At 39.9% G+C, this 70,410-nt stretch overlaps 6 protein-coding genes across 8 annotated transcripts in view; 1 reads left to right on the forward strand and 5 right to left on the reverse strand.

The window, feature by feature from the left end:
- Positions 1-941: 941 nt before the first annotated feature.
- Positions 942-7,582, reverse strand: LOC146616914 (phospholipase B1, membrane-associated). The gene is made up of 16 exons (XM_085373360.1): positions 7,525-7,582; positions 7,182-7,246; positions 5,499-5,589; positions 5,312-5,370; positions 4,642-4,709; positions 4,423-4,466; positions 4,190-4,310; positions 4,023-4,074; positions 3,862-3,942; positions 3,696-3,761; positions 3,491-3,582; positions 3,322-3,403; positions 2,039-2,140; positions 1,734-1,829; positions 1,527-1,598; positions 942-1,067 (listed from the first exon to the last, which is right to left on the reverse strand). Exons 1-16 carry the CDS (start codon positions 7,580-7,582, stop codon positions 942-944), a joined length of 1,275 nt encoding a protein of 424 aa, XP_085229486.1.
- A 363-nt stretch (positions 7,583-7,945) lies between these two features.
- Positions 7,946-17,923, reverse strand: sel1l (SEL1L adaptor subunit of SYVN1 ubiquitin ligase). The gene is made up of 22 exons (XM_085371881.1): positions 17,378-17,923; positions 17,198-17,235; positions 16,745-16,934; positions 15,457-15,624; positions 14,631-14,736; positions 13,962-14,124; positions 13,788-13,841; positions 13,643-13,702; positions 13,469-13,550; positions 13,233-13,387; positions 12,647-12,703; positions 12,475-12,543; positions 12,052-12,129; positions 11,847-11,909; positions 11,528-11,615; positions 11,237-11,385; positions 10,914-11,079; positions 10,634-10,708; positions 10,095-10,267; positions 9,838-9,966; positions 9,297-9,688; positions 7,946-8,338 (listed from the first exon to the last, which is right to left on the reverse strand). Exons 1-21 carry the CDS (start codon positions 17,463-17,465, stop codon positions 9,422-9,424), a joined length of 2,418 nt encoding a protein of 805 aa, XP_085228007.1. The 5' UTR covers positions 17,466-17,923; the 3' UTR covers positions 7,946-8,338; positions 9,297-9,421.
- Positions 17,924-20,546: 2,623 nt separating this feature from the next.
- Positions 20,547-41,582, reverse strand: arhgap18 (Rho GTPase activating protein 18). The gene is made up of 18 exons (XM_085372624.1): positions 41,263-41,582; positions 31,336-31,600; positions 30,772-30,898; positions 30,069-30,151; positions 29,685-29,834; positions 27,164-27,227; positions 26,615-26,733; positions 25,943-26,014; positions 25,717-25,810; positions 25,369-25,460; positions 24,532-24,609; positions 23,821-23,980; positions 23,645-23,727; positions 23,340-23,546; positions 23,075-23,206; positions 22,182-22,303; positions 22,037-22,092; positions 20,547-21,859 (listed from the first exon to the last, which is right to left on the reverse strand). The coding sequence occupies exons 1-18, from the start codon at positions 41,394-41,396 to the stop codon at positions 21,768-21,770; spliced, it is 2,130 nt and encodes a 709-aa protein (XP_085228750.1). The 5' UTR covers positions 41,397-41,582; the 3' UTR covers positions 20,547-21,767.
- Positions 41,583-44,613: 3,031 nt separating this feature from the next.
- Positions 44,614-48,994, reverse strand: fkbp6 (FKBP prolyl isomerase 6). 3 transcript variants are annotated; one of them, XM_085373240.1, is made up of 8 exons: positions 48,920-48,994; positions 46,999-47,116; positions 46,650-46,739; positions 46,360-46,562; positions 46,098-46,217; positions 45,777-45,974; positions 45,453-45,562; positions 44,614-44,695 (listed from the first exon to the last, which is right to left on the reverse strand). In XM_085373240.1, the coding sequence occupies exons 1-8, from the start codon at positions 48,992-48,994 to the stop codon at positions 44,614-44,616; spliced, it is 996 nt and encodes a 331-aa protein (XP_085229366.1). The 3 variants fall into 3 exon arrangements, with proteins under 3 accessions (XP_085229366.1, XP_085229365.1, XP_085229367.1); XM_085373239.1 differs by having other exon boundaries at positions 46,345-46,562; XM_085373241.1 differs by having other exon boundaries at positions 44,634-44,723; positions 45,461-45,562.
- A 1,072-nt stretch (positions 48,995-50,066) lies between these two features.
- Positions 50,067-57,245, reverse strand: tmem244 (transmembrane protein 244). The gene is made up of 6 exons (XM_085373339.1): positions 57,153-57,245; positions 54,093-54,178; positions 53,895-53,971; positions 50,701-50,826; positions 50,374-50,418; positions 50,067-50,164 (listed from the first exon to the last, which is right to left on the reverse strand). The coding sequence occupies exons 1-6, from the start codon at positions 57,243-57,245 to the stop codon at positions 50,067-50,069; spliced, it is 525 nt and encodes a 174-aa protein (XP_085229465.1).
- Positions 57,246-67,783: 10,538 nt separating this feature from the next.
- The window catches only part of tmem200a (transmembrane protein 200A), a 13,898-nt gene continuing 11,271 nt past the window's right edge, over positions 67,784-70,410 (forward strand). Inside the window, exon 1 of the mRNA XM_085373579.1 lies at positions 67,784-67,863. The gene's annotated coding sequence lies outside the window, so the exon portion shown is untranslated. The remainder of the gene's footprint in view (positions 67,864-70,410) is intronic.

The following is a 70,410-nucleotide window of genomic DNA, read 5'->3' on the forward strand; positions in this document are numbered from 1 at the left end:
ACTGATGGTTTGCTTTCCCTCTTTTAGTGAAGAATAATAATAATATTTCAGGCACCGGAGGATGGAGCAGTGAAAGTGGGCCAGCAGCTGCCTGGAGATCTGAGGAGCAGACCTGTGACTAAATCTTCCCCTGTTTGAGAAGTCAGAGCTGTCTGGGGAAATCTACAGCAGATGATATGAATGACAAATTTTCATGTTTAAATCATTTTTTTTTTCACTGAGCTGATCGAGGCACATTGCCAAGGTCCCTCTGCGTGAGTAAGCGTGCAGAAACAAACAAGCATAAAAAAGTTTTGTTTTTTAAAAAGGTAAATCTGAGTAAATTAATGAGTCTGAAAACTTTTTTTAAAAAAAGGCCCAGAAGTTTTTAAAGAGGCAAAGTCGTTAATATTTTATGTATGAATGTATAAAAGTCACACGAACCAAAAGTAGGTCGTCATGCTTTGTTAATTACAACATTTGCAATTTGTACAAAGCAAACTTTTTATTAAAAATACATATATGCTCTAAGTCTGCTCCCCAAATGGGGGAGAAACAGAAACATCCCACTACCAGGCATGCGGTCTAACTGGTATATCGTCTTTAGCGCAGGAAAAGTTATTTAAATCTCAATTAAAAACTGTAAAAGGGTCTATTAGAAAGTCACATTTCTCAGTTCAGTTCACTTTGAAGAACAGTTCACAACACCAGTCATCTCCAGGCACTTTATTTAGTAAAAATCTGGCAATATTATAGAGACAACCCCCAACCATCTGAAGCTCCCCTATCCTCATCTCGTCCATCTCCAACATCCTCTGAGATTCAGATATTTCGGCTGCATGATTGCAATGATTGTTTGTTGTCAAATCTGTCAGTTTGCAGTCATTTCCTCCATGCTGGTGAATGGCTAAAAAACTCCTTTCGCCCTCTGTGTGTTTTGCGTCGGGAAAAGGAATTAAAAGCTACATAACTCCAAACTGTGCCAGGAGGAGCAGCAGGAAGATGACTGCTGGTGATGGAGCGTCAGTCTGGAGGGTAGGTTGGTCTGACTTGGCTGCGATCGGTCGAGTGAAGATATATGGGTGTTCCTACATATATGATATGTAATATAATAACTGTAAAAATCAGATATTGAATTAAGATTTATCACAACACAAATAATGCAGTACTGCAGAGCGTTTTGAGAAGCGTGACGCACCGTAGCCTCTTTCCCAGTCTTTCAAACAGCTCTGAGTTGCTGGTGAACTAAAATTAATTTTTATTTCACCAAGCACTCATTTATTTTAATGCAGTGTCATTTATATGCACAGCAGCATGACAAAGCAGTAACAGAGTGTTTTGAGAAGCATCTAAAGCACAGGAATCATAACAAATGGAGAAAAAAAAGGTTCCACAGCGCTAAACTTCCTTGAATCAACAGACTTTTAAACAAACATTTTAAAACACTTTCTGAAACCTAATTTCACTGGAGGAACGTTTAGTTAATATTCAATTCTTTAGACCAATCAGGCCAGACAAAGTTGTCAAATATGGAAAGCTAATCTTACCATAGGCGGACAGATGAGAGTGATGGGGTCAGAGAAGCTGCTCACAATCGTCTTTTCTCCCTCGGGCTGAAACTGTGAGAGAAGCAGACATGTGTATTTGAACAATTACACAGTTCACATTCATGTGAATCCTACACAATAAACCCTGAATGACTCATTGACCTTTAGCCTCTTGTGCCTTTAAATCAAATACAACTTATTGTTCACCATGTTGTTCCACAGTCCCTTGGCCAGCTCCTCATGTCCCTTTATGGTAAAGTGGAAGCAGTCGTGAGTGAAGAAAGTCATATCGATCTTCCCGTTCTGCTCAGAGAGACACAAAATACACTGCGGTATAGTTTTAGTGATGGACAGCATTGTTGGTGAAACATGACTCGTGAGTTTCTCAGCCAAAATGCTACAGCTGTCACACTGGGGATCACTGATGAGTCAGTCATCGCCGCGTGATGCTTCGCACCGATTGGTCTGAAAGCAGACACTTATGTCACACTGATAGGCGTGAGATGGATTACCGGGAGGCGGGGCGGGTCCGCGTTCTTCAAAAAGGGCTGGAGAACAACGGCGAAGTCGTCCCTGAAGAAGCGGTCGCTGTACAGCAGCTTCTCGAGTCTTTTCTGCAGATGAAAGCAGCGTGAGAATCAATTTGTCTCCCATTCTCCTCGCTTGTGCTGTTACAATAACAGCAAACACACAAATTACAGTGAGAGCTGCGAACATGAAATCAGCATATAATGTTTTGGGTGCAATGTACCCTGTTTGCACATTAAAGTGAGTTATCATTTGGGACAATGACAAGGCAAATTATTATGGAAGATACAGTCAAAATGCATTTTAATGGGCATTTCTTTAAGCTTTGTTTCCTTCCAAAATAGTTCTTCTTTCAGGCTGGTAGAAAACAAATGTTTAAAATACATTTCTCTGCACTCTGTAAATTAGATATTTATACAAATTAGTGCATGTTTAACAAGGCAGTTTTGGTATTCTATGGCAAATGGGCTCTATAGTGCCAGGCAGTGAGCACAGAGGACATCTGTTTGAAGATGAAGTCTGTTTATGATTGTTTGGTCACTGCCATCCACACCATCCTCTTCCTCTTTGCACAAAGGAGGAGATACCAGTCCTGTAACTGCCTGTCTCCTGGAATCTCCTCCGTGCTCTTGAGACTCTGCTGGGAGACACAGGAAACTGCCTGTGCAACCTCTGCAGGGTTCAGGTATCACCTTATGTACCAGTAGTTACACTGACCCTAGTCAAATGCTAAACTAGTGAAAACACAGGAAGAAAAGATGAGGAGTGACCTCCACTGTAAAACCATTGCTGTTTTGGGAGTTGTGTCTCTTTGTTGTCCCTCTAGAGCACCTTTCGTTAATTTCATTAACACTAAAGCAGCTGAAACTGTTTAACAACCCTCTCTGTTACTTTTAGCTGACTTGATGCTATACTCTGATTAAAACATTTTTAAGCAGTGCATGTATATTTATGGCGGTTTTTCCTCATATACTGACCTAGAAATCTCATCTCCGATAGCTCTTACATACAACAGAGTGTGCAGTTCAAGATTCTGCAGGTGTTTTACAGACGAGCTTGTTTGTGCAGCCTAACATTCAGAGTCTGCTGTACAGAATGAACACGTTGTTCCTAAAAAACATGGGATTTTTTTTATGATGCATAGAGGGATCAAAAAAGAGTCCATATTCCTTCTAATGTGGCAACCAAATGAAAGAAGAATTTATCTCCTGTACCATCTTTCCTTATATAATACATAATCTTATAACATGAAAGAAGTAAAGTGCACCTGGAATTCCAGATTGACCTCCACCAGCTCCCGGAGTTCAGGAGATCTGGCTACTGGCTCTATCAGGCACGAGCAGAAAGACCTAAAACAAAGTCAAAAAGTAAAAAGTTCAAGAAGTGTCAATCAAGCCAGAGTTTAACTTGTTCTGAGAGAGAAAGAGAGTGATCACCGCTGGAGCAAACACCCTGGGGTGGGCTTCTGCACCTCCCTCAAAGTCTGCATGGGGAGGATCTGAACCACGTTCACAATCATACGGGGAACCTGAAGCACAGCATGAAGACCTGCACTGTAGTGATTCAGCACAGCACTGACCCTCAGTCTCAGCAGACAGTAAATCCAGGGCTAAGCCTGATTTCGTTTATCTTCGACTTTACCTCATTCATAAGCATTTCCAACGAGACAGTCATATAGTGGATGAAGTTATCTACTGAAAAAAGAGCCTGGAAGTAGAGGAGATTCATCAGAGGTAATAGAAGAGGCAATATTCCATATATAGAGAGAGATTTTCTATTGAATTAAAGATAAGAGACCAAGACAGACTTTATCTTTGCAGTAATCACAGATGTCATTCATGCCCATGAGAATAGTCAAAAGCTTCCAGTCCTCTTCAAAGTTGAGACCCTAAAGGAAGAGACGACAGTCCCGTTACCTCTCCCATCCCTGTGCTGTATCATTACTGAGAAAACAAGGCCTCGCTTTACCTCGTAACCTCTCAGTGTGTCTATCAAATGTCTCGTCTGACCGGGGAGATTGCTACAAAATAAAGAATAACATGTTTCCTAAAGTGAATTAGGTCACAGCTCAGTTATTTTTGTAGAAGAATATAATTTGTTAGATTAGGCAACACAAAAGTAAGCGAAGGTCTTACAAGGTGTTGTGTCCAGTTACGGCCAAGTTGAAGCCCGTTTCACTGATATGAGCCTGCATCCCATGAACTGTCTTTCCAGGAGAAGCTCCAAGCAGACTGGGGTTAAACAGCTTGATGATATCTAAAAATGACAGCGTCAAACAGGTAAAGAAAATGAGCTGGACTTTTCTCGTTGTGAGTTTCATGGAACGATACAGTTAAGAAACAGCTCGGACACAGCAGTGACAGCTTACTTGCCAAAGTAATGACATCTTGATATGTCCCATAGCCTCCAATGCTGCAAGCAGAAAGGAAAGCAATACCAGCAGCAGAACTGTTAATGTCAGTTTAACCTTGTTTCTTACAGACTGACACTCTCATGGGGGAATACAGTTTCTAACATGTTCCTGATATGAGATCAGTCTGCTTCACATCATCCTGATTGTTATTTGTGCGAGATCTGTGACAGGCACCTCCATGACACGTGACGAAACTCAATGGGAATGCCGAGGACAGTAGTGGCGTTGGCGCCGATAGCCGTCTGGAAAAGAAGGGGCACAGCATAGAGAGATCAGGAGCCAAGGAACAGAAGAAAAGCAGTTTTATGAGTAAGTGTTTGTGTGGGTGGTTTGTCACTCTAATTTAAACGGATCCTATTATGCCTTTCCAAATTCTCTGCCGTATACGTGCAACGCTGCCGAATCAAGGCTCGGGATGAGAACTATTATAAACTGTGAGTCATGCAACGATACACAAAGAGTCTAAGCATAAAAATATAGAGGAGATGATAACAGGTCCCCATTAACCAGCTGCAATTTGGGCATCTTCTCTTAGATTATGAAGATGTGCCGTTCTCATAAAAGCACAAAAAGAGATAATAACTAAGCTGACTGCTCTTCCGTTGGTGCAACATTTGGTTAGTAATGCAGTTTAAAGTTTATTTCCATCTCATTTGCACTCAGTCTTTATCCATCACTGTAAGCGTTTTAGCTCTTCTCACGATTGCAGCTGCCTTCTGCTCAGCAGGACTAAGCGAGTATGCAAAATGAATGAATCAACGGTCAGAGCGAGTCTATTTTTGGTCGATGTTACACTGTATCATCGGCACAGCAGAGGAAGCAGCAAACAACATATAACACCTACTGTCAGAGAATCCCCCAAGGCGGCGATGACTTTGATATCTGCGGCCTTCACAAATTCAACTAGACAAAAGGGTGGAAGGAGGGGTGGATAGAGGGAAGGTAGAGAGGGAAAGAAAGAGAAAAAGAGCGTTAGTTCAAACTCTTGAACAACACAAGATTTGAGGTCAGCAGGTGACACCTGGACAGACCTGAGGAGGGGACAGAGGGAGAAGGACTCATGTCTGAGCACTGGAACACAGGATGCTTGAAGCTCACTGGCCGGGTTTTCTCTGGAAACTCCTAAATAAGTAAAAAGAGAGAAGCCTCGCTGTCACATCGAGACCAGTTATGTTTCCTTATGAGTCCTTATAATGACAAAAGTTTGTCTTCAGGGACTGACAATTGTTTTCTTCTTTTTTGAGCGTCTTCCTACATCGGAATAAACTGCTATAAATGTCTTAAACAGTTGCGTAAGTTTAATACTGTATATGTTGATGCATTTGTGGAGAAAAAAGGGAAGCTCATGTGCAAAAATCTTTAAAAAAAATCAACTTTAAAATCTTCAAAAAAATCTTATTGCATTAGAACGTTTTAGATACATTATATTGCCATAAGTATTTGCTCATCCACGTTCATGCGCATGTGAACTTGCATGACATCCCATTCCTAACCCATAGGGTTTAATATGACGTCAGCCCACACTTTGACGCTATAACAGCTTCAGCTCTCGTGGGAATGCTTTCCACAAGGTTTAGGAGTGTTTATGGTAAATTTTGAGCATTCTTTTAGAAGTGCATTTGTAAGGTCAGACAAGAAGACCCGACTCACAGTCTCCACTCCAATTCATCCCAAAGGTGTTCTATTAGGTTGAGGTCAGGACTCTGTGCAGGCCAGTCAAGTTCTTTCACACCAAACTCGCTCATCCATGTCTTTATGGACCTTGTTTTGTGCACTGATGAGCAGTTATGTTGGAATAGGAAGGGGTCAAACCCAAACTGTTCCCACAAAGTTGGGATGTGGAAGCATTAAGAGTTCCTTCCACTGGTGCTAAGGGGCCAAGTGCAACTCCTGAAAAACAACCCCACACCATAATCCCCCTCTACCAAACTTTACACTTGACACAATGCAGTCATACAAGGACTCCTGGCAACCGTCAAACCCAGATTGATTTTTTGGGAGCATTGGTATTGTGGTACTTTAATACATTTTACAGCATAGCAAGTCTGAAAAACAAACAAACAGGATAATAGCAACTAAATAACTGACAGTAAGATCAGGCAAAGCTTAAATTATATTATGATGTGATCACTGTTTTTGTCCTTGTCACATGATCTGTAAATAGTGTCTCTGTATGTTTTTACTAACTTGTGTGTAACACCAACCTGCCAGAGGGTCTGCAGATGGAAATTAGCCCAAGGCTATAATCTGGCATATTTACATTTGTTAAAATGTTCATTAATATGTATTGTCCCTCTTTCTAAATAAAATAAATATAAAAATATTTAATCCAGCAGAGCACAGTGTTTGTGCATTAAGATTCTGTTGTAGATTACAGTAGGCAAACCTGAACATAACTTTCACTGCTACCGTGGAAACCTCATCTTCAGTACCTTGTCGGACTGCGTTTTTATTGATCGATCATTGTTTCACTGTCTTTGATGCGTTAGCTGTGCACAAGTTCAGGATGCCTGCTGGGCCATGTGGTTAGTCTGGTGTGACACGATGATAACCTACTTTTAAGAGAACGGTTAACAATTGCTATATATTGTTTTTTTGTCTTTTTAATAAGCCTGTCAACGAAGGCTTTTTGCTGTTTAAATGACGACCAAAATTTAAACTTTGTGTCTAACAACAAAATAAACCCTCAGTGATAAACATAGGTGAAACAGTACCTTATTGAGGGCCTCCTTGCTGTAGTGCCGAATCCCCTCTTCATACTCCAACCACCAGTCATTTCCTTTAAAGGGATCATTAACTGAAACTTTTCAAACCACTTTATAAGCCACTGATAAAGCTCATCTTTAATCAACTAAATAAGCCCTAGTTCAAAGGTTTTTGGTCTTGACTTTGGCCTTGGTGTATATCTATAAAAACAGATGGTTGATATAAACCCAAACAATCCATTAAAAAAATAAATAATAAAAGGGAGGGCCCCGTTTCAGAGGCTGTTGTTACAATAAATATAGGCACACAGCCTCACGTGGGAGGTGCCTTCCTGCTTGTTCTAGCACTTACCTTTGACAGAGCAGGACGCGAGCACACACGTTGCCACAGCGATCCAAAGCCACCCCATAGTATCGCGTATGGACCAGTCAATGGGTCACCCCTACACACTGCACAATGCGACCCTCAGTTTTCACAGCATTGTCACTTTGTCTCAGCCTCAATGGCTGAGCGACAACCAACAGGTCCAATGAGAAGCGGCCGCTCTCGCTGCTGATCAATGTCAGCAACATTGCAGTGTTATGTCAGACATTTAAAGCCAAGCAGGGCACAAGCCACTTATCCGAAATGATCATCGATCCAAGCATTTCGGCAATCAAACATTCAGAACATCTTTGAAATATCCATATATCATTTATTAAATTTATAAACGCGTTTTAATGGTTAAAAAAAAAAAAAGAAGAAGAAAAAAAGAAAAGAAATTCTTCTCTGTAACTTTGCCCAGTGTTTTATTTCACACCAATTGTGAGTTATGTGGGTGCCGATGTGAAAGCAGGAAACAGTTTGGACTTATTTCTAATCATCCTGCAAACAACACTACGCTCTCCTTCTGGGGTTCAATCATGCATATCTATTGGCAGTTAAACACTAACTTTAGTACATTTTGTGGAAGTGAACAAATGAGAAAAAAAAACAAATGAAGTGAAAAAACAAAAATAAAAAACAAAATGAAATTTCAGATCTTGGTTCCAGAAATGCTGCATGGTCTAACCGTGGCTTCGTTTGCTTTTCAGCGCAGCCTCGGATTCATGTCCGTCTGATCTCAGAAGTGTAGGCAGATTTCCAACTTGGACGTTTGGTGAGGGGGTGGAAATTGTCACGACAGCTGAAGTTTTAGAACAAAACAAAAGGGAAAAAAAAAAAAAGAAATGTGATCCACTTCCTCTACTGTAGAAACAATGCAAGGTTTAAGTTGTTGCTATCTTTAAGGCTGCTCCAGATAACAGTTGGCATTTAAAAAAAAAAAAAAAATACTAAGCTGCCTTTCAAAACCAGCAACAATAATTAAATCAAAGAACAGTGTTGGAAAAAAAATGTACACATACTGTAGTGTACAACTTCCAAAAAAGTTTAAATTCCTCTCGCTTGCTTTTTAAATTAACTTTGATGTTTCTGTACACATTTTAATCCCCGTGTGCATCAGCAAACATCACCTACTTCACAGCCCAGCTTTTCTGTCAGTGAGAACTTCCCAAACTATTGTTCTTGTACTGATGACTCAGCATAGTTTTAGTATATTTAGCACTTATTGATCTGACAACATGTCACCCAAAATAACTAATGAATGCAAAACTGCAAAGCATAAAGGAATGCAAAATTTGTTCACTCATCAGTTAGCTCAAAAAAAAGGCTAAACTAAAAGTCTGCAAGGAGATCAGAGAAGACATGCAGAGAACCAGGACTTTCTTTTACCAAGTAGACCAGCGCTAGAAATGAAAATGATTTTACTTCACATTTTCCACCCAGACTTTTTTTAAATACTGAACAAAATTGGGAATGAAGCTGTCTAACGAGTGTAATTTTCTCAGTTGAGTTCGTAATGCTTTTGATCTGGCAACCACAAGACTAATTCCATGTTGAGGACACGGGGGGAACGTCTGGCAGTATCCTGAGTCAAAAAGTACCAAGTCCAAACACTCTCTACTGCAGTGTTGTCCATTAACACCCACAATGTGTCGGTTTCAGCAGAAGACCAGCATATTTTAAAGGAAGAAAGAGGTGAGACTGAACAGTTCAGCAGCCATCATCAAGCCTTTTAAAAAAAAACAAAAAAAAAAACCCACACACACATGGCGGGGAACAGGCAGAGTGGGCGAGGTGCTCAAAGTAGCAGGTATTCAGCTACTGGTGCTCCATGCAGTGAGCCTCTTGTCCATCTTTCACCACCCTCACTCCGTCTATCTCCCTCTCAGTGCTGCTCCTCCTCTTCCTGGGCCGGGCCCTGCTCTGGTGTTTCTTCCTGAGCCTGGGGCTCGGCCTGGGCCTGTGGCTGTTCCTGAGGCGGCCTGGGAGGAGGCGCTGGGGCAGGTGGGCGAGGTGGCACTATGATTTGGTGTTGGCGCTGTCGGTAGGCGATGACTGTGCCTAGCAGTAGGGCGATGACCGTCATGAGGTAGAGATCCCACTCTGGGCCCAGCAGCTGGTCCAGATCCACCTGAGAAATCAGCTCCTTCAACTGCGAGAAGTCGCAACCAACAAGGAGGAAAAAGAAACATCATTTTTCTTTCTAATGAAGAATCTCTGAAACTATCTGAAGTACAAGACGTGTTACTGAAAACCATACGGTTAGCATGACAGCTTGTGAATTCAGGAGGAAATACTCACATTAAGATCCTGCAGGTACTGGAGAGCATAAATCAGGCCCAGTTTGCACAGAGCTAGAAAAACTGGAACCTGGGCGTCAGGACTGGCCTCAGCAGCCATGTCATAAAACCGTTTGGCTAGGTGGATGTCCTGCAGCAAAAAAAACATGGAAAATTTCAGAATTAGAAATCAAATTAACAACCACACTGACTTTGCTAAATGACAAAGCGCAAATTTGTGACATGTTGAGAGCCAGGTGATGTTTAGTGAGTGCTCACCTGTTTGATACCCAGGCCTTTCTCATGCATGTAACCCAAGTTAAACATGGCCTGTGCGCTGTGCTGCTGCTCAGATGCCAACCTATAGTGAATGACAGCCGTCTCGTAGTCCACGTCCGTTCCGTAGCCATAGAAATGATAGTCTCCCAGTTTTATCCTTGCCACGGTGTAACCTTACAAGGACAATTACATGTGTAAGATTTGGTTTGGTAATGAGACTTTCTTTGGTAACAGAACTGTGCTCAGCTAGCAGGAGTTAGACATCCACAGCAGCACAAATTCAACCACAAAAGGAGCCAAAGTTTGACTAATAACTGTTTCACACAGCACAGCACAGCCAAGCAGAGCAGCTGCAGCTGTGCTCACAGCCAGTGTCTACACAGCATCACAGTTCAATCAAGTGAAATGTGCAATAAGCAATACGTTCCCAAGCTAAACATCATGACGCATTTCCCTAAACTTGCAGTGCACTTTGACTCTACTGCTCCGGCGCACACACTGTTCACACTGACGAGGAGACGGAGCTTGTTTAAACTCACCTTGCGCTGCAGCTCTTGTCCAGTGGAGCAATGCACGAGGGTAGGTCTCATTCTCACTGAAGATCCTTGCCCCTTCTGTGTGGCATAATTCACACAAACACATGAAAAATTAAAACATTTAAAATGAGACCTGAATCTCTCTCTAACAAAGGTAAAGAGCGTAGCAGGATCATGACACTAGCATTTAAACATGGCTATAATATTGCAAGTGGTGCACATAAATTAACTGCTAAAAGCCTGCACTACCATGGTTAAATACTAATGTCTTGGTTTTTCTTACTCTGATCCAGAATGAAGGCCACGTTGCTCTGAGCCACCTCGTAGCCCTGCTCAGCCAGCAGCAGATACTGAACCAGCGCAGCGTCCATGTCACCCTCCTTAAAGCTACCGTACGCTGTCATCAGGCGCTCTGACCAGCGACCACGCTCACACACATTTTTGAAAAGCTGCAAACAGGACACACAGTGTGATACACATCTCCAATTTGTATTGAAAGTGCAGATAAAAGCCACTGCTGTTAATCGATAAATGTTTGAGGAGACACCAAGTTGGAGAGACAATCTCTTAACAGTGAAAGAAGCAGCAGATTTAGGGTGGACTAACCTCTACAGCGGTGTGGCAGGAACGCATCACACCAGTACCAGTAGCATGCATCTGGGCCAAGTTGTAGAAGGCCAGGATGTGCCCAGCCTGTGAGGCCAGGTTGAAGAATTTAAGAGCCTGCTTGTAGTCACGCTTCACGCCAATGCCATCTGGGGAACAAGAATAGGAACAAAAATGTTATTATGTGAAGAAGAGCGAAGACTGAGGACTCCTAAACAGACAGCGGGCGAGAGGAAAACTATGAAAGAATGCAGTGAGACACTGAAGGACACACTGAGCTGTAAAACTCACTGTAATACATGGTGCCCAGCTGGAGTTGTCCATCCACCCAGCCCTGCTCTGCTGCCTTCTGGAAGTATTTGAGGGCCAGCTCGTAGTTCTGGAGACAAACACACAACTTTTCAATAGCTGCTTCAGCAGGAGAGACACTCTGACAGCTTGCCATCAAAATAAAAGCCTGTTATATAAAACTGTTTTTCTTTGTTGTTTATATAAAACTTTATTTCAACTCCAAGTGCCTAAAAGTGAAGGTGAGATCTTATCTATATGTACAGATCCCATCAAAAGATATGAGACACGCTTAAAAAAATATATAAATAAAATATCTTACCACTGGCACACCTCTACCATAAAGATAGGCCATCCCCAACCCACTCTGTCCCACCGGATTACCCTGGAAAAAAAAGTAAATTAATATGTAAAAACGATTACTGCATGTTAATATTTAAAGAAAGGGTAACAGAATTCAGCTGTGAGTGAGTGAGCAAGCTCAGAGTGAATAAATTACCCAGTTTAGTCTACAGCGTTATCCTTACCAGGTCAGAAGCCTTCTTGAAGTACTGCAAGGCAGTCTCATTATTCTGAGGGAGAAACTCACTGCCTTCTGAATACATCTGAGGAACAGACAGTCACAGACATAAAAGCTAAATTTTATACCTTAAACACAAATACACTGCCCTCTGTGAAAACATCAATGCCAAGCTGGTTTTATTCTAAAAAGTCTCTATAACCAAACTGTCTCTAAGGTCAACACAACACAGTGTTAAATAGATGGAAAATATGGCATTAAAAGCAAAAAAGAAAAAAGAAAAAAAACCCTGCTCTTATAAGAAATGAAATTAACAAGGTGATGAATGGAAAATTTTATAAAAAGAAAGAAAAGAAAGAAATATCTGTTTAAAAAAAGAAAAAAAAAAGGTGACATAACAGTGAAGTGAGTGAGCCTCCATCTCACCCACCTTTCCAAGAAAAGCCATAGCATGTGTGTTGCCTGCATTGGCTGCCTGGTTGAAGTAGTCATACGCCCTCTGTTGGACAGAAAGCAGCATAAATGCATTTGACAGAGAAAACTCACAAAATAAGCAAAACAAATAAATAAAATACAGTGAGCGAAATCTATGACAAAGATACCTGGTGATTCTGTTCTACTCCACGTCCTCCATGTAAGTGCAGCTGACCCAGGCCCACCTAAGTAAAACATTCAATTAGTAATCAAATAAAAACTACAACAAGGCTTCAGACTGATACTACCCAGCAATGACACATTATGTAGCCCTTTCACATTTAGACATTACATAACATGCATGCATAATCCAAGTCTGACCCAGATTTCAGTTCTTATACAATAAAGTAAATTAGTGCCATCCATTCAAGCTACTTCCCATTCCTGCCCACAAGAAAAAGCAAAAATGCCATATAAATAAAGAAATAATAATAATAAAAATGTGTGGACATGCAACTATATTGTGTAGTTTGTTAATTCCCCACAGTCAGGAGCTTTCACAAAAGGCAGAACAGTGAAGCTGATCACAAATTCAAATGTTTTCTTTGCCAAACACGTGTAACGAGAACGATTTCTAAACTGACACAAATAAACACATTACAAACATTTTGACTGTGTGTTCAATCAACCACTGGCTCAGGTATGTCAAAGGAAAGGTCACATTAGCTCCCAATACCAGCAATAAATTATTTTTTAAAAATTTGACCACTTTACCTGAGCTTGGACGTCCCCTTTCTCCGCTAGAAACTGGTAGTACTGGATGAGGTCTTCCTCCAACATCCCGCTGGTAGATCCCGGGTTCTCCACCTCATCGAGCAGTCTGATCCTCTGCACCGCTGAGCCTCCTGTCAGGGAAACATCGCTGGCCACTAAAGTTGGCAGAGGAAAGAGTGTTATTAGCCCAGCAAGAACTATTACTGCACTAGAATATAATAACGCAAAACACTTACCCTGATTTGCTACAAGCCTATAATGCGTTAGTGCTGACTCACAGCTTTGGGGAACACCCACCCCTCCCCAGTACCTGTAGCCCTAATAAAACAATATAAGGAAGTGTAATTTTTATTAAAGTATACAAATAGCATGACTGCAGCATTTCTTCACTGACAGAAAAATCTGCTTACCAGAATCATGTGAGCGAGCAGGTTTCCACCCAGTGCACCAAAGGTGTAGTAAACCAAGGCCTGAAAAACAGAGAACATGGCAGAACATAAGTAACTACTGACAAACCCATATACTGTAAGACAAATCTACAGAGCATAGACGTACCTTAGCTTGACTTGAGTTAACTCCGAGCCCTGCTGCATACAGAAATCCAAGAGCCTGAAGAAAAGTAAACAGAGCAGAGTGTCACAGAGTTGCTCCTCTCAGCACAAATAACCTGCAAACAGGCTTCCAACACTTTTCTCAAGAGACGTGTATAATTATGAGCGAGATCATTACCATCTGAGCTTTAGGTGAGCCCTCCATGGCAAGCTTCTCAAACATTTCTCTGGCCTTGGTAATATTTTGGTTCATGTAATCTCCAAACAGCATGGCATACGCCACCTTCTCCATGGCTTTCTGGTGGCCTTTTTCTGCCACTTTTAGCAGCTTTTCATATAATCTGAGAAAGATAAGCAGAGTAGGCACAAGCGAAATTGAATCCACGTTCACATAAAAATAATGTGTACATGACAAACAGTAGTGTGATAGCTAAAGCAAATAAGGATGTGCAAATGGAAGGCACGCAAGCGCTGGCTGGTAATAAAACACGCAAGAAATGGACATTGAACCCAATCGACATGTAAAATAACATCAAATTTTGTCTGTGAAATAAAAAGATGACCAGAAGGCAGTAGTGGGAATATGCATTTTAACTTAAACAAATAAAAAGAAAATTGGCAAAAAAATGTAACCTTGCCAAAATCTTCAATTTGAATAGAGCATCTTTACTTTTGTTCCTTTTCTGATTTTTATCTTAAAACAGAGTGTGGGCAAAAACTGGAAAGCTTCTGTTTCTGCTTCATCTAAAAAAAGATTTCAAATCCACATGCTTTCTATAACTCTTCTTCAAGAGTCAAAATTAGGCTGACAACTACCAGAGAAATAAACTAAAAGTAAGCCACTCACTCTTTTTTCTGAGTCTTCCTGGTGGTGGAGTTTAGCATGCGCAGGACAGTCTGATACTGCTTCTCTGCTTCCTCAGCCTGAAGCCTCTGCTGTGCCTGTTCCTCCGCTGAGGGAAAGAGAGGAGAAGCCAATCAGACTGTTTAGAGGAAATAAAAGGTTTTCAAAAGGTTGGTAGCAGTAGCAGTTATGCAAACAAAGTCATAATAATATCTTCAGGCTGGTTTCAGTAGTCGTTTAGTTCTACCAAGACTGTTACTGAGAAGAACAAAGAATGATCAGTGACAGTTTAACACAAGAATTCATGTGTTAGGGGAAAAACATTTAAGGTCACAGTGACCTTTGATGCTGCACATTGTGTACATATGCTAAGTTTTTGGCTAATAACAAATTATGCATTTTTGCAACAGACTACTAGTAAAAAAAACATGCTCTTTACTGAGTTGTGTCTTATGTGTAGACAAATCGGTTCATCTGGTGGCCTAAACAACCAAATAGGAAGAAAAACAAAAACAAAAAAATCCTCTGAAAATGGTCAGGTACAAGAGCTGGACTGAAAATGAGTGAAAAACCAGCCGAGTCCAAAGAAAACATTTGAAAGACCTTGAGAAAGCCTGAAAAACTATTGCTCAAGATCACTTTAAATATTAAAAGCAGGTCTGGCTCCTTGGAAGCAAAACATAATGAAATGAGGGCTGGCTCAGGACCTGTACTGTACAATGCAATATATTTAATACCAAAGTGCCGTAATGTGACTCCATTTTGGCTTTAAAATGAATCACAATATTTCATTTGTGAAGGTTTTAGAGTTTTTGAGTTTGAAACTCACTCTCACAGAAACCCCATTTCTTATCCTGGTCATAGTCGTACGTCGTGGCACACCATAGCCGTCCATCCCCCCGCCCGTCAGTGGTACACTCTATGTACTCTGTCTCCTGGAAGAGGAAGGGGAATATGCAGGGTTCTCCATGGGCTGTACCTCCATTCACCACAGGAACTGTATTTAAAAAAAAAAACAAAAAACACCCATATATAAAATTTACTTGATTGAAAACAAACAAACTCTGGCTGTTTTCCTTTAAAATACTGGTGGACCTGAGGTCTAAGTGAAAATATATTTTTTTCTTTATATTCTCAAATCTTTTGGTTTTTGCTGCACCATCAACTTTGGTGTGGAAAAATAACAAAGAGACAGAGGAGTTGAAACAATTACCATAGAGTTGCAACTTTACACACGCAATTACGTTAATCTGAATACATCTCCTTCACACAAGTTCAGTAATACAACTGTGCAATGAGCTAGCAGGGTAATTACAAACAATCCCCAAGTGAAATGATGTAACTGCACTGCAAGAGGAGCCACAGGTGCGAGAAGCTGTTTAGTGTCTCACGGGGGTTTAACCGTTTATCAAATGTGGCTCTACCCTGAAACCACACTCAGCTTAGCTCAGAGTCAGGCAAAGTGAAAACAGGTTAACATGTTAAACACTAAACAAAGCTTACAAAGGAAAAAAATCATAAGAAAGAGCTTGTTTGCAATGCTGAGATCATGAGACGTGTGATAACACCACTACGAGGCACTACTACAAAAAGAAAGATTTATAGGTTCAGACTAGACATCGTTAAAATATATCACTAAGCTTTTCCTTCCATGTAGCATGCTAACATCTTAGGCTCTTTATTTTAAGAACGCATAGGGAACTATCTTCTGACAAAACATTTAACACTTTAAAGCAATCAACGATAAAATTTGAAGCTCCAAGTCCCAAGCTGAAATCGCACTTCTTTACACTGTTATAATCAGATACCAAATAGCTCAACGGCCCATTAAAGTAGCTACATTCAGCAGTCATGACCATTTTTGGGCCATCCTGAGGGCTCTTAACATGCAAACACTTTTAAACACTGATAACATTTTCTAATGTAAAAAGTGGGGATTAGAATATCAAAGCCATCACTGGTATAGCAGGAGATGCTAAAAACTAAATTTCTAATAATTAAAACAGTAAAAACATCAGGAAGTATTTAACAACTTTGACATCTCAAACGTTAATCAACTTATTGTGATTGTTTTTCACGCCTTTGTTGTGTGGATGTTTTAAAATCTTACACCTTACCCTCTTTAGGTTTTTCCTCAACGGGAGGAGGTGGGTCAGGTAGGTCCTCCTTCTCCTCTCCTTCTAGACCCTCCGAAGGGGGCTGTGTTTCCTCTTCAGGATGGGAGTGATCAGTGGTCATAGAAGTACCTGCCACAATTTCTGGTGATAATCGAACATCTTCCTCTTCAGAGTCTGGGTCATGGTAGGACTGGAGAAATCAACAGGAGGTTATTACAAAGGATTACTTAAAGGAGGGAAATTACGCTGTATATAAAAACAATGCCTTTGCATGAGGCTCATTTGCAAAGTTAGCAGTGTGTTCAATTTCTTTTTAAGTTGAATGACTTCTTACTTTAACTTTTCTAGGCAACACGTATACAAAATCGTGTGTTACATATAACTCCCAAGAGACCAGCTTGCAAATGAGTCTATGATCAGCATTAACCATGCACCAAAGAGCCCATGACACACCTTTAACTCTGGTGCTTCGTCCTGGTGTTGCTCCTCATCTAAAAAGCATTAATGTTGCAGCAGTGAGAGATGTGTTGTTTTGATTCAGTCAAAGAAATGTAATAGACGAAAACAGGTGCTGTGACACTTTAAGACACGCGTATAGTGAGTGTTACAACACCACCGGCATTTCATACTCACCAGCTGTTACTCCTTTGCTGAACACTATGAAGAGAATACCCCAAAAATAAAGTCTCCTTGCTGTTTTCAAACACTTCTTATAGCCCATTGTTGTTATTTAACAAGCTAACAATCTGCTAGCTGTGACTACTGCTATTTCTATTACTAAACATCCAGTCGCAGTCTCGGGTCACACTACGAGAAGTAGCATAAGTAAACTCCCTGTCACACACTAGTCTGAGCCGTATTCCCTCTAGATGCCAGCTTGTTTAATTTTAGCTACTGTAGCTGTTTAACAAGCTAATAGATCCCAATGTGAAGCTAAGCTAGCAGAGTAGCACCTGCTGAAATGACGTAAACCTAACAAGCTAGTTTTACATAGCCGCAACAAAGGTTAGCAAGACAGCGTTAATAATATATGCCCGCTGTTCAACTGCTCGGCCCAAAAACTGGATGACGAGTACCTCTTGACACTTCAAAATATCCACGTTTAGGGACGAAAGCCAGTAGCTTTACCCTTTGATATACACCACCCAAATACTACTTAGCGTTGAGCCCACACTACTGATCGCCACTTCCTTTTCTTGTGATTCGACCAATCACATTGCGCCTAGATTGACAGTAGCCAATGAATAGGGGCCAAAGATATGTCAGCGAATCGGATGCGTACACAGTTATGTTTCCAGTTTAGGGGCTTGTCCACGACACCAAAACACTTTAAGGAGATAATAATAATCTGGGAGGTAGAGGGTGTTGTTTGGACATGCTATTAGTTAGGATAAAAATATGCATTTTGAAGTGCTGAAGGTGAATATGTGCAAACCTGAATGTAACTACAATAAAAAGGGAAAACCCGGACATTATGGCATTGAATGTTTTCAGCTCCCGGGTAATCCCATGTTTACTATTTAAACACATTATCCATCTTGAAGGGGAAAATAATAATAAAGAAACTGCTCTCGGGGAAAGAATAAGGGAGAAGAGGAAAATCAGGGACAGTTATCAATCAATCAATCAATCAATCAATCAATCAATCAATCTACCATAGGCCATGCTATGTCAATAAATCTCTTTTTAAATCTCTAACTATAGTTATTCCTTATACTTCAGGCTCTACCTTTCTCGAGTATCTTGTGCAGAGTGTCAGTACTGATTCCTGTTACTTTTGCTACTCTGGGCAACTTTAAAAATTGTGGTTAAAGCAGTAACCACTGGTTTTACTAATCCATTACAGTCCATTTGCTTGGTCTATGCCATTAGATACCTAAAGCCATTTTCTGGCTTTTGTTTGTATTCAATAAGAAGTGCTTTCTGTGATATGATAATATCAAGTCTTTTATTAATGTATTACTTGTTTCTTCTTAGTTATATCAATGTTTTTTAATCCGATCAGTCCTGTGTTTGTGCTGCTCGTTATTCCATTTTAATAATTGTGCAAAGTTTTTTTCAGTGTCTTAAATCCCTTGCAAATTTAGCTTTCTTTTAACCTGCTTTTACATTTGCCATTATCTTTGATTATTTTCTTTAAATCACTTTGCAACTGCTGTTTTTGGAGCTTGCGTCATAAATACTGGTTAGTTACTTTAGTGGGTTTCTTTCTGTAAAGCACTGGCATTTGTGCTTTAATATTTCGTTCATAGTGTAGTGGTTTAAAACTCTTATCACATATCAACTGCCATTATGCAAGTTTCAAAAGAACATCCTTCCTCAATGTGACGCTGAAAAACTTGTTTATGCGTTCATTACATCTAGGCTGGATTGTAATTCATTACAAGAGTACTGACAAGGATTAGAAAGAGACAACATATTTCTCCTACACGTCTCCTTAGAATATTTCTCCCACACTGACTTTTTTCTCTGGCTCCCCGGTAAAATCAAGAATTGAATTTAAAATTTGTCCCCTCACATACAAGGTCTTGAATAACCTGGCTCCATCTTATCTTAAAGACCTCATAGTTCCATATCACCCTCTGTGCTTTCAGACTGGTGGCTTACTTCTGGTTCTGTTTGAAAGTAGAATGGGAGGGAGAACCTTCAGCTTTCAGGCTCCTCTATTTTGGAACCAGCTCCCAGACAGACACTATCTCTACTTTTAAGATTAGGCTTAAAACTTTTCTTTTTGATTAAGCATATAGTTAGGGCCGGATCAGGTGACCTTCCCTTAGTTAGATAAGATAAACCTTTATTAGTCCCACATGTCCTGCAAAAGGTAGGCAGCTGGGAGCTTCCAATGATGCACTGTATTTCTTCTTCACTTACCTTTTTCACTCACGGTGTGTTTATACATCACTTTGCATTTGATAATTATTCTGTCTCTCTTCCACAGTGTCTTTTGTGCCGTCTCCCTCCCCTCACACCCAACTGGTCGCCGCAAATGAGCCTGGTTCTGCTGGAGGTCTCTTCCTGTAAAAGGAAGTTTTTCCTTCCCACAGTCAGCAAAGTGCTTGCTCACAGGAGAGTCTGATTGCTGAAAATTTCTCTCCATTATTTTACAATCTTTACAATATAAAGTGCCATGAGGTAACTGTTTTTGTGATTTGGCACTACATAAATAACACTGAACTAAATCGAGCACATTTACAAACAAAAGGTTTTTGGTTCAATTCCAGCTAGAGAAACAAATCCTCTTTGCAGGGCATCTGGGGTAAAAACTCTTCTAAATCAAACATGTGGAACTACCTGCTGTGGTGACCCCTTGTGACAAGGGAGACGTCAAAAGTAGCCTTTAACTTTCTGGTTGATCAATAAGTTTCATGAAGCTTACAGGCTCAGGTGAAGAATACAAGGCCTGGAATCTGTAGTACTGGTACATAATAAAGGTGTCAGCAGCTTTAGAATATTAGTTTAAAATTCAAAAGCACTGTGTAAATTCTTATGGATATTATATTCTGCTACAAAGTGTGGTCTGTTTGCATCTGGTGCCCTGAATCTGACTCACAGAAAACCTGTACACTAATTCAATCTTTCTGTAAAAACTGCCAAGAGCTCTGACTCAAGCCCTTTACATCCAAGCTGTTGGACCTCATTATTTCTAACCTCACTGTTACTCTAAGTAGGTCAGTACAACGTGGTGGGAAACTAACTTCTCATTTGAAAATTGGAGAGATACAGGACTGCGACAGTTTTTCCAGTGTACAAGAACTTTTAAGTCATTCGGATACATGAGCACTCATACCAACAGATGTGGTAATTAATAACTGCATGTTTATTTACAGGCAGTTTTAGTGGTCATTTCAGAGGCAGTTACACAAAAACAGTTATCTGAAAAAAATCACAGTAAACAACAATACAAGGCAGAAAAAAAAACAAGATATTCAAAAAAATAAATAAATCAAAATCATTCAAAATAAACCCAAAATCATTTTTTTTTTTAATACTCCCTAGCTATACATAAAAGAAGTGGCTCTATAGTGCAGACACAATCCTCCACAGGCTGCTGAAACTGTGAGAAACTGCACTAAATCTGATAAGACCTTTGTTGAAAACTGAGAGAAACACAAATAGATGCCAAAAAAACCCAACATAAAATGGGGATTTTTTTCTATTCCTGTCTAAATGCATGTTTTGCCAAAGTAGAATATATCAACTCATGTCCACACTGTGGATGGTACTGAGCCAAAAATGAATAAAACAACAAATGAACAGATATGTTTGGAGCCCAGCACGTGCAAATGTATCATCCAGTCAGCAGTCTATCCCTTTAAAGCAATACTTAAAGTGAACTTGACACACACAGTACTGCATGTGTATGACGTACACATGTGCTTGTTCACATTGTAGAGTAGGGTAAAACACTCACACATCCACTGTTTTTGATCAGTTTTCTTCTACGCTAAAAAATAAACCACTGCTTTACAGCACCTACCTTTCAGCTTCAGAGACCCAAACCTCCAAAGCATCCTTCCTGGTGAAATGCTCAGATTTAATGCTATTTAATAATGTGGCTGTACACATCATTTTTAGGACTTTTAATAGACATATAAACAGATTAAAAAAAAAAAAATCATAATTAGCCCACAAAAATGGACCAGTATTTATTCATGACTGATTTATGATTTAATCAATATTATTTTTCTGCACCAAACTATTAATCTCTATAATCTCCTGTTAATAATAATAATAATTTTCCTTTTTTCCCCCATTGAGAAAAAAGTATGGGAATTTAAGTTGTGCAATAAACTAAAAAGGACACGTATTTCCACATAACATAAAATCTGCTTTGATGAGTTCTTCCATTAGAAAATGTGCATTTTGTGGCAAATTTGAGGATCAGTTAAAAGTATCTATATCTATGCTACATATGAAAACTCCAAGTGCATCCAGAACCACAGACAACAAGGCAGCGGATATTCTTTCAGGACACAGTGGTGGCAATTTAGAGAGGTCCAGCATGAAGCAGGACCTGATGAACTCATCGCTGCATAGCTCTGATGACCCACTCTGCTGTAGGATTCACCTGGTAGAGGTCTTTCATATACGTTTCCCCATCTAGGCATCTTTCCTCTTTGAAGACGACAAGAAGAAGAGCAGACAGAGAGAAACATTAAACACATTGACAGCATGTACTGTCACGACTTAAAATGCATATTTGTGCCATAGAAGTTTTTTATGAGCAAGGAAATTAATATTGTAGTGTATGTTTTTAGTTTACACATGTAGTTTTATGGGAGCAGAACTCACTGATGTTTCCGCCGATCTCATAGAGACACAAATCATCTGTTTTTACTGCCAACGAGCTGGAAGGATGAGAGAGATGAGAGACGTAGTCAGAGGACATGCGGGCATGTGAGAGCTTCTCTGTTTGTGTTTTTAATATTCATGTTACCTGTCCTGGCTCAGGAAGCGTGTTAACACATCACAAGCCTGCAAGTCTTCGGTAAGTTGAAGTGCCATAGAAATTTTACTGAACTGTGGTGCGTGGACTCGGATAATCCCCTGTGAGGTCTCCTGCTTGTACACAGAGTCAGAGAAGAGAAACAGACTGTCAATTGCATTAGATGTAAACAGTTGAATAAAATAAGGTAATCTAAATCACTCTTCTAAATAACCCAGGTACTTACTTAAAACCTGGACTAATGACAGCTCAAGAATGTGGACTTAAAAAAAAATTGTGGCTCCTCTGTTTAATAAACTACAGTCAAGGTTTAGGTTCACATCACTAAAGTTATTCATCCACTAAGAATCTGTCAAGAGGAACAGATTCGTTTTAACACAAGACTGCACAAAAGAAAGAACTGCCTAGAATCCCTTCAATTGCTGATTAACCAATCGCTCTTGTCAGACACCCGTGAGGAAAAGAGGCCGACATCTAATCAGGAGGATTGTGTGAGCTGCACAACGGCTCCTGTATAAATGATTTAAAAATTCAGTTATCATGATCTTCATTGTACTTTTATACAATAACACTAGATGTCACCATTTCTCAGACTGAAAATACAGTAAAATCTGTAGCCATCATAGACAGACTGACTTGTGTGCTTTTTTCCTAAATCTGTCATACATCGTCCTTATGCAAAGAAACCCTTTGTCTGCTTTGACACCTTTACCAGTAGTTTACAGGTGGTCTTCTGATAAACAAGATGTACACGGCCACCGGGTTAATGACTCTAGTCCTCTGATTTCATTGTATTACATAATACAGTGTGTTTATAATTTATAGATTTCTAATAGGATATTAAAAAACGTATCTCAGTGAAGCCAGGAAATTCAAACTCTTACCTCAGGGATAGTTTTCTCAGACGGTCTTTCAATGGCTATCTTCTTCAGCAGCTTCCGTACGGCTCTCTCTTTTTGCTTCCTCTGACTTTCCATATTTTGGTGCCTGACCTGATTCATAATGAACTTGGGGATCTGGATAAGACAGGCACATCACAGAGATATACTCCATTAAAACCAAAAAATAATGGTGGTTAGTGAGTAACTAGTTTAACCACACAAAAATGCCACACATGCACAGCTTTAATGCTAAGATTTTTTTTCTTACAGTCCACAGGAGATTTTGATATCTGATCAGCAGACGGACAATGTTGGCCGTGCTGGTTGCCATGGAGAACTCCTGTTGTTCTGTAACCTTGGACCGAAAGCCTTTAAACATGAAGATGTTGGGCGCCATGACGACAGAGACATTGTTCAGGGTCATTTTATTCTTGGCCTGATTTTTAATGACACGCTGGAAAAACTCCACCAGTGCCTGCAAACACAATTTTTTATTTCACTACAAAAATAATCACGCGCCATAAAGGAATAATATAGGGAACAGAAATGTGATGACCATAAAGCCAAATTTACCTTCAAAGTGTCTCGATTGGCTTCAGGTAGCAAAAGGACGAGCAGGTTTAAAGCCTGTAGCTGCTGCTTCTTTGTGGGGAGATCTGTGAACGCACACAAATATACACAGCATGAGTGTGACACTTTGTTGCCTCACTATGTGTGTATGAAGCACTTGTCGTAAACAGGAAACATACTGTTAACAGCAATAAATGCATTGAGGTACTCCACGGTCAGTAGTGGATGGGGTAGCTCCCTGATAAACAGCTTCAAAAGGCTAGCAGCATCGTGCTGTTTCATCTGTTGCCACGAAAATGTCCCATCATAGAAGGAGGACTCAAGATCCTGGCACAGGAACTGGAGTTGGGACAGACAGAGAGCCTTTATCAACTTCAAGTACAATCAACAACACTATTACTTTCACATTTCAAATAGAGAAAGAGGTGATGTCACGGGAAGGAAAAGCTCAGTTTTAAGCTGCGTTCCCACTGGAAGTGACAGTGAAGAACATTTGGTCAATTCAAGTGACCATGGGCGAAATAACCGATGGTGGCCCAAGGTAAACTTCTCAACTTCCAGGTGAGCGACTGAAGCGCCTACCAGGAAACCAATAACTGACATATGACCTAATAGTAAATATATTACAGGGTTTCTTAGGCAACCAGAACCTGGACTGTCTGCAGGTTCTGAGCTGTCAGCTTCAAAGTGATGAATGATGGGTGAAGTGTTTTTTTTTTCCCCCAGTGTGGACACTGCTTAAGATGAATGACAGTGTGGTTGGAGACGGAGTAGGGAATATATATGCTCTGGAAGTTGATGCTTGATTTTATTATGCTTGGCGTTATTATGAACCTGAGATTTTACATTGTCTCTGTGGGAGGGGTGGTCAGCTAAATACTTGAACTAACCTTGACTCTAGTAGCTACTCCAGGGATCCGAAGAAGGCCCTCTGTGTGTAATCCTTCCTCCTCGATATGACTGATGATCTTATGATGAGAGAAAGAAAATGTCATTTAAAAACACCATTAAAACAAACATAAAGCCAATGAGTTGAGTGTAAATTTTGAGGTTTGGAAATATGCTTAAATACACACACATGCAAAAGAACAAACTACGATTACAACAGAGGTTCCCAAAGTGTGGGACCTGCCCCCTAGGTGGGGCGCAGAGTCATTGCGGGGGGGGGGGGGGGGGGGAACAAAACGTTTGGACACTGCTAGCGTAATGGACAGGTTTTTGACGGGGCTTCCACACAAACGCAAAGCAGGAGATGAAGCATCGCCAAATATGTTTCCAAACCAACTTCCTTCCAAGCCAAAGACTAGAAAATATGGTGAAGCATATCTTCCCTTTGGCTTCACCTGCACAAGTGCCAAGGAGGTCTCCCCTGCAGAACTGGTTTTCACTGCGTCTGGAGCATGCACTGGGCTCTCCAAATCACAGAAAAAAAGAATCCCACATTCTTGATTTTTAGTTCACAAACACTTCTTATAATGACTAACTACTCCTGAAATTTTGCTCTTTATACAGTAAGGTTACAGTGGGATACAAATAATATCAGGCTGATCCTGCCACGATTTATTCCCCCTGTCCAAATCATGAACAAACAGCATCCCACAGTTGTTTATGTTTTTGAACCCATTTTGCACTTTGGGGCGAACATTGTTCTTGTAAAACAAAGGGGGGCCTAGCAAAAAAAGTTTGGGAACCACTGGATTACAATATGTGAATGTCAGTGCACTCACCTTCTGCAGTATCAATGGCACTTTGGTTCCAGGAACCCGTCTCTGGTCCTGATCCAATAAAGTGGTAAGAGGAACCCCAAACAATCCACTTTCTGCAAACACAAACAAATAGTGAGTAAAACAAAAGCACTGCACCGCACACAAGCACAGATACCATACAGGCACACATACCTTAGCTTTCTGTTTGTATGTGTGTAAATGTATTTATCTGTTGTATCTGACTGTGTGATTTGTGTAATGAGACATTTCTATTTAGGCTGTGGGGGCCATCGTGTGTGTGTGTGTGTGTGTGTGTGTGTGTGTGTGTGTGTGTGTGTGTGTGTGTGTGTGTGTGTGTGTGTGTTTAACCTTTAGTCTTCACTTTCAGGGCCTTGGCTGGCTTGAGGTCTATCCCAGAAGTGTCAAACAGAGCAGTCATCTCCACAAGCACCAGTCTATGCACCTGACAGAACATTACACACAGACACAGATAAACACAATGATGATACTAAACAGTAAGTGAATGTGGAGACAGCTCATCAAACACTTGTCTTGTAGGCATAGATACACAGATCACTGTGTTACATCATTTTACCTTTTTCATATCCAGAGGAGACAGGTCTCCTATTCGCGTCTGACCCGTTTTATCTGGGAGAAGCTTAAAGTTCTAGGGAGGAAAAATAAAGCTAAATTGACTTCTTATTGTATTTACATTCAGTTAGTGTAAAAGTCAAATAACTGCATGATGATAGATACAGAAAAACCCTTTTCTGACATTGTATGATCAGTGGAATTGTTCTGTTATACCAGCTCCAGCCACCAGATGTCACTAAGATTTAGCTCCAACACCATATCTGCTAATTGACAACACCATATATAGGACAGAAATGCTTATCAACTTCCAACACTGTATATAGATCAAACAAACAAATTCCAACATAACTGTAACTCTAAAAAAAATCTGATTATAAGGGTCTGCAATCCAACACAACAACAACTGTGTGCAAATAGTTTTTTCTGTGCTGCCATATCCATCTTCTGCTCTTCCTGGTAATTACTGACCTGCAACAACTTTCAAATAGCTTTGCCATGCTTGCCTGACAAAGTAAATGATCAATGCATCCTCTTTTGACTCTAAAGCGCCAACGCTGTCTATTGCACAAGCACAGACATGTTCAGACAATAAGAAAATTAAAAAAACACCATTAAGGAAGTGAATATGCGCATGACCTTTGTGTCCGTGTAAATTCTCAGGAATGCAGCTCACCGGTAGTTTGTCATCAGGAGAGTTAAGGCTCCGGGTGACCTTAAAACTTTGGTGGTTGTCCCTGTAACTGAGCGCCTGCTCTGAAAACGCCACGTCAACATTCAGCTCTGTCTCCGTTTCTGTTTAGAGACACACACAATGAAGAAATAAAACTTATGACCACACATGTAGGGTAGTACAGATATGTTTATGATAGCTAAGTGCAAGTGTATACAAAGAGACAACTGGATGTGTTTTATTGGAGTTTAAGAGCGCAGCGTATTCGTCACTGCAGCACTCATAAAAAACCTATTCTCTGCAGCTTTATCTTCTCTGTTGTGGAGAACTTATGCTTATTATACAGTCACACGACTATACTCTGTTACTTCCTCTTGAATGTTCTCATATCACACAGGGACTTGTGTTAGTTCCCAAAAATGTGTGTGTGTGTTGTTAGGCAGATTTTTTTTTCTTTTTGGTGGTGGTGGTGGTGGTGGGGGGTCTCAGTTAGTGATTTATGACACTGACTCATATTGTAAGCACTTATCTGCATGAGTATGCTGCACATACCGGTTGAAGGGGCACCTTTCTGTCCATTCTCACTTCCTTCTTCGGATTTTTGAGGCTCCCCATCCTGCAACACACAGCACAACACACACACACAGACGTGAACAACACAGCAGTCAACAAGTTTAACAAGTCACAAATTTATAGAAAGCCCTGTTACACATTATCTTTTCTGTTAATTAGTGGACAAAGTCTGTGTGTGAGTGTGCATGAAATAAATATGAGAGGCTCAAACTGTTCAAACAGTTTGGACTAAAGACAGATTTAAATTTAAAACGTATTATTTGTTAAATTTATTTCTGATTATAAATCTTGATCCCTGTATTTCATTTTATTTTTGTAATTTATCAACGATAACTCCAGTCAACTCTTTAACCCATACTGAATTTGCAGTGATGTCATAAAATTTTGGATTTTTTTAGGGAACTAGCAAGTAAATACTGCGAGACCTGTACTGAAGTGAAACACAAATTTGTGACCACTTCCTTTGTGGTACGTGAAACAACAGAACACTGAAAATGCTTATTTTCATGAACATCGAGTTAATTTTAACTAAAAAGGCAAAACCTCATAAATGTCATTGTCAGTTCCCTTATGATTTTTCCAAAGGGCACTGACAATGCTTTGAGGATCTACATAGTCATGCATAGCAGCGTGACTGAGGCATAGGTCTATGCAAGTCAGTCAAAAGTCTGCGACCCTTGTATGTGTCGCTTTGCAACCAAAAATGGTAATCAACAACTCTAAAGTATGACGTCACTTGAAACTTCATAACAAATTCGCTATGAGTGTACTTTGTGTTATGCATGTTGAGTTCTGATCAGTTGTTTATAATTTAATTTGTTGTTTAGGTTGTAAAGTTGGCAGCATTAATCTCTTTTTGTCTTTTGTTGTTGCTGTGTTTTAAAGAACAGTAAAAAGAGTTGGCTTCCACCCTGTCAAAATTGGTTGTTCATCCAGTTTATCTACTTTGGCGCCGACCCCGGTGTATGGTACAACAATCCAAATGTTGAATGTTGCATCGAACATTTAATATCCTCAATAGTTGTCATTTGGGCTGTGTAGCAGAAAGATTAGGAACACTAAACGATTTTCCACCAGCAGGACTGAAGATAAGTTACCAGCAATGATTTAAGCTTGATTTAAGACTGCGCTACCCTGTTAAACTCACAAATCACACTAGTAAGAATTCAGTGTGCTTAGTGTACCACATGGAGAGTGTACTAGCTGAAGTATCTAAATTAAGATACAGTCGTAGCCTAGAAAGTACCCCACTGTAAAACCACATCTTGTTATCCAAACTATATTTATTATGCATATGTAAAAAAGTGTACAGCCAAAAGGTGGATCATCACTGTCCAGATGGCAGCAAGGTGTGGTTGGGAGTTGTGTTTTGTTTTGGGCCTCTAAGCAGACTCCTCATCTCATCCATATGCTCAGGTGCCAGTGATGATCTGAGGAGTTTCAATTACTCACTTCAGAGCTTCCTGGTCTTGGGCTGTGCACATGCCACACCAGCTTGTGATGTTTCCTCTTAAGATGCTCTTTATATTACCACTACAGCTCACTGGGTTGAGTAAGGCTCCAGGAGCTGGGCTTGTTTCTGGCCTGGACCCTCCCCCTGCTTTCCTCTCTATTCTCTACTGTCTTTGACCAATAAATAATATAAATGCAAACAAAATTATTTAATAAGGAAGAATCATATATATTATACTTACTGCTCTTCTGTACAAGCTAGCAAGAACTTTGCTGTCTTTTGCCAGGCTAAGCTAAATCAACCATTGCTCTAACTTTGTGATCAGGCATTAGAATGGCTACTCACAGCAAGAAAGCACTAGAGTCTCAATGGGGTTTGACCGACTGCAAAATACTGGGTCAATTATATTTACCAGCCAAGTATGACCCCCCCCCCCCCCCCCTTTTTTTTTTTGCCTTCAAAAATGCTTTAAGTATTTTGTGGCACAGATGCAACAAGGTGTTGGAAATATTCCTCAGAGATTTTGTCCACACTGAAATGATAGCGTCACACGGTTGGTGCAGATTTGTTGATCTATAATGAATCTAGAATCTCCAGTTCAATCACATCCCCCAAAGGTGCTCTGTTGCATTGAGATCTGTTGACTGTGGAGGCAATTTAGGTATAATGAACTCATTCTGTTTAATGAATCAGTTAGAGATGATTTGAGCTTTGTGACATGGCGTGCTACCATGCAATAAGCAGTCATCATGTTTTCCAGGAAAATCCCAGGAGATCAGCAGTTTCTTAAATACTCAGACCAGCACGCCAGGCTCCAACAATCGTGCAGCATTCACAGTCACTGAAATCACCTTTCTTCCCCATTCTGATGCTCAGTTTGAACTTCAGCAGGTTGTCTTGAGCATGTTTACATATCTAAATGCATTGAGTCCCTGACACGTGATTGGCTGATTAGATATCTGTGTTAATGAGCAGTTAAAAAGGTGTACCTTACAATGTGGCTGGTGAGCTGGCAGTTTGTGTCAAGCACAGTGTTGATCTGCTAACCTTATCAGGGTGTCGGAATATATCTCGAACATCAGGAAGTTGTTGCCGGTTACGTCGCCTTAAGGTCTGCTGCACTGATGCCACGCGACGTTCTACGGCTGCCGCCTGAGTCCTGGTGAGCGTGGAAAGGAAAACTGCACTGTCTTCTTCCTGTCAATACATAGATTAAGATCAAACACAAACTTAAATCTATTTGTTGTTTTCACACAATGTTTTACATTAGTCCATCTTTTTTTCTCTCATGTACATGCTTATTTGTATAAGAAGGCTTCAAATGTGACAAAGAATAAATGCTTATTTAAGATCTGACCTGAAAATATGGAACTGATTAACTGTACCTGGACTAACTTCTTATTAATTCAATAAAAGATATATGATTGTTACCTGATCATGATCCACTGTGATTGAATGATCAACAAGCCGCGCTAGACCTGCTTCTGCAAGCCACGCCTCCTCCTGCTCACCCTCTGAAAGAGACAAACAGAATGAGCAATACTGAGAAGGGAAGATGATGGGCAATTCCCTACTTGGTTGCTGAGATGATGCGGCGTTACTTAAACAAATCTACAGGTGCAGGAAAGGGAAAGGAGCGACCACATACACAAATGGCTTACATATTCTAACAGGAAGAGCGCATTTACGCTAGAAAACAATAGTCTTCACACACTAAAGGCTAAATTTGACTGAAGAAATGCACAGGAAGTGCATTCCTACTGTGCAAGCCAACACAGAGCCAGTATCCACAAGTCTGAGCTGGCCCAGCAGCGGTGTGTGATAAACAGCTGGTACTTAAGTCCCACATGAAACTACTTCAAAACGAGACACTTAATGTGTTTCCAAACTGTTTAAACAGAGATGCGAATGACGGCAAACAAGCAGAAAATGAGTATAAACATCGGGGTCTGAGGGAGACATACAAAGTGTTACATAAAGAGATGAATGAAAAGGCTGAGCTTTCAGTGAGGAATTCCTCTTCCAGTATAGAAACAGACTTTTAGATTAGAATTTGTTTGCGTCTGGACCAACACATATGTCCAAATAAGTCTACGATCCAAATTTTGCCTTCATCCTTTAATGTGTATCTCACCTTCAGGAATTTTCTGCAATTCCTCCTCTTGAACTTCTCCCTCTCCCCTCTCTCCTCCGCCGCCCGAGAATGAAATATTCTCCACCTCCTTCCAATAGTCGTCCATCTGCAGCTCGTCCAAAGAGTCCTTCAAAATGAGCAGACGTGCAGAAAAATGAGGTTTTAAGCTCACAGTTTCAGCTTCTCTGCCCCGTTTCAGCGATTAATAATTCATTTCAACGATCTTCCAGATATGATCCACAGAGATAATGAAGTAGACAGGTCTCTCAACTGGTCTCAACAAGTCTAGATGGTGGCAGCAACTGGCTGCGCCAACTGTCTGCTCTCACATAACACACATACCACACACACACACTTTTCATAAAGTGTATAAGAATTAAAGCAAACCCAAGAGCTTGCGTACTGTGTCACTCCCAGTGCAACTAAGAGAGGCTCAAAATACTGTACATCTTACCAGAGAGCTGTAAAATACAAAAAAAAAAAATCCTATACAGCAGAATTTTGTAGGAATGAAATGAAGTATTTGCCCCAACAGACTGAAAGTGAACAAAATCTGCTGGCTACCTGAGAGTTGTAGCGCTGACATGCAGGCGATGGTCTCGACCTGGAATTGTGGCTGTGCCTGGGGCTGTGGCTGGAGCCAGTCTTGGGGCTGGATCCAAGCTTGGGGCTGGAGGAATGCTGGATTGCAGAATTTTGACTGGGCAGTGACATTGGCTCCGTGCTGCTGGTTTCTGTGCTGCCAGTGGTAGAAGAAGCAGAAGTGCCATATCTGTCTCCTTGTTGTCCATTCTGGCTGTGTTGCAGGGTGTACTGGCCTGTTTTGCGGCTGGAGACACATACAGACAAGAGCAGGGAGAGGTTCGTGAAATAGGTACATAATGGACAAAAGTTAAAATTGAGTCATTGGAGTTCATACACTTAGCTGGATATAGCTGCGTAAGGCATTGCTTTGCTTATTTTGAAATGCTGATTTATTAAGATTTTTATTTTTTGTGTACCATTGAAATATCAGTGTCTGTGATGCAGAGTAGCAAAAGAGGATCCCAATAAACTAAAGAAATAATATGGCAAGCCAGCAAAACGTATCATCTTGCTATCATAGTGGTCATGATGTAAGAAGGGGCAACTAGGTTTCTCTTGTAGCTGTGTACTTTGGACTTAGTAGTGACAGATGCCTTCCTCCAGCACTTGTTGGAAACATGCTCTGTAAGTACACAGGTGTGTATGCACTGATATTTCCTGTACCTTTAATGACATGAAAACAGGGCGATACAGTAACTCTGGACACGCTGGTCAAAGGCTCCAACTTAAGTTAAGCTATTAGCAAGGTCGTTTCCTAATCAGTCAGCTAATGATGCCAGCATTTTCTTGGAATAAAAATAGCACATCTCGCAGACCTTGGACTTTCCTTTGCTATACAAACACTGCAAACAAAGTTTATCACAAGGCATATTAGTGTGGCTTAGCCTAGGTTAGTTGATGGTGTAAATAGATAATACCTGCTAGAAATATCCTACTGACATATTAAGTACATTACTTTAGGTATACAATTTATCTGAACATATCTTTTCACCTTCCACATACAGAATTTCAATATCAATACTGTGTGTCATTAAATCTTCCTGCTCCAATAATATATGTTTAGTCCTCTGTTTCTCCTAAAAGCCTCTCTCTTATCCTGGTTCTGCTTGAGGTCTCTTCCTCTTAACAAAGGAGTTTTTCCTTCCCATTGTCACCAAGTGCTCGGTCTTAAAAGGGTTGTCTGATTGTGACAGTTTTCCCTCTAATTTTGTGGGGTCTTTACCTTATGATATAAAACACCTTGAGGAGGACTGGTGCTTTATAAATGTTGCAAATAATCTGATGACATCACAATAGATCACTGCAGACAGATCAGAGGTAGACTGACATCAAAATGGGGAAAAATAATATAAATGTGATACTGGCTAGCTGGCCAGTTAACAATTTTGTAATTCACTACAGTAAATGCAACCGATTTAAGATGTTCCAGGACTGCTTACTATGAACTTCTTTAAATTTGACCACAACATTAGCAACTAAAATGGACTTGCAACCAATAAATGTCATGAAAAATATGAGTTTATATTGACGATAACAAAGGTCTAGTTCAGGTCAGTGTACTAAGTTAATACAATTAGTTAATCGGAACAAGAAAGATGAGTTATAAAGATGAGTTACTGTTTATTCTTTTTTTTCCCCCTGGTACACACAGATATCACAGGCACAGGTGTTCCTCCAGTAAAAGACGTAAAAAAGTAAAACCCAGCGAGTGCCACTCACTTTTTCCCCCCTTGGAATTTCAGCTCCCATCACACTGACAAGGTCTCTTGTAACATGTGCATTTTTCTGCTGGATTTGAAAGCACACACTAAAACTGAACATTAACAATATAGAAACTATTCATTTTTATGTTTTTTCTTGCTGATTTTAAATGTTGAATGCAACATTTCTTATGTATTTATTCTGCTTGTGCCCACTAATAAAGACACAAAGTTTTCACACCTGCTGTACTATAATTAGTAGCACCTCTGTCACTATATATTGTGTAATTACAACATCCGGGAGAAGAATAAGGGCAAAAAGGGTTAAAACGCTATTACATCAGCTTATTGAAATGTCCCAGAGCATCAGCATGGGTTCTAAACTGTGCCAACAACAGCAGCAAAGCTTTCTTCAATTATAAGATTGATTAAGCATGACAACATTTGTCTCTCTTTCCTTTAAGCAACAAGAGTTATATTGAGCAAGCCACTACACTTGTAGTGCAAGTGAAGCTCCTTAAGGGTCTGTGGTTTCAGTGTCACACATCAATCAAGCTGAAAGGCTGCTTTCAACAATCTTGTCATTCATCCATCTTTTTGCAAATTATCAGTGTCATCTCATTTACCCAAAAATATAGAGCTGCACACCCGTTAGCAGGGCTGTTTAAAACATCGGACACCACGACAATAAAACTGATTGGAACAGGCCCCTCAATTAAAAAACTACAAGTATGGCTCCTGAGTCCGAACACAGTTATTCCCGTTTCTATTAAAGGGTGCTGTCATGCACCAATATAGACCTAATATTTCAAATGTATGCTTGAGAATCATTATAAAGCTCTCAAATAACAAAACAATGACTTATTAGGTGTTTGTAAGAGATGACATGTTTAGTCGGTATATACAATATGTTTATAAAGCATTAAGTCACTAATAAATGGGACATTAGGTCAATTTCAATACAGTATAACACAGCAAAAATACCAAAACAAAAAATTCCTATATAACTAATATTTAAGTTTATTTTATGTTAGAATGATATAAAATCACAACAACTTCACTTTGACATATGCTAAAGCCAACAAAGAAAAGGAGGGAGAAGAAAATCGTGTAAAGTAAAGTTGCCCTTTGTGCAAATATATGATTTACTTTCAGGTAATGAAGATAAGCAGAACGTCCAAAAAAAATGCAAACACGTGCAAATGTACCAACACACGTACATGAACTCTGCACATATTCACACACTCATATACACAGGTGTTCAAAAGCAAAAGATAAGCACTGATAACTTTTAACTAAAAAACTGCCATTTTCTACAAATCTCCAAGGAAATGGAGGAAGTGAAAATCAGTTAGTCCCAAGGACTAAATGGGATTTCAGACAGAGCGGCACTAAGCTGATGCTCTTTATTAATTAATTTGGAATTATCACCCCAGTATTACCCTGAGGGTTCGTGCTGAGCTATGGCCACATACCACAGCAGACTTCCTGCAACACCGAGTACAACAAAGCCATAAAAACACAAGGATTTAGCTGGAAGTTCTGTGCGATACCACCGACTTCTCTTTATACTTCATCTGTGGTTTTAATTTAAAAAATAAATAAATAATAATAATCATCTCCCAGTTCATGTCCATGTTGCCTTTAAAAGTTCAGGAAGTTTGATGCTTTCATTTGTGAGGAAAGACATCAGCGTTTTCTGATGTACCTCAGAAGATGCGTTTACCCTGAAAGCAGGCAGAGCTATGAGCTCACCACATGAGTTAATCGTTTACATGTGTTGATTCAGAGCTTCAGGATGAACAGTTTGACTAACTCATAAATCAGAGATGACCAAACAAACACACACACCAAAACGTGCACATTACTTTATCGGTGTTCAAATTCATAAAAGGCGTAAAGCAGCATTTGTTTTTTCTTTACAGTACATTAGATTTACAATGGAAAACATGTATGATTATGCATCAAAGTGTCTAGCAATTAGCTAATTTTAGTATTGAAAATAATATCGACTAGTTGGATTGCTGACTGTTTTTGTAAAGACTAAAAAGTAGAAACAAGTACTGAATGAGTTATATGCAGTAAGATTTAAAATTCTGGAGACCTGTGGGAAACTGACTTCCAGTGTAGTCAGTGGATATCCAGGCCAACATTTTCATTTCTGTCCAGGGGTCAGTGTCTGAAACGTGATTGTTCGATAGCATTGTGACTAAAAGTGGATGACAAACAGAAACCAGAGAGTTATCTGTACCAAAGGTCTTATTACCTACAGACTCTCCTAACCTGTTTATAGGGATTTTATGATCCCCGGTCAATTTTCCATCAAACCCAGCTGAACTTTGCATTTATTAAACTCTGTGACTTCCCAGTTTCATAGGGTTTCAGAATAAACTGGTTCCTCTGGAGCTGGCAGTTTTGTTTTAAGCGCTTTTGTGTTTGTTCGAAACACTTTTGATAATTGAGAAGTTAGCGTTGCTGTGGTAGATTTCTCAGTTCCTGTGGAAATGTGGCAAACGTCATGTTTGCTGAACATTGGCAAGGTTAAAGTGACACTGTGAGTATCATGCCAAGCTGGTTATCATTTAGGCATTTTCCTGCATTTTAATAATTGTATCTGACACTCAAACTCAGAATCTGACAAAAATGAACTTCAGATCGTCAGCGATCTAACTGGGTAAGACACTCCTGCCACATTTTTCATTACAATACAATCATGTCATTCATGGAAATGTATTTACGACCTTGTTAAAAATTAACCTAAGGTTGTTGATCACTATGTAACAATCAGGTTAAACCCAAAGTTCAGGTCTGCCTCCTGTTTGTGTCTTCCTACAGTGTTAAAGTCAAGGTCGCAAAGCACACACCAAATTAATGCAAAGAAATTTGTTTAAGGCTTTGCATACAACATCACTTTGCTTGCTTATGCACACACACACACAGTCCGAGAGACTCAGCAGCGTGCCCTCAGCTGCCCTTGCTAGCAAAACAAACACATTCTCATTTTGGCACACGTACAGTACATATACATATTATCTTTGAAGTATATAGAGTGCTGCAATGGTGTGTATAATTGTTCTCTGTACCTTTTTCCACACCTTTTATCAGCTGCTTAGAGCTGCCGACAAAGATAGATTGCGCAAGGCCGTGTGTGCGCGCGTGGACTGAAAACAGCCTATAAAAATCAATCCCATGCTGTGAGCTGCAAACAGGAAAGAAAGAAAACAGTGGCACACACAAAGAGCCAGTTCAGCACACATGAGGTGAACATGAGTCAAGATCTGAGGAAGCCAATTTCACACATGACCAGCGTGACTTTATGAATCACTCCAGTGGCACAAAACATGATTTGGTGGAGTAAATGTAGCTTTAAATGAATCAAAGCAGATGTTATATTCGCAATTTCTAACAATTTATTAAAATTCTATCTGATCTATTCAAGAAGTAACAGCTATTATTATGTTAAAGACACACGATCATATTAAATATGGAGTAAGTTACAGCCTCGGCCTGCAGCATTAAGATGAAGCAAATATTTTAAAGCATTTGTAAAACAATCTTCTACTCTTACTATAAAACACCAAATCTCTACATGTTTGCCCACCAACTCCTTCCTATACGATCTCGAGTTCAGTGACCAAACTTGGCACACAGGTACAATCTTAGGTCCTTGAAGGTTCTTATCTATCGCATATATTATGACATCACCACATTGCATAGCAACAACATACCAATAGGCTAAAATGACCCTTTTATTTTTACTATGCAAGTGCCTCTAACACCTTAAAAAGCATTGTATTATATTAATTTGATGATAAAATCTAACATATCTACAAAACTTTAATATTATGATATATGTGCAATCATGTTGCCAGGCAACCACTTAAAAGTGGACAAAAATCACTGACTGAACAATACTGTAGCATGTACTTGTACTTTGACTTGAGCAGCCATTTTTCTTTTGCACTTTATTTTTACCCATGTTTGGTGTCAGATACAAGGCTTGTTTTCACACAGCTGCATTCCTGCATCTATTGGGATTGACTTTTGACATATTGGGAAATGTTTATTCACTTTCTTGCTGATAGTGAGATCAAAAAGACAACACGCTCGTGTCTGTACATGCTGTAAAGAGAAGCTTCAGGCAGATTTATCCCAAATTAAAACGTCTGGCTTGCTTGTAAAATAATTAATCATATTTCAATTTTATTTGTTTAATAGGATAAAAAACACCTATATGTGGCTTTTGCTTTGAATGTGAAGATATCCCTTTATAAACAACCTAAAAAAAAATATTGTCCATAATGTACGACATAAGATTTTAAAGGAGTGCTTGTTTCAAAACTGGACTTTGGAAGGGGAAGACAATCAAACTTATTTTTAAGGCTTCAAAACACAAAGTGAACAATGGGCAGCTGAGGAAAAGGGAAGAGGATGACAAGTGTTTGTGTGTCTGTCCGTGTGTGCACGTGGGTGTGGTATTTCCATTTAGACCAACAGATGCCAGCTGCTCTTTCTGAAGACAGAGCCTAGCTCTGTTTCCCCGTCTTACACAGTTGCTGGTGTCAGCAATGACCCACTGGTTGAACAAATCATCTTCTTGTAGTTCTAATGAATCGACAATATATGACCTATCCATGTCTGTTATAGTATTCCTGATTACTAACTCCTTTGCCATGTGTTTTTCTGTAGTATTCAGTTTTAGCTGCATCTCCTTAATCCTCAGCTCTTCTGTTTGTAATTTGTTTATCCTTACAGGCGCCAGATTTGATCTGACCGATATGTGTTATACAGAACACAGCTGTGTGTTTGCACCCTCTGCGTTGTTGTAATTCATTTTGGCCCGATGCCTTGTAACTAGGGCTGCCACAAACGATTATTTTGATAGTCGACTAGTCACCGATTATTTATGCGATTAGTCGACTAATCAGATCATCATCCACTGGACGTAAAACTACAGCTTATTGCACCAGCAGCATATGCTCTTATATAACTATCATTAGCTTACAGCTTTAAGCTTTTAAGGTGCTAACTAAAAATAAAGACAAGATGATAGTTTATTCAATTTTAATGAAATTTGCAGATTGTTTCGGTGAAGTTTAATAAACTCCTTGCTATCTAAAATATAACAGGACAACGGAGTATATTCTCCAGCATCTCACACTTCTGATAATCAGCTGTCTGCTTGACGTTTATTCAGCTGTGTAAAAACTATAACTTTAATCTCAGACAAACCGATTTACTCAGGAACAAATAAAATACTAAAAAAAAAAAAAAAGCCAAACAACAACATTTTTAATTTATCTAAGTGACTCATATATATTTAACCTGAGTAGCGAAAGACAGCGGTGGGTTTGAAAACAATTTGCCGGGAGTCCGGTGTTCTCACCGCGCTAGTGACCTAGCCCCCGGCTAGCTATCGAGCTAGTGGGTAACAGACGTCTCCGAAAACGTCGGAGCGCTTTTGAAAATATGTGGTGTCCTGATAAACTGAGCCGATATTTGAGGTTTACACAGCTACATTCTCGGCTGAAAATATGTTAAACGTTTATTTTGTGACCCAGAAAGAATAATAAGAGTAATATTAAAACTAACTAGCTGCCGCCATTGTTGGAAACTGAGCTGGGCCGCGCTATGAATTCTGGGACACAGCTGCTTCTTCTTCTTCTTCTTCGGGGTTTAACGGCAGCTGGCATCCTTGTACATGCAGTGCTGCCATCTTCTGTTTCAGTCCGTTATTACACTCTTAAATCCTGCTACTTATTCCTGCGTCTTTTGGGATCTTACAAAGCTTCAAACGACGCGTCGACTATTAAATCAGTCGTCGACGATTTTGATAGTCGACGTAATCGTGACTAGTCGACAAATCGTGGCAGCCCTACTTGTAACCTTTCATTTATTTCACTTCCTGTTGTAGTGCTCTGTTGTAGAGCTAAACTGTCTGTTTTGTCACGCTAAACTTTGGGAAGTAGTGTTTTATGCCAAGTCAAACGAAGCCAAAAGGTGAAGTGCCAAAAATTCCAGTTTCTCAAAATGCTGCCAGGCTCCAAGAGCGAGTCAGTCCCCACAGACCCCCATATTTCCTGAGATTCTGAGAACTGTACAAGGGATTGAAGCTTTTTAAGTCACTGAATCTGGAACTGGTGCTGTTGATCGAAGGGTCTGTCCTGTCCAAAAAGACTGCTCATTGTCTGGGCACTAATAGCTAGGTACATCTATAGATGTACCTAGCTAATGCTAGCTAGCATTAGCTGCTAAATTAACATCCAGACTCTCATTCATGTATGGTTTATAAAAAGAAAAACAAAGAAAAGAAAAAAAGAATGATGCATTAGCCCCTATGCTAAGGCCACTGCTTCAAGAGTAGTCCAAAAAGAATAATGACATCACTTTGGTTACAACCCTCTTTTATATACAGTCCATAGTTTATATATGGCAATGGAAAATGTGATATAATAGTGTAAAGTTTCCTTGCTTAGAGGGCCTGAATGTAACAAATAAAGACATCAAATGCGAGACTTGACACATTATGTCTCTCTGGCATTTCCTGATGAGGGGAAACAATGACTACAAAACTAAGCCTCCGCACGTCAACCTAGACAGGATACACATACTCTGCTTGGGAGGTGAGACAAAGGCAGCCTGTAATGTGATGCTGCTTTTCTTTTTTCTTCTAGCTACCTGGACAAGCCATCTGGAACACGCACAGAGATACACACCTACGCACAGGTGTGTGTGTTTGAATCCCAGCTGGGGCTGTTTACTTTTACCAGCCCACAGTTGGTGACGGCAGGTGTTTGCTGATGTAAATGAGCAGACTTCATATCCAGCTCAGCCTGTATGAATCAGCAAGATCCGTTATAAATAAAAGAGTAGCTATACAGTTGTTTCCGTAACACCTTAGTTCTCATTCATCGCTGCCCCAGCGACAGCACCTCTTGAATTACTGAGTCTCTTCCTCATTGTACAAGCGGACATGAAGGTCGTCAAACCATTAAATAAAACAATAAGCCAGAAAGTTAAGCTATGAAATCCAGACAAGGCATGACTACATTCTGCTACATGAAGAGAACATCAAAACACCCAATCAGATGTTGTTTTTCAGGTGGAGACTGATCACATCGAGTACTAGATTTGAAAAATCTGTGTAGGAAACATTGACTACTGCCCTGGAGGTTTGTGGCAGCCCAACATGTAATTTATCAATCATACATTTTACTAACCACATGACATCACAGACAATTATCATTCTGGCCTTATATTTCCACTGTTGCATGGCTCCATAGTGTTTTTTTGCCTAACAAGAGAGAGGTTACTTTTGGGGTTGCCTCAGGAAGGGCATCCGGCATATATAAAAAAAGAAAAATCTGCCAAGTCAAACATGTATGGTTGCTCCCATGTGAATAAGAAAGCAGTTAAAAGTAGTTTCTGTATACTTTGTTACAGTTAAATTATGTCTTCAGACACTTCCGAATTATCCTGGTTTTAAACTAAAAACCAAAAGCTTTAAAGTGCAGCAACACAGGCCAAGTATAGAATAACTCTACACCCAGCTCTATATTTTAAGTGTCAGGGATTTTCTGTTTTGAATCACAGAAAACTGACTATCCCATATAGATTATTTGTTTTAAGACATCCTTACAGCTGTTATTTTCATAATAGAACAATCTGTGTAATATAACATGATTTTTTTCTGTTTAAGCTGATGGAAACTAGTGAACAGGATTTACCACAGCCCAAAAGTGTGTCACCAACCACACTGACCAGGGGAATGGGATATATGAACTACGAGCTAATTTAATACTTCTGCATTTGAGTCTGTTCACTGCTTATAAAACTAGCACTTCGTAGGGGAAGACTTTTCGTAAAGCTACAGTGCTAAGGAAGAACTGTGGATTAGGTGTGAAATCTTGGCCAGCGGAACAAAACCAAGGTGAAACTTGTTATCTGCTGATTAGGAAAAAGCATAACCAAAGGCCAAGGGCGGAGTTAGGCCAGAGGGAACAATAAGAAATGTGGACTGCCTGCAAGCGCAGTACACCGGGCCACTGCTGAGTTCAAGTTAACGCAGTTAACACTCCTTCCACAGCTGAAGTTCAAAAAAGAAAATGAGGAAAAAATAGCATTATCAACGTGACCTTTGCCCTCTTTCACACACACTTCTTTTAATGGTCTGTAAGGACGGCATTACAGCTGCACACACTCCCACCTGTGTACGGTGTGCTCGGCGTCCGGTACTGGCGGACAGCTGGACTCACACGGTCCAGTTTGCGGCAACAGTTCCGCGTTGCTGTGGTAACCCGTTAAAACCACTCCCTGTGACTCCATCTGCTGCCGGCTCATGTTTCTCCCGCTTTTCGTCTTTCTTCTATTTTACACACGGCTATGACATCCGATCGCTAATCGATAGATAATCACTTTATCCGTGTATTCCTTCCATCTGTGTGCGGATTTGTTGCCGACTCATTCTCACATTTTACTCTCCCCCTCCTCGTCCTCTCGGCTCCGTGTTATCGTCTTTCTCTACAACTTGTCGGTGTGTTTTCTGAGAGGCAGCGCAGGACAGGGGCTGGATTACACTCACAGACCAGCTCCGGGATTGGTCCAAACCCCGCAGGGCAAAGTTTCCGATGTGACAGCGCACCCAGCTGCTCTAACAGGGTACTGAAAGCTTCCTGTACAAATAAGCTCAAGGGGGTTTTCGAGACTCCTCCATATATCTTCCCAGTAAACACACTTTTCTCCTTAGATTTGAATTATCATTTATATATAGACACACACACACACACACACGTATGTGTATTAACAGCTTGTGGCACCATTTTTAAAAAGTTGTAAAGCAGGACAATTAAAACCATGTTTCCTACATTTTATAAAGATGGTAACTTTACATGCATTTCATGTAATGTCAACATGGCTCAGTCTAATCTGGCTCCACATTGTGTCTTTTGTCCCGACTTCCTTTCCTCACCCTCAACCCCTGGCGCCAGATAGCTGACCCTATCTGAGCATGGTTCTGCTGAAGGTTTCTTCCTGTTAAAAGGGAGTTTTTCCTTCCCACTGTTTCCAAGCACTTACACATAGGGGGTCATCTGATTGCTGGTGTTTTTTTGTTTAGATTATTGTAGCTGTATTACTTCACCTTACAATATAAAGCCCCTTGAGGCGACTGCTGTTGTGGTTTGGCTGTATATGAATAAAACTGAATTGAACTGAATGATCTGCAACCCGTACAGCTAGTGGGACTTAAATGTATGTTATTTGCTCTACTATTTACAACTTACGGTAGATTAGGTGGAAGTCAATGCTCAGTGTTTTTCCACTCTGGATTGATAATGAGCAAAATAAAACTTCCTGCTAGTTTCAGCCATACAGCTTAAGGGTTCTTTATTGTCATCTTACAGTTTTGCAGCTGTTGTTTTAAAATACAGCCTAGGGTTCATGTTCGTGGGCAGCTGCTTTGGCTTTGAAATGAAGTAGTGTTTCTAATATGCAGCTTTGCAAATACTTGAGGGTGTTCACACACTGACCTGAGCCTGCATTATATTAATATCCTGCAAGTTTATACTGGCACCCCCAGGAAAATTGCTTGGATCATTTTTGGATAACATAACATTTCTAGTAACCACAAATTCTAAACGATAGCTTTTAATATGTGAATAACTAAAAAAGCTACTTGTCACATTACTGTTCAATATGCACAACTACAATATAAAAGGTAAACTGACTACTTTTTTTCTGTGTATGCTGTTATATATGCAGTGTATACTATATGCTTATAACTGTATCATATTTCAAAGGCCCAGAGTCAGTCAGAGCTGATCACAGCACATGCACAGCAGGTAAACTACACATTTGATCCTAAATTTTGAGCACTTACAGGTAACACACATCACATAGCATGTGACCTATGTTTAAAAATAAAAAGGGTTACATACCCATATGCACACACCGGTGTACAAACACAAAAACCTTACTAATTCCTTACCTGAGCTGGAGGTAGTATGTGAATCTGGAGGCCATTGTTTTGTTGCCTGATTGAATTCAGTAAAGCTTTGTTTCACAAAGCACAACCTACTGTACTCACCATGTGGTGGGAGTTGATAGTAAAACTGACCCACCCACACAGTGAAAATTGGATTAGCCAGAGAAGTAAATTAGATTTTTGTGCACCTCCCCACCTCTGAGGTCATGCCACCACTCAACTCAGTCTCTCCATGACTTCAGTTTTATTCATCATTCACTTACTTCCTGCTTTGTTTCTTCCCAGTATCCCTCACGCTACCTCCACTTTGAGATCACTTTCATTTGGGCCTAGAGTACTGGCGGCCAAAGGCGGTACAAAGGGCATCTATAACAGTAAATCTTTCAAATACGTTTTGAAAAATGAGCTAAAATTGGTAATTTTGTAATTTTTTACACTCCTAATAGCTCAAATAGTCCAATATCATCACATCTTAAGTTTGCACAAGTTTGGCTGCTTGTGGCAGTTTGGTTTGTTACAAACATTGCTCAGTTATGACCCTGGTACCTGCTACACTCCAGCAGTAGTATCAGAAAGGGCACCCCCTGCTGTCAATGGAGATCCTTTCTCAGGTAATTAGGTCAAGTGAAGCTCACAATTAAGCGCAAACTCTTAATGTAGCTCATCTCCCCACTCCTGTAAGCCCCCTACCCCATCTGCTTCAGTAAGAGGAAATGAATCCTGTCTGGACTGCCAGGATGGAAAAAAAAACCAAACAAGCCAAACAGCCGTTTTAATATTAGAATTACATCCATAATATCTGCCTACAACAGATTAGGTTGTGAGCTAATAAACTGAAGATGAAATTCAAGATGAGAAAACCTTAGTTTCCAGTTAGTCAACAAAGACAAACTCTTCTAGAAGTGAACATTGTATTTTTTATTATCATCATCATCTCAAGATCCCAAGCAAATGCTTAATACTCCAGCAAACATGCAAGGAATATGTACAGCAGGAGTCCAAAGGAGAGAAAGGGTACTAATGAGAAACATTATTTAACAAAATATCAAAACAACACTTAATTTGAGATAATTTTGAAAGAATTGAAACAATGATTACAACCCAACTCCCTTCATAAGTAGAAAACAAATTATAAAAGGAAAACATGGTGAATCTTGAAACCTGCAACAACAAACCAATACCTGAGTCAAAGACGAAGTCAAAGACGATTTGTCCGTGCAAATGGCAAAAACTCATGAGAGCTGTAGTTTGTATCAGATCATACAGTTAATGTTTGGTTAAATGATGAGATCCAGATCAGTAGAAGGAAACTAACCAACAAGATTTTACTTTGAAACACAGTCTAGTATTTTTTTTTTTTTTCATGGCTTCATTAAAAGTTATTATACAGAGTGTATTTATTATAATTTATTTGTGACGACGGGTGTAGCAGGTTTAAGGGAAAAGGACAGTTACTGGCACATCACACGGAAGTCATTTTAAAATGTTAACCCTCCCATGGAGATGAGATTAAAATATATGAAAACCAGACAGAATGAATGAACAGGATTTCTCACCTCCTCCTCCTGCTGGTCCTCACATTTTCACTGAGCCCTTCAGCTCTCTAAACATCTTTGAGTACAAGTCTTTCTCTTTGTCCAGGCTGTCTTTATAGCACCTGGGACAAGAAAATGACACGTGAATATCTTCCGAGTGGTTTCACAAATGTTACAAAAGACAGTTATGATCCACTATGAGGAACACCTTGCTTGTACTGGGCTGTACCTCTTTTTGCCTTGTGTGTGCTTTGTGACATGGTATGATATCCTGCGGGAAGTTGTGGATTCAGATATGCTCTTCTGCACACATTGGCTGAGTAACAACTGGTTATTCGAGTTACTGTCGTCTTTTTAGCAGCTTGTAGCAGTCTGGCCAATGAGGCAGAAAACCACTGCTTACTGTTCATTTTCCCTTTTTTGGATCATTTCCTTTTAAACCCCAGAGATGGCCGTGTGGGAAAATTCCAGTAACTCAGCAGTTCCCAAAATACTCAGATCAGCCTGTCTGGCACCAACAATCATGGCACGTTCACAGTCACCTAAATCACCTTTCTTCCCCATTCTGATGCACAGTTTAAAGTTTAGCAGGTAGTCTTGACTATGTATAATCCAGTTTCTGCCATGTGATTGACTGATTAGACGTTTGATAGACCTTAACGAGCTGTTGAAGCAGTTACACAGTGCACCTAAAAAGTGGTGGGTGAGTGGAGGCATTAATATAAAATTAATGTAATAGTCACGGTTGTGTGGACAGACAGAGGGCTCTAGGTCAGGTAGCTGTTACAGTTTCAGCGAACTGCTGTGCATACTGCTGCACACAGGCCAGGAGAAACAGCTGAAGCAGCATTTATTCTAAAGTCATTAAAATCATCTTACATTGTCACTTTCCTCAGAAGGTTGTTGATGTCACTGTCAAAGGGCTTCTGTGCTTGAGCAGATGTGAGGCAACAATGAGCACTCGCATACTCATGCAGCTCCAGGTAAGCCTAAAAGAAATGCGATTAGTGTATCAAACTGCATCTTTAACTAAGTTAATATGTTTTGGGAGACTTGAAACACGAAAGCGTGAATAAAAATGATTTTGTTTCCTGTTTTTCCTGTGTCATCAACCCCCTTTTTTGTTTGTTTTTTTAAACCCCCCAGAGATAGTGAGGATTATTTATCTGACAGTCTGGAAGACAAACAAAAGCCCCGTCCTACCTGTCCGCAGCGGAAGAGAGCCTTTGTGTTGGCAGAGTCTATCTCCAAGGCTTTGTTTCCATATTTCAGGGCTTTGTGCGGTCTTTCCAGGCGGAGCTCAGCGAGAGAAATATTCAGGTAGAGAGGAAGCAGAGCCGTCTTGATCCTCTCCTTCTCTAAATCACTCTGTGTTTCCCTGTTTCCCAGCAGCGTCATAGCCTGCAGGCAAAGCAGAGAAATATAATAAAAAAACACTTTCACCAAGAACAACTTGGCATGATATTAGCCATCGCAGTAAAACGTAATTAAAAATAAAAACAATTAACATACTTCAAAATGTACCTGTTTATAGCGATCTTTGGCATTGTAATATCGGTTCTGGTTGAAGAAACGGTTGCCAAAGCTCCGCAGTGTGTTGACAACTTCAAGAAGTGTGGACATAGGAACGGTGTTCTGCTGCTCCTGAGGAGGAGAACAGAAATCAAAGACCGTTTCTGATCTGTGCTATAAAAGCAAAAAAGTAGAGGCTTTTAAGTATGTGTGGTAAAGATGCAGATCTGTCTGAGGTTGGTAGTACTAAACAGAGCACCTGCAGCCTCCCTACCAGACTCATTGTAATAAAGTCATCCACTTGTCCTGAGTCAAGGTAGTCGAGGATCTGAACCTCATACAGAACCACAGCTGCTGCGGGGATAAATGGAGGGCATCCCATTTCCCCGTAAGCATACTGAGGCTGGAGGAGGAACCGAGAGAACTCTCCTTTCTTCATGGTCAACAGACCCAGCTCCAGCCCGGCCAGTGTCACATCTGTTTGAAGAATGACTTTTAAAACTGGTATATTTCAGGCAGGAAAACAAAAAACTCACGGTTCAGCCATTGTAGAGCATTTCTCACCTCTCCCCAACTTCATCATCTGAGGGTATTTGAGGTGAGTGGTGGTTTCAAAAGGCTGATCAGAATATTCCAGGAATCCTGAGTAATGGACTGTGTGGAAGTAAAACCAGACCATCAGTGATGTAGCAGCTCAACCAGCTCACACAATTCACAGGTTATTGCCCATAAAATGGCAAACGTGACCTTCAGGAGACAACTGGGTGCAGGGTTCATAACAATCTGAACAACACTCTACAAGAAGTAGAGATTTTTGTGAATTGTGGCTAGACAAACTAAAAATCCTGACCTCACGTATATGATAACTTACAACTGTAAGAGGCTTTAACAAGAAATGTGTACTCATACATACTGAGTACTGAAGCGTTTTCGGGGACAGGCGGGCCCTCTCCTGGCTGGACCACCTCCTTCAGGATTCCTCCATCTCCTATGATATCGTTCATCCGCGGACGTAGCTGCTCAAAAGGACTCTACGATGGAAAGAAGATTAAATGACACTTGGCAAACACACATTTTATACTCAAACACCAACCGCTGCATTCTTATGTGTGACACAAAGTTGGTATAGATTTGCTACTGAAATTTATGTGTACTTCAAGGACCAAAAATGTTCATACTGTGAGTGTACCCTTCATTTCGTTATATTTTGTTTACAAGGAGCAAGAATTTCTCATCATTTTTTAAGTGGTTCCCCAGACTTTATGGAGGTCTTCAAAGGTTTTCTTTGCTGCTCTGCTATTTTACACATTTTAGTCCAGTCCTTGTACCTAACTATTTTCAAAGTTATTATTTGTTTGTTTGTTTAGCCACTTAAAACTGACCAATTAATCATTCAAGCATAAAAAAAGCCCCTAACTCAAGGCATGAAAGTGTTGGGTATACACATAACAAACAACTTAACAAAGAACTGATTTTAAAATTGTATCTTTATCTTTGTTACGAGCAGCTAATCACAAGAACACGGCACGGCATAGTTGTTTTCTTTAGTTGAAAAAAATAAAAAATAAAAAATAATACAACAAAAATATCCCTGTGTCCTCAAAAAAAGAAAAGTGAACAAATAGAGGAAAATAGTGGTAGACCAGGTAAGGGTCACAAAGGGCTGTGTACACACACACACACACAGTAAAATAAATACCAATATTAAATGGCATAATAGGCAGCAAATAATGACACAATAAAATAGGCTGGTAGTTAAAAAATAATAATAAATAAAATTCTTACAAAAAAAATAAATCTTACTGCTTTTTAGCACACAGCGACAGCGAAAAAACAAAGCGTAGCTGTAGTAGGAGACAAGGCTCCGTCCCATCTAGCTTTTTCTAGCACAATATTGTGCCTGTAAACGAAGACAGTGAGGAGCAGTGTATTTTAAGCCGTTACACACCTGAAATGAAAATCAGTGACATGGTCTTATGGTCTTAGAGATTAATCCCAGTCTGACATTGTCGGTTCAAATTGGTAGGTATGTACAAAGAAATGTCAGGAAGGAAGGAGGTAGAACAGTGAGGCTCTGGGATGTTTTATAGATGACGATCTGATTGTGATACCTCATACAATAGTAGTTAGAAAAACCTTCATTTTTCAGCATGGCAATGATCCCAAACACCCCAAAACACCCACAGCCATGGACTGGCCTCCCCAGAGCTCACAGCTCAACTTTACTGAAACAGTGTGGGCGTATCTTGATAGAGAATAGAACAAACAGCAGCCAACATCCAAAGAAGAGCTTTGACCATCCTCCAAGAAGCCTGGAGAACAATTCCTGAAGACTACTTAAAGAAATGAATAGAAAGCTTGGTTGTGTTGTTGAAAAAACGTGGTCTTACCAAATACTCACTCGTTACAATCGTGCAAACTGTTTTTGCACGTTTCAATAAATTGCTGAAACTTTTACTAGCAAAATATGAAGAAAATTTAATAAAAACCTTTGCACAGCTATGTATGTGAGGTATTTAGAGTAAATACTGTTGACACTAATCAGAATTCTCTTGCATGTAAAATCATTGTGTTGAACTGGCAGTGAAGTACATAACCAGCTGACACTTGAGGCTAACGGTGAACTGTACCTAATTTTACCAAGCTAGTTGTGTCATTTCAAACCTGGGCACTATTTAAAAATAATAGCCTACATAAAGAATATATGTTTTTTCTAGACTAGCTGTAATATTACATTATAGTGGTTATATTTTTTAGCAAAAATTCAAACTTTGCTAGCATTTGGTCAGTTAGCTGAGCTAGCAACTTTCAGGCTTGCTGACACGTTTACTTACCGGAGACCTCGTTTCGAGCGGCTCCTCGTCGTTTATTAGCCTCCGCAAACTCGATATTAACCCGTTCCTTGACATTTACTCGGTAGTATGAGTTAAAACTGTTGTAAACAGCGCTGTTACACAGATAACTCTGTAAAGCCAGTTCCCTAGTTTGTTCTGGCGCTCAGGCTTGGGTTAATTACACCACGTGACCTTGACGAGCGTCCCAAACTGTGCGCAGAAGATGGGTCCAGGAAACGCGTCTGTGCAATTTGTCTGCACATTTAGGTGAGCCAATGCCAACTATACACGGGGCTGGTATTACCAATCCCAATACTGAAACTTTTAGCCTATAAATTCAGTTTATTTGGGAAGAGCACTGTATCATCATCAGTCTGCAAATTCCGCCCTTAACGAGCCTTTTGAACTATTGACTATTTTGAAACTGGGGTCTGTGTTGTTTTAACAGACAGAAATCGTCATCCTACTTTAACTGCCCGTTGATATATATATTAAAAAAAAGACAGACTGGAAAATAGAGACACACAGATAAAAAAAAATAAAAAAAAAGAAACAATAAAAATGTCCTTGTTCATAAAACTTTTAATTCAAATTCCAAACAGATTTTAAATATTGTAAATATAACAAACATTAAAGTTATTTTTGTGTAGATGTGCACTGAGTTTATTTAGACAAAACTGTGTGGCCACCGTTGAGCAACAAATTATATGTGAATATATGTAACAAATTCTGAAGCTTACACTAACATAAGAAATAATGATAATTTTAAAAAAAAGACAAAAACTATCTATGCACACATATCAGTCAATAGATTACAGGTAGTATATAATTCACAGTTTTTCCAACTTTAACATCTGTTGCTTTAAGCTTATGTTTAAAGTTTTAAGTGTGTAAACAAATAATACAAAACTGAAATATAATAAACTGTACAGAAAAGGTAAAAAAAAAAAAGATGTTAAATTGACAAAAGTAGGCCATTTGTACAAAGTGGGATCAGACTATTACTTGAACTGAACTAAGCTGGTAAGGAAACAAAGTCAGTCTTGTGGTTCTCTTTAGAATATGTACAGTATAAATAACTTTATTGACATACTTTAGTTGCTAATACCAGTAATAACACTGTCTGCAGTGAAATGCTTCATTTTCATCAAAAATTCTGCAGTTCAGCCGGATAGACAAAGTTGCTTCTGAAAAATTTGTAGGCCATTAGCTGTCCTCCAAATATCATCATCACCAGGCCTGTACCTGTGGAGAGAAGAGTTAAAGGACTGCAAGAGCAGCTGAATCTGCAGGCATGATGTAAGTGAGCTATAGTATGTCTAGATAGAAGAAATGTAATATCTTGAAATAGATTGGAAGCTTGAAAAACAAAGTGGATATTTTTTTGTCTTCTGCAAATGAGATTGGAGTCAGACAGAGGCACGGACAGAACAATGAAGGAGTACAAATCTTACCCAGAGCCATCCACCAGTGCTCAGCTGAAGGGAAGTCTGACATGACTGCAAAACACACCAGAATACAATTTAAATTTTGTGACAACAATTACTATCAAACTAATGAATACTGACTGTGACCTCGGGGAAAAAGATAAATATGCAAGCTTTATGCTTGGATAAACTGATTCCAGTTTAGCAGTGAACATTCAAATGAAATAGTGTCCGTGGGTTTATACGCTGAGCTGCAGCCTCTATATCCAGTTACATAACCAGGCCTCCAATCCTATCAGCTGTTCCGCTCAATTGATCCACTTTGTGTTTCTGCGTGCGTGTGTGTGTATATACCTGCTACAGTCATTGCAATGTGGAGAAGTGTGACAGTTATGGCATAGTCCCAAACCCACTCCTCCACAATCCAGGCAAACACCAGTCCTCCCAAAATATAGGTCACTTCTGTGGAAATTACTCCGACTGCAGGAAGAAAGCAAAAAAGTGGCACATCACCTTACAGAGCTGCTTTTGCTTTAACAATAAACTGCTATGTCCAGTCACATGCGACTGTGATAATGCTGAGCCACTATAAAATGACATTTTCAGACAGCACTCCTGATACTGAGTAGGAGCCCTTCAATCTTTTGTTCAGGTCAGGAGATTCCAGAAACAACAACCAATGAAAATCAGAGGCCTGACAGGATGAAGCTGGAGCCAGGGCTGCAGCGCAGTGACACCAGGGATGTCCGGAGAGGCATGAGGATGATCGCTGGCTGCAGGCCCAGCAGTCAAATGCTAGATGGGGACATCAAGAGGGCCAACAGGCTTAAATGTTTATTTGGAAGATTTGGCACATTGCCTTGCATTAACTAGCAATGCTGCCACCACCTCCGGAGACATGTCTGGAGAAGGTCCCTGTTCCGATACCACGAGGGCCCATCCCAATGCCAGCAACTCAGCGATTGCAGTCTGGTAGCCTCTTAGTTCACACATCATGAAGGCTAACTGCTTGCAAAACACACACACACATACATACCAGGGTACACTATCAGATTCATATTCTCTGATTTCTCCAACACCTTTAAAAAAGATGACTCCTATGTAGGTTACTGCAGTGGTGTCCTGGATCATAGATTACTTTACCAGATTTTATGAGTAATTCCCATTTTTGAGCAGGACTGGAACAACACAGTACACCGCGACCTGTTTACTTTTCTCTTTGAGCTGCAAGCTTGAGACTTAAAGTTCACAGCAGTCTTTTCTTGGATTAATGAGAAATAAATCATCTTATTTGAAGCTGACCTTTCTCTCCTAAGTAAGCCCATTTAGGAAAAATAACCTTGATTATTTGGAGAATAATAAGAGAAACACGAGGAGTTCTTTCACTGTGTTCATGGGTCAAGTTTCATCCTTAACAACCTAAATATGCAAAAAGGACATGAGAGAAAAAAGGGTTGCATTATTCTGATTTCAGAATTTTCCTGCTTTACTATCTTGAGCTTCAATCCACCATCTGCCCGGAGTCTTTCTGTGTGGAGTTTGCATGTTCACCCAGTGTCTGCGTGGGTTCTCTCTGGGTACTCTCACTTTGTCCAACAGTCCAAAGTTTGTTGACAACATGACAGAGTCTATAGAACAATGTAGGTGAGAACTGTGGACTAGAAAGTCCAAATTCAATACTTCTGAAAGTTGCAGAGATTATACAAGAAAGAGAGATTATAGAAATGGAAAAAAATAATTTTCAACAGATAGTGATGACATTGATATGACTATACTGAAGAAAGTAATTCATGAAATTATGTGTCCAATTACATATATATGTGATTTATCACTCAGAACAACTAGATCAACATCTATGGTAATGATGGAGTTAGTGTAAAATATTACCGAACATATACATAATAAAAAAATATGCAGTGGGGATATTTATTGACCTGTAAGAGGCTTTTGATACAATTGACAATAAAATATTGTTACAAAAAATGGAAAGATATGATGTGAGAGGGGCCAAAAACAGCTGGTTAAAAAGTTATCTTGATGACAGACAGCAATTTGTACAAATTGGTCAGTCAAGTCTGTGTGCTTGAATATTTTACCTGTGGTGTCCCACAAGGTTCAGTATTGGGTCCCAAACTATTTAATATGGCATCTGTAGAGTGACAGACTTGTGTGCATCTATGCATGTGCATATGGATATGTATAGGTGTGTAAGTATGTATTTATGTATGTGTTTATGTATGTATGCATTTGTATGTAGATATGTATATTGTTACCATTTTGATTAAGAGATTATATGCAAACTTAGGGGCAGGACTGGATGATCCACTGCTTCTTTCTGCTCACCTTTTTGTTCGGGTTTATAGATCATTATGTTGGGAATTTTTTATTTCAGTTTCCTGTGTTTGTTTGTTTTTGTTTTTGTTTTTTAAATTTTAATAATTCTAAAAGAAAGAAAGAACGAAAGAAAGAGCCCGTAGGCCTGAATGTGAGTGAGAATAGTTATCTGTCTCTCTGTGTTAGCTGTGTGATAGACTTGCAGTCTATCCAGGGTGCGCTCGCCCTATGACAGCTGTGATAGGCTCAAGCCCTTTATATATATATTTAAACACAAGAATCCACGTGTCCCTCAAATTTAACAGTTTCCTTGTCCCAAGTTCTCAGTTATGTGCGCATTATATGCAGTAATTAAATCAGAGGTGCCCGCTTCTTCACAAGCGGTTGCCACAGTGGGTCTTTGAAGTCAGACAATTGTGAGAACAGATGGAACACACAACTTTTTCTTCTAGATCATATAATCAAAATATGGTCAATGTGTTTTATTTTGAATTAAAACATATTTATTTATTTCATTTTTAGCTTCTGAAAAACTGGAAAGGAGCTCAATTATACTGTATACAGCACAAGTCATTTTAAATAGTGTGTAATTCCGAGATAATTCTGTGTAAAAACGAATGACTGTAGCTTCTGTCTTTCGATGAATGCTGCAATGTCTCAGAGGAGAATTATATACTAAACATGACTCACTGCAGCACTGAACGTCACAGGACGTCCTTGCTTCCTTCTTGTGGCTGTCAAGTTACATAGTTCCTCCTCTTTCTGATGAAGTAGTATAATTTTACAATTTCTACAGTCTTGAGCAACTGTTATGAAGCAGTTCCCCCGCAGGGGTTATTAAAGTTTTTCTGATTTCCATTCAGGCTTTAATGCACTAAAAACACTTAAAGGCTACCTATCATAGTCATTTACATCTCTTTCTGTAAAAAAACAAAACAAAGAAAACCCTATATTTTAGCTTTATAGTTAAATGGAAATAGAAGTAATCTATTACCACGAAATGTGTAACTATTGGACTAAAGGTACTCACTGTGGAGGAGGACAGCATATGTCTCATATGTTTTGGATTTAACCTTAAAAGTAACTGATAACCTCAGAGCTGAATAAATTCAGCATTTTGTAAAATACTGGCCTCTGAAATACAGCAGAATGTAAGTAACAGAGGTCATGAAAATGATGTGCTCCTCTAGTTTTACTTCACAACTGTAACTCACCCAGGTATTTGGGGTTCTGCCATGACGGTTGCGCGGTGTAGTCGAATGGAGCCAACAAGCTGTTGATTTCATGAACCCTGAAGACATGAAGCAAGAAAAGATAATGACGTGAGCACGAACAATAACAAGTCTATTGCAACCTGCTTATCTGTCTCTCTTATCCCACTGGGTCTCATTATCGTGTGAGTCTGAGTTTACCTGAGCAGTCCAATGCAGAGACTGACCGCGATGTAGTAGAGAGAGTAGAAGCACACCATGCACATCAACAGATTCTGCAGAACAACCTGAAGAGAGGAGAAGGAAGACTAAACCATTAAAGCTAATGAAGAAGCTATAAAACCTGCTGTAGTCCAAGTTTCCTGTCCTGAAAAAAATCTCTTTCTGAAGGAGCATAAAGAACAAACAGTAACTAAGATTCTGTGATGAAATACTACTTATTTATAATGCTGCACCTTACTGGCAGCATTTTTGCCTCATTTCTAACTGTTTATGACAGAGAGGGCAGGACAGAAATATCAAGCGTTATGGCTTTATTTTCACATTTTTCTGAGAAAACTCATCTGGAGATGTTTACCGGAAAAGACACGGGTTATCTGATATATTGCTTGGCTCCTGAAGCTGACAGAAAATCACTGCTCCTCTCCTCCATCTTCTTCTTACGTGACCCAGAAAACTCCTGACAGCAGACAGTCAATGAGTGCTCCCTAAGGCATCCTTTTATAGATGACTGACTGCAACCTTTTCAGAAAATCAGTTATATAACACCCTAGGAGGGCTGATAACACCCCTCAGGGCTGACAGTTTGGCTTGTCAGACACAGGTAAAACTAATTACATTAAAAGCTGGTTCCATTCCAGTCAGGTGTGCAGGTGCCAGCACAACGGCTCACTGGCTTGCTGGCATACTTTAATGGAATGGGGTCATCGTTAATCTTATTAGTTATTGTTGTGACAAGTCAAACGTCTGCAAATAAGATGAATAACAACTTTCACTGCACTTTCGGGTAAAATAAACAGGCACTTCTGGTTTCGAAGGTAACAGGATACATGATGACGAGTCAAGCTGCTCATGTGTTTTTTTTGACTCATTTCTTCATCACCAATGATAAATGTTAGATATCCAGTATTTCCGACAGAGAAAAGTGCAGCTTTTTGCAGTTTATGCCCCCAAACTCTGGAACATCCTACCTAAGAATGTTAGAAACTCAAACTCTAGCGATAATGCCAAGAATCTGGGATTTGAGTAGGGTTTTTCATTCACTAGTAATAAATCAATCAAAATCGAGTGAGCAGTGGTGCATTTCATAATACCAGCATACAGCTGTACCTACTGCTGAGTTCATCCACATTTAGTAATCTGGCAGATACAAAGAAAATTCCTATTTTCTTCATCAATGTCATACTGCTCTTACTTTCAGTTTGATCTTTCTCTATATTTCATTCTGCCCCTGATTGTAAATATGCACTCTCTTTCTATATCCAGAATGAAACTCTTATGTTGTTCATTACCTCAGATCTCTTTTCTCATTTAAATCTAGTAATTACACCACACAGTTTAATAAGCCTCATATATTCTCCATGTGTGCACTAATGTTAGAAGAACTGCTTTCAGGTACTGCGCACCGCTCAAATAGAATGAGCTGCAAACAAGCTCCGACAGCTTCAGTATCTGATGATTTTTTATAACTCTTCCAACATTTTCTCAATTCAGTTATTATTTCTTTGTTTATTGTTGTACGACTGTTTCTCTGTTCTGATCGTGTTCTTGTGTGATGTGTTTTCATTTTCTCAGGTCTCCCTTGGACAAGACATTGGAAACATTTTGTTTCTGTGACTGGCAGACTGATGTTTTAATATATAAAATGTAAGACATTTGCTGTAATTTCTCTTACGATTACTAAACTAACTCTCTAAAAAACATGTAAATAGGCACCTCAGGCATATACTGTTCTGTACAAAAGTCTCGTGCCACCCCTCATTTACTTATATTTTGCCAAGAAATTGGGATATTGGTTCAGCAATTTATTGAAAAGTGCAAAAAGAAATTGAAATATAGTATATAAGGCAAAAATAGCAATTGTACAATTCTAATGAACCTGTAAGTCAATATGACTGTTACAGTGATGCCACAATGCTTCAATAAAGTTGAGGTCTGGGCTCTAGGGAGGGCAATCCATGACTGATAGTGTGTGTTTTTCCATTCATATGCTTTAACAGTACTGGCAGTGTGTGAGAGATTATTATGCCCCCACTTCCACTGAGATCATCTCTGATGAGGCTTTAGTAAACAGATGGATCAACTGAAGGGCCAGATGCATCTCTCAAGTCCTGTTTTTTTTTTTTGCTTGAATGATTCATAGCTCATAAGGTCTTAACTGGCTCAACAAAAACAAACAAACAAAAAGAAAAATATCCAGCTGACAGGTGCAAGGACTTGACTGAAAATGAAAGGCAGCCAATGTCCAAAGACAGACTTTGAAAGACCTGGAGAACTATTGCTCAACAACACTTTAAAAACAAAAATTAAAAGTAACTAACTTCTTGGAAGCAGACTATAAAGAAAAGAGGTGTGGCTCAAGACTTTTGCACAGGACTGTAAGATAGTGTTAGCAGTTTTTACATCAGCACAAAAATGGAAAAATGCTTAACAGTTTAATATATGAATACTTTACAGACTCTGCACCTGATATGTGGCGTTAAGGTACATTAATGTACAATGTTTTCTCATCTTCCAGTATTTCTCGATTGCATTTCACAATATATTCTGAGCTCACTGGGATGTTTAGACCTTAGATACCGTCTATGATTACTTCTCACTGTATATTTCAACAGTTTGGATCACAGTGTGAGTCTGTCCAAAACCATTAAAGTAGCTGAGCTCATGCTAATACCATCAGACACAACTAAACACTTTGGCTAGCTGTCTGTTTGCCATCTTATTGCCATCTCCTGATTACAGATTATGTTTTAAAAGCATGACCTGGAAATTAGCTTTGATTTCTAGGAATGCAAGCCTACAACCAGATGTGCAGTGCCACATACACTTATGGATTAGAAAATATGACATTATACAAAACCACTGCTAGCTAAATGTTAATTATGTGTGTAATGAGGTGCTATAATTCAAATGATTGTCAGTAATTGTAATTTTCAGTAAGAAAATTATTACCAAGTTGGCTAAACATTTTGACCCTCCACATACAGTAGTCTAACTGTATTCTAACCATTTTCTACATACAGTACCAGAGTGTGTCCTTACCCAGGTATCACTGGGTGTAGTTTTGAGGGAGATGGGTCCATGGCGTTTTATGAGCGTGACTCCACAGCAGCGACAGCAGTAGTCCAACAACATGAATGGTTGCTGGTCTACATGAGAGAGGCAGCATGTGTATATCCGAGTGTGTGTGAGAGCATGTTGAGGGAAGAAAGGAAGGAGGGCTGGATTAGAAGAAATGAGATTACTACTAAGAAGACTGAATCAATCCCAAAGCGGATGAAGACAAACATATACATGTAGTCAGTATAGCTTTGAACACTTACACGTAAGTTAGATGAAGGATGTTGATTTTCAGACTTCAGGAAGTGCTACGGACAAAAATTTATGTGACAGTGTAGTAAACTTAATTTAGTTTATCACTCACAGGCTTTCGTTATTTTTTTATGTCTGTTAAAATTATAATGCCCTTACATTATAAAGGCAAAACGGTTCACTGAATAATAAAATCACTGATGAAAATGACTGGTTGCCTCTCCCTGAGACTGGTCTGGTCAGAGGTTTCTTCCTGTTAAAAGGGAGTTTTTCTTTCCCACGGTCGCCGAGTGCTTGCTCATAGAGGGTCGTGTGATTTTTTTCTTTCTAATATTGTTGGGTCTTTATAATATAATATAAATATAACCGTTAAACAACACCTGTTTTGAATGAGTTACTCTTGCTCAGTCTAAATGTGTAAATCATCCTTGAATTCATTTTTCGGGGGTGGAGGTTGGGGAGAATATTAAAACTTTTATTCTGCAGTTTGTAATGTGAACACTGGGTGGCAGCATAGCCTCAAATGAACTTAACCAACACACACGCACACACACGCACACACTGGAAGAGATGATAAGAGGCGCATGCAAGGGTCTGGCAGCAACAGATAAGATGCTGACCATTCATATGTATATATTTGTGCTGTGTGTGTCACAAATTGTTTTTCTACGTGTCTATTTTTGGCGTAGAGAAGAAAAAGAAAAAAAAGAACAGATTGGGAAAATCTGGAGGGGGGACTGGGGGCTGCCAGCTGCTGACCATCCATCATCTGTCATGAACAGAAGCGAGAGTGTCAGACAGGAGACAGAGAAATGACAGCAGCTCCATGTCCTCGTATCCTCCAGAAATTACGCAGGAAACTATATTCAACTCCTCATCGTCACAACATGCGTATCCCCCTTTGAGTGAGCGGTAAAGCACATGCACGTGCGCCTTTGTGTGGAGTGTGGAGTTGACTTGGCTGCCACGGTAACCTGCATCATTGTAACCATGGTGATGGTGAGCAGGGGAGTAGGAGGGGGGGTTGCATGAAGAGTAAGGTGGGCGTCATAACTAGCTGTCCCTCTGCAAGCGGTTTGTGTGCTGGTACATTTTATTACTCTGAAACTCTCAGGAAACTTCTCACACTCGTCTGTGCTTCTCTGCTAAACATTCAGAAATCAGCAGGATGGGAACTGAATGTGTGACTGTATTTTACCTTGAAGTTAAGGTGTTTGGATGATTGTATGTTTGTAACTGCTGTAATGAGGGCTAAAAGTAAAAGCAGCTGGGATTAAAAGAACAATCTGTCATTTTGCAAAAACACACCATTTTGCTTCCTGGCAGAACATTTCAGTGAATGACAAATGGCACGCATGCTAAATATGAAGCCAGCTTTGTTTAGAATGTTTAGAATGAGGAGGGAGATAACAATCTACCTGCCAACAAAGCTAAAGCTTACCAGTTAACACATTATTTACATATTGCTTTCACCAGTTAGCAACAGCATTAAAACCACTGACGCAGTGATTAAATGACATTGATTATCTTGCATCAGTGGCACCTGTCAAGTGGTGGGGATATATAACACAGCAAGAGAACAGTCAGTTCTCGAAACTGATGTGTTGAAAGCAGGAAAAAATGCTCAAGCATAACAATACGATCGATTCAACAGGGGCCACATTGTGATGGCTTAACCACTGGGTTGGAGCATCTTCAAAACTTGTCTTGCGGAGTGTGAAGTGATATTTAGTACCTATAAAAGGTGATCTAAGGAAAGACTGGTGAACAGTCATCAAGGTCATTAGTGTCCAAGGCTAATGGATGCCTTTGGGAAGAGAAGGCTGGCCTGCGTGCTGATATTTCACAGAAGATGCAGTGTAGCACAAGCTGCTGACAGTCTGAATGCTGGCTGTAGCAGAAAGCTGTCACAACACACAATACATCACAGACTGGAGAGTATGTTTTGGTTTGCCACAGACCGATCACAGTGCCTATCCTGAACCTGGTTAACTGCTCAAAATCCTTATAATGTTTATGTGAACATCAGAACAGCACTGTAAAGCATCTGAAGAAGGTGGCCGATCTGGTGAGTGACTTCTCCCTCTAAATCATATGTCTCTGTGAAGTCTTTACATAGAGAAGAAATGGTTACAGGTTATGTTGAAGATAAATAGTAAGCAAACATGAACCTGGTATTCATGTGGATGTTGTTTTACTGTCACAGAAAGTTGATTCTATTCACCTGGATGTAACACTTTCAGTAGAACAAGTTTTGTCACTCATCAGTCTCTTTTCTCCAACTTCATAAACAGTGCATCTGCTTGATCACTGAAACCAGCACCATTCACTAATAATGAGGTCAGTTTCATGATCCTTAATAACCAAAATGTAATGACCAATGGCCACGGGTACTGCTCACAGAGAGTTGGGGAATGATTTAGACGTCTCCTCATGTGCCCTCCTCTTGGTTCAGACATGGTTGTTCCATTTTCACACAGATATGCCTCCTTGACTCTCTGCTTAAACCAGCATTCCTCCCTGTGCAGGATCTGTACATCCTCGTGATTGAAAGAGTAGCCACTGGCCTGTAGGTATAAATAGACTGCCAAGTCTTGACCTGACAAGTTAGTTCTTCTCCGTTGTGCCATTTGCTTCGCCGGAGGTTGCTTGGTTTCCTTGATGTATAAATCACGGGAGTCCTCCTGACACTTAGCAGCGTACACCTTATTACTCTGTTTGCGTCGGAGAACCGGATCCTCAGGGTAGACCAATTTTGGGGGGTTTAAAAGCCACAGAGGCTCTGTTCTACAAAGAATATGCATCTCAGCTGTTCCAATACTCCTGACATATAAGGGATCACTAAAGGTTTTCGCTCAGGCAGCAGTTGTCCTTCTTCTCTCCTGAATTGCCTGGGGCTTTCTTTAGGTGCCTTCCCAACGTTAACAAATGCCCAGCTGGGATAATCACATTTACTCAGGGCCTTCTTGATATGTTTTTCTGCTTCCCTGGTCGCTGTATCTGTGTGGATGGTGTTCGCTCTCAGTTTGTGCTCCAAGTGGATAATGAGAGTCAAACCTTAAATACTGATCCGTATGTGCTGTTTTACGCTACACATCAACTTTTAAATGTTCCAGATTACTGATGGAAATCTCACAGTCTAAGAAGGCTAGCCTGTCATTTTTAATATCCTCCCCGATGAACGTGATGTGTTTGTCCACCGAGTTATCTACAAACCTCAACCAAAGGCTCAGTGGTCTTCCAAGATATGATAACAGAGCCCTGTTTTCCACATCTTCCATATACAAACTGGCCACATTGGGTGAAATTGCACGTTTCTCTCTGCAATGGAGCTGGTTTCTGTCATTATGCAAATGTACTGTTTAAAGGTTGGGCAAACCTGCAGTCAGCTGAGACTGAAGAAGTCAGTTGGATGAGTGACGAAGCATTTCTTATTCTTTACGTTTACCCTTTGCTTTTCTTTTATATGACCTTTTTCACACAAAAATTGTTCACATATAACTTGGCGAGCACAATAAAGAGGGGACTTAATGCAATCAAGCAGGCATCACCTTTTGACTTACACAAATGAAAGGATCTACTGCTGAAGTCTTAATTATAGAGACATTATTACTTTTATCAGTTATTTCTATGCCTTGGAGAAGAATTGAGGTAGCTGTCAGTCATCTTAATCTAACCCTCAGCTGAGAAGTCAATGAGAATATCTATCAAGTTGATCTATTCATTTTGACAGTGTATCACTTGTTGCACTGTGTGAGAGACAAAAGCATCATTGGCATGAGTTAAAACTTGTCTTTGACTTTCAGAAAGCCTCAATAGCAATTCATTCATCCATTTTCTTAACTGCTTATCCAGCTCAGGGCTGTTAGGAAGGGATAGAAGCTATCCCAGCTGCCATAGGGTGAAAGGCCAGGTCCACCCTGGACAAGTCGCCAGCCTACCAAGCTCACAGGTCAGGGAAATATATAACAAATTAAAACATGTGACAATGAATCTGTGTTTCAACCCAACTCAGCTCAGGCTATCAGTGGTGACATAAGCACAGTAAAACCTTTGAAGCCCAACGGCATTTTAGATGCATTTCAAGGCATTATGAATTATTAAGCCGGCACTAAAACTAAAACCTCAAAAGGCAAACAACAGGATGTTCTCTTACAAAATGTAACAAACCGTAAAGCTGGTCGCCTTTGCTTGCGATCCAGTCATAACAAATGAAACAGCAGCTCCAGACCTGATATGATACGAGTGTGAAAAATGGGAGCGATGACTCAGTTCAGCAGCGTGCTCCTGCAACCAAAGGGACTGTTTACACCACACGAGTGAGCTTAAACAATCTGTGCTGCATCCACCGAGGAGCAGAGATGAACATGCTGCGTCTCAGCTTTTTGTCCCGCTCTGTTTTTAAGGTCTCTGAAAATCATTTCAAAACAGACCAATAGGGAGGGATACTCATGAGCTCACTTGGGCTCATTGACCTACATGTCAATATGCTCTATGTGGGAGCCGAGAGGCTGTACTATCCATGCTGTGTGTCTGAATAGCACATAACGACACACAGACGTGGTTTGCATCTTAATTTGTTTAAGATAAACACGCAGCAGGAGGAAAGAGAGGAAAGCATGAACAAATGATCAGTCAATAATGGGGAAAAAATCATTAGTGGCTGCTTTAAATCATTCGTCAGCTTGTTTCTTTCTCCTTTAGCCAATCCTCCAATCATGGCATGTGAAATGATCTGTGAATACTGTCCTCTGGCTTCCAGCTCCCTCGCTGTCTGTCAGTCTTTATTTCATCCTTGCAAATATCCTCATTTGAAATGATAAACAGTGAAAGGAATTTGAAAAATTCTCTGCTGTCTTTCTTTCTCTTCTTCCCTCTACCTCTCCTTCATCAACATTTTCTCTCCACCCCCTTTTTCCAAATCTCCTCTCAATTACATTTTCCCATTAATTATTTAGCTGCAGACTCTCGTCCACAGCTGCTTACAATAAGTGTAACACCAAAAAGTCAACACATTTTGTAAATCACATAATCTCAAGAGGGCTTGTAAACAAGAAGTGTACCGGTAAACAATGTAAGGCTTTGTTTTTCCCCTCTAACTCCCACGCTCTCCCCACATCTTATTCTGGTTCTCGCCCGCCCCTCTACAGTATGTTTTCCTTTCAGTCCGTTATGAAATGTAAACAGAGCAACTGACTGACCACCTTCATGGATAACTGTGGATATCGCCTGGAGCATGTATCGGTTTGTATTTCCAGATGAGAGTTTTTGGTATGTTATAGGATCCAGATGTTTCCACAAAAAATCAGAAAAAGCTGCAAAGCTGCGTGTTTGAGGATTTAAATAGGCCACGTCTGTCACTGGGAGGGTGTATGTGCATGTGGCTCAAGAAAACGCTATGAGCTGTCGTTCATAATTAGTGAATTTATGGTTAACTGGGCCCTGTTTAAACTTTTTACGGCTAATAAGCAACTAAACAATAATGTTTACTGACTGGTTAACAAACAGTTTACAAAGACTGTCGGGATGTTACTGTGAAATGTGAAATAGATGGAGCAAATTACTGAAATAGGTAAAAACACACTAAAATATAATATATAAAGAAAAAAAGATTTATATTCTAATAAGCTTCAAAGTCAGTATTTGGTATGATAACCTTTATTCTTCAACACAGCCTGAACTCTCTTACGCAGATTACTTGTCATTTCTTTAAGTAGCCTCCAGAAATAGTTCTCCAGGCTTCCTGAAGGAACTTCAGAGCCCTTATTTGGATGTTGACTCCCTTTTGTTTCATTGTCTGTCCCACACTGCTTCAATAATAATGAGGTCCAGGCTCCGGGGAAGCCAATCCATGACCGATTATCTTCTATCCGGTTGTTCAGTCTGACGTCACTAGCCGTGTCTGGGTCTAAACTCCGCTGCAGGTCCATATATCAAACGATCACTGTGGCATTACTGAGAGTTGAAAAACTGTCTAAAGTCTTTCATCTTTAATAAAATGATCAGCGTTCTGCTCTACCAGGTGTAACAATTGAGTTTAACATCCAGGCATCCATGAAAACGGAATTTATGACATTTAACGGAGTTAGAAGTTAGCAGGGAGTTAGCTCGCTAGCTTCTATCTAAATACAATATAGCATGTCCTGACTGCGGGGTTTTGGAAACAAATTAAAACGTACAGCTCTGTTATCACTTCCAGCATAAATGAAGACAGAAAACTAAACAGCAGTAACGTTTGTAGGGTTACTGAAGTTGGGCTAGCTGGTATATAATGATGTGCTGCGTGACCGCTAGCGACACAGCTACGTTAGCATAATATAAACAAGCTAACTTTTTTTTCCACTCGATAAAAGTTACCGTGAGTGTTCTCGGTGGTCAGGAACAAATGTAATCGCATGGCAGGATGCTGTAAAAGGACCAAACTTCAGCCAGGAGAACAACTGAGATAATCCATCCACAATACGAGGTTAGTCATTCATATACTGCTGCATGGGCTGGGCTGTAGTTACACCCTAAGGTTTTAAAAACTGAGCTTAAATAAATGATTAGCGGTAATAAAAGCCGAGGGAGGTCAACAGTGATCACTGACTGTTTTAGGAGCTTTTTGAGATCAAATAGAAGAAAATACATAACATTAAACATGTTAACAACACAAAAGCCATATTAAACGCAGACTACTTTAGACCCGGAAGTAGGATTTGTCGCGTCATCACTGAACAACCGGATTGTGGGTTTTTCTATCAGGTATGCTTTTCACTACATTAGCAGTGTGACCATGATCCCTGTAGTCGTGAAAAATGAAGATGTTTTCCAGATGGTATTGCATGGTGGATCAAAACCTGATGGTACTTTTCTGCAGTCATAATTCCACCAATTTAAAAAAGATCCCCAAACCATGACAGAGCCTCCACAGTGTTGAACACTTAGTGTTGAACTTCTACCCTGACCTCCTCCATACATACCAACTATCATTTGTACCACAAATTTTAAATTTGGATCCATAACACTTGTAGCTACTGATGCAATGCCCAGTTCCTTTGTAATTTCTCCTTCAGTTGTGCAATTTCTTCAAATGTTCTGAAGATTAATTGCACACATTTCTGGCTAATAGTGCATTGAAAATTCCTTTGTAGGTTCAAAAAATACTCTTTGTCTGTCAAACTGAGTTATCATTGGCATTCTTTTTTTTAATGCCTAAAGATAAATATAAAAATGTTTTTTAAAAAAACAACAATGGTCGGTACATTTTCAGAAAGCCTGGAGAGCTATTGCTCAAGACTACAAGCAATTCTGCTCCTTAGAAGCAAAATAGAGAAGTATAAAAAGACTTTAAAAATGTAAAACTTTTAAGCACAGTAGACATGTCAGGTACTGATGTAGCACTTTTCTTGTGTAAACTGTTGGTGGCTTAAATACTGTGAACTCTTAGACAGCAGTTTGTGTCCTGTTTTGCTCCACTTTTTATTGTTTACTTTTGCTTTGATGGCTCTTAGTTTAACCGCCAAACTATTTTGTGAAAGTTGGGATTAGGAAAGGATTGTGTTTTGGGTTAAGAAGAGATGAGCTTGGAGCAATGCTGTTCTTACAACTGGCACTAAAGACCAGAGATGGGCAGTAACGCGTTACTTGTAACGCGTTACTGTAATCTGATTACTTTTTTCGAGTAACGAGTAAAGTAAGGGATTACTATTGCAAAATCGGTAATTAGATTACCGTTACTTTCCCGTAGGAACGCTGCGTTACTGCGTTACTAAAACCGTGATTTTTTGCAGAATGTCTCACGACAGTGACGTAAGCGAGTGCGCCGTTAGTGACAACAGCTGTGTGCAGATCAACAATGGATCACATATCGAGTGCGGGAGAGAGTATGAGCATGCAGCGTTTAAAGCGTGGAAGTACTGACCTTACTTTGAGTTTGATTCCATAAAAAGTGACAAAAACATTAGCGTCCATCGTGCGTGGGAAGAAAACTTCTTTTTACAGCGAAAAAAACCCCTAAACTTCCAAGGAAGCACCAAGAGCGCAACGACGTAATGGGAAACTCACAGAGACACTGCCGTATCCTTCCACTGACCGCTGCACACCTGCACCAGGGTAAACCTCCGCCTACTGCAGTCCTGCTTTACAGGTGAAAATAGAGCAACAGGACCGCTGAGTCTTTGACTTTATTTATGTTCTGCTGTGTTTTACTTGCATCTATTTGAAAGAGTGAGTGTAAACACAAAAAAATATTTTATTTTATGTGCTGGAATGTGCAGAAAATAGGTTTAAATGTTAAACTAATTTATTCAAGTCAGAGAATGTTGCATATAATTAAATTTTTGCTTGATGCATAAAGTTAAAAGATTAAAACTGATAAAACAAGTTAAAAAAAGAGACTTTTCCATTTGATTACATTTTGTATGATGGATTATGTAGAAAAAGTAGAATTGGGCTGAAAGATCTATCGCTTTATCACCTCTTCAGGTTGTAAATCGTGTTTTTAAAAAGTAACTAAGTAACTAAGTAACTAAGTAATTAATTACTTTTGAAAATAAGTAATCAGTAAAGTAACGGGATTACTTTTTGGGGGAAGTAATCAGTAATTAGTTACTGATTACTTTTTTCAAGTAACTTGACCAACACTGCTAAAGACACGGTGTGAGTACCTGGGATACTACCAGCTTTGACTATTCAGCAGTATTCAAGGCTCTGGGTATAAGAACAAACCCACCAATCAGTAGCTCATAAAATAATACAAAAATTTTGCGATCAAGAGGGAGTAAATAATATTGATCAATCATTAATTACATAATAATTACATAATAATTAGTCATTTACACTTGTTATTGGCATGAGATGGATTGGGGTAAAGATGGTATGTAAGGGTCACATTCAGGGTAAAAAATGATGCCTACATACAAAGACTATCGCCTCCTCTGCATGTGTATGTTCAGCTGCTCTTGAGGTTTCATTTCTCACCAACTTAATCTGAGCCATCTGAACAAATAATGGGCTCTCTGTATTTCTTACATTTTCTCTCACACACAGACACACACCTACTGCTTATTGTTAGATATCTGCCCAAATGCCTTAAATTCTCTTCTTCAGCTCCACCCAGCTGCTATACTTCCCTGAAACTCTTCCAGCTTGTAAACACAGGAAATGACACACATGCCAACATCTGTAACGTTTTTGCTGCTCGCTCTCTCTCTCTCTCTCGCTCCGTGTGTGTGTGTGTGTAGAAAGAAAAGCTGAGAAGTTTACAAAGACACAGCGCCGAGAGCTGCATCTGAACATCTGATGTCTATTTACATGAAAACCCGGAGAATTAAACGTGCCAGTGCCGCAGTTAGACATAAAAGCATGCTTACTCTTCCTCGGCCTTTTATGGTTACCCAGTTTTTAGACTCCTGCTGCTTACTGCGCCCACAAAGATCTGTAAAACTACTGCAAGCGGATCCATGTTTGTCTTTGCTTAGAAAGCAATGACATGTCCATATGTTTCCCCTCAGAAATCAGTCTCGCTTCTTGTCTTCTGCGCCCTACACATGCAAGAAAGTGCCCCGCGTGGAAGCCTGCCTGCTTTCCTTTCGTAAACACGCACACGCCCGAAGCGCACACATGCATATAAAAGTGCTACAGCGCGCGTACAACACATTCACCCCCATCTACCTCTCTCTCTCCCTCTCCCTCCTCTTCCTCTCTCACTCGCTCACACATTCTCACAAGCCTATAGCGCTTTTAGAAGAAATGGTTGGAGCTGCCCCTTCTCTCTGCAAGTCAGCGGAATAAAACGCGCTCTACACTTTTCACCAATTTTCTTTACACGAAACTCCTTGCTTCTAAGACGTTTTTTTGGTTGTTTTTTAAAAAAATATATTTTCCTTCTCCCTCTTTACGCAAATTGAAGTTCTTTTTTTTCGAAAACAAGGATACCGGGAGTTTTACGCATTACATCGAGCCAGTCGAAGGACGGGTATCATATCAGCTTCCTTTGCTGTCTTTTCTCACAAATAAAACAGAGTTCTCCGCTGGGGAATTACAACCACTTCGTTTAGGACTTTAAATAGGCAGAAAGGATTTTCCTTCAGTCGTAATTAGCGTGCCTCGCCACCCTCCTTGTCTCGAGCGCGCGTACTCTCCATATGGCGTAAAACGTGCCTCGCGCAGGATAAAGTCATCAGAACTGGCACTTTGTAATATTTCAGTCTCACTTGGCGAACCACAGAAGCCTAACGACCATCGTCGTCTCCGTTAATAAGGAGCTTGGATGTCAGCAAATAGTACTGCCGCTTGGGAGTGGAACCGTCTCCTGTCATCTTCATTTTCTCCAGCATGGCATCTCACTGGAAGTAGCCTTCAAAGTGGAAGATGGCTTTTTACTGTCCCTAGGTTATAGCCTAATCCCTCCGCATGCCTAATGGCACACTGACGGTGAAAACTCGGCTTTTGTAAAAAGGTAAGAGCTTAGTTGTGGTTTAAACTCTTCAAGGGGAGACGTATTCAAGCAGATTTAAGCTGACAGTTTTACAGTCTCCCTTTTATTTACATGCATATTTTACAACGCTCAGTGTTAATATTTGAAGAATAAAAAGGTTTAACATCAGCCACAAGCCACCTGAAAGACTGATGAGTGGGGATACGTGTCATCTTACTATTATCATTTTTATGAGCTGTGCTAATCTTTGTGTGGTTTGTTTATTTGCTGTTTTATCTTGGAGGGAATCCTCTGATCATTTTACTGTGCCAAGGCTGAGATGATCCTTTGTTTAGGCCAGCCTGCTGTCTCTTGATTATCATTGGCCAACTGGTAGCCAAGAAAACGTGATGGCATGCATGTAAGCCTCCAAAGATGGATTAAAGATCATTAAAGGTCAAACAATTTTAGTGAGCCTATTGTCAGAAACCTTCAAGCAATATTAGGAGCACACAAAGATGTAACAGTAATATATGACTTTTAATGTCTTTACAAACATTTATGCAATAAACTAGCTCAGTGCTGCACAGTGCATGTGCACCAGAGGCTTCTTGTTTCCACATCACACTTGAGTAGGTGGAATACAGACCACGACTGGCTTCTAGTTATGATTTTACAGAGTCGTCTCATCTATACGCACGTTAAACTCGACTTTGAGGTGAACATAGAGAAATGTGATGATTGCCTTTTCATGGGCACATTTCTAAAGATTCAAAAGAAGAAGAATGTGGAGCACTTTAACAGGAGGTGCACCGTCACTGGTTTTATCGTGCAGCGTGAATGAAATGATTTTGAATTAAGAGTCAGCCTCACCTTGAGGGCCGTTTGAAGAACTAGGGTAACTCACTCAGCCAAATGGCTCATAATAAGACAAATTTAGCTGCCAAACACTTTGCAGAGAACTGGATCTGGGTTTAATTTGGGAATAATTAGGAAGTCGAGTGATGTGTTGGTTAATCCTCCGTCACAGATATCGTGCTAACCGGATAATCCTGTTTAAATACCCCCTTTGGTAGGTCAGCAGTTCCTTCAGTTTTTTCACTCCAAAGACCTCCTTGATGAAATAATAAGATCTTTTTGTGTGTGTGGAGAAGAACAAATTCTGGTTTGGGGTTGGAAAAAAATGTTAGTAATCAAATTAAGGAAAGCAACATCACAAATGAATTATTTCATGTTTCAGTCCAGTTTGTCCACCACTGCTGCAGGGCTGCTGGGGCCAGCTCGCGTCCCAGGATGAGTGTGGGTGACTGACTGACACTCAGAGCTGTGAGGAAGACAGAATGAGTCATTTTAATGGAATCAACAGGGGGCTCACTCCAGTTCATAAACACACAAACATGCACGCTCTTACGCCTGGCATAAGCATCTGATGATTCAATGCAAAACTTAATTCAATTAAGTAGAGAATTTATCACAGGAGGCAATGACACTGAGTCAGCGTGAAGGATATGTGCAAAAAAAGAGTTTAAAAAATAAAAGGAGTATGTATCATCAAAATAACGAGGGGAAAAAACAAGATGGTGAAGGGGGTGGATGATTTGACACTCCAGCACTCGCTTCAGAAAATGCACTGCCAAAAGGTCAGCGGGAAAACATAAAGGGACATATTCTCCAGACAGATGACTCACCCCCTGACCATGAGTCTGTAGGAGTGTGGCACTACACAAACACTCGTTTCTATCTGTTTTCCTCTTTTTTTCTCTTCTTCTTTTACTTCTGATAGTCTTATCTGTTCCCTTAAGAGCGCCAAGGAAACAGACATAAATCACAGCGGTCCTTTACATTGGAAAGCAGCAGTGCCAGATGCGATAAGGTTAATACGATTCAACAGGGTCTACACAAAGTCACCTCTGGCTGATTAGACCTCTGCGTGCACAGACTGACTTAACCCACACAGATCTCACTCCAGTGTGCTCTGTTGTACTTGTTAGGCTAGGAAACTTACATCATTTAATTTTTACTACCTTTAGGAGCTTGGTGACTCCCAACCAGGCTTGTTCACTTTAAATTTTCAGCAGTACAATGTTATATTCATATTGATGAGAAGTGTAAGAGTTGCCAATTACTGCATAACGTATTCTCATCTACAACTCGTGCTGTATTTTTCTGCACTATATCCAATCGTTGTAGAAATGTTACAACAAGCAGAGTATGTGACGCTGAAGTGGTTAAAAAAATGATCATGTCGCCAGTTTTTTTCCTTTTCTCACATAATGCTGATCTTGTCAGGGTTCATGTCGTTGTCACTGCTCTTGTTACTTACACCTACTAATTGGCCAAAGTGCCATGTAGCGGGTTCTGAGTTGGACAGCATGAGCTTTTCAAGGTAGGTGAAAAGCAGCAGACAAAAACAAATATTTTGTAGGACGTGCACCAGCACAATTTTTTTTAGATCTGCAGCTGATCAAGCAGATGTGGGGTGTGTTTCTGGAGCTGAGTGTGACCTCTGAACTTTCTGGAAAGGCAACTAGAGAACATGTCAGGAGTGAACAAAGTGGATTACTGAAACATCTGGCTGCATGAAAGAGA

The sequence above is a fragment of the Diplotaxodon limnothrissa genome, linkage group LG15 (genome assembly GCF_057381915.1).
Source record: "Diplotaxodon limnothrissa isolate DT_005_m linkage group LG15, D_limnothrissa_male_GT1.1, whole genome shotgun sequence".
NCBI classification, from domain to species: Eukaryota; Metazoa; Chordata; class Actinopteri; order Cichliformes; family Cichlidae; genus Diplotaxodon; species Diplotaxodon limnothrissa.

Bases quoted from the DNA above. Each gene is read 5' to 3' on its own strand.
- LOC146616914 (XM_085373360.1), bottom strand. From the start codon at position 7,582: ATGGGGTGGCTTTGGATCGCTGTGGCAACGTGTGTGCTCGCGTCCTGC. The intron at 7,247-7,524 runs GTAAGTGCTAGA...ATCCCTTTAAAG, and splicing joins CGCGTCCTGCTCTGTCAAAG to GAAATGACTGGTGGTTGGAG. The intron at 3,583-3,695 runs GTAAAGTCGAAG...GCTGTGCTTCAG, and splicing joins TGGAAATGCTTATGAATGAG to GTTCCCCGTATGATTGTGAA.
- sel1l (XM_085371881.1), bottom strand. From the start codon at position 17,465: ATGGGCTATAAGAAGTGTTTGAAAACAGCAAGGAGACTTTATTTTTGG. The intron at 12,704-13,232 runs GTAAAGTGGTCA...TGTTTTACTTAG, and splicing joins AAGGGGACGTCCAAGCTCAG to GTGGGCCTGGGTCAGCTGCA. The intron at 10,268-10,633 runs GTGAGTTTAAAC...TGTCCTTGTAAG, and splicing joins GACAAGAGCTGCAGCGCAAG to GTTACACCGTGGCAAGGATA.
- arhgap18 (XM_085372624.1), bottom strand. From the start codon at position 41,396: ATGAGCCGGCAGCAGATGGAGTCACAGGGAGTGGTTTTAACGGGTTAC. The intron at 30,899-31,335 runs GTAGCCAGCAGA...CTCATTTTGAAG, and splicing joins GTCAGCGCTACAACTCTCAG to GACTCTTTGGACGAGCTGCA. The intron at 27,228-29,684 runs GTTAGCAGATCA...TGTGTGTTGCAG, and splicing joins TATTCCGACACCCTGATAAG to GATGGGGAGCCTCAAAAATC.
- fkbp6 (XM_085373239.1), bottom strand. From the start codon at position 48,994: ATGTCAAGGAACGGGTTAATATCGAGTTTGCGGAGGCTAATAAACGAC. The intron at 47,117-48,919 runs GTAAGTAAACGT...TTTCCATCGTAG, and splicing joins CGCTCGAAACGAGGTCTCCG to AGTCCTTTTGAGCAGCTACG. The intron at 46,218-46,344 runs GTGCTCTGTTTA...TCTCCTCCTCAG, and splicing joins GTCTGGTAGGGAGGCTGCAG to GAGCAGCAGAACACCGTTCC.
- tmem244 (XM_085373339.1), bottom strand. From the start codon at position 57,245: ATGTTGTTGGACTACTGCTGTCGCTGCTGTGGAGTCACGCTCATAAAA. The intron at 54,179-57,152 runs GTAAGGACACAC...TCCTCTCTTCAG, and splicing joins CTACACCCAGTGATACCTGG to GTTGTTCTGCAGAATCTGTT. The intron at 53,972-54,092 runs GTAAACTCAGAC...TCATGTCTTCAG, and splicing joins CTCTGCATTGGACTGCTCAG to GGTTCATGAAATCAACAGCT.